This window comes from Oncorhynchus mykiss, chromosome 12 (genome assembly GCF_057628025.1).
Source record: "Oncorhynchus mykiss isolate SJ-2025 chromosome 12, ASM5762802v1, whole genome shotgun sequence".
In the NCBI taxonomy this organism is placed as follows: Eukaryota; Metazoa; Chordata; class Actinopteri; order Salmoniformes; family Salmonidae; genus Oncorhynchus; species Oncorhynchus mykiss.
Window position 1 is genome coordinate 67,538,238 of NC_143033.1, and position 60,948 is coordinate 67,599,185.

The following is a 60,948-nucleotide window of genomic DNA, read 5'->3' on the forward strand; positions in this document are numbered from 1 at the left end:
AGTTCTTCACAGGTCCCTCTGTACCCTCTTGGAGTAGCAAGATCTTGGTAACAGGTCTGTCCAGTTCTCCTGTTCTGGTTTTAAGTCTCACAGACCGGACCAGACCCTTCTTGTCAGGATAGGTTTCCAACACCTTTCCCATCAGCCACGAACCTCTCGGTGACCAGCTCAATATACTACCCCTTGTGCTTTCTATTCCGTTTATTCTATCTCCAAAACTGTTGCTACAACAGCTGGGAAAACGACATACCCCAATCTCCCTCACAGCAATGATAATTATGGATGGCGAATTTGGCAAAAGTGGCATAGCTCAAGGTGAAGAGGTGCATCAAGCCCGAAGACTTTGGAAAGTTAGAGCATGCAGAATTGCATCAGTTGACATTCAGTATGGTTATGGAACTGTATCTTACTTAATGTTTTTTTATAAAGAAACAAGTACAGTACCAGTCAAAAGTTTGGACACATCTACTTAATCAAGGGTATTTCTTTATTTTGACTATTTTCTACATTGTAGAATAATAGTGAAGACATCAAAACTATGAAATAACACATATGGAGTCATGTGGTAACCAAAAAAGTGTTAAACAAATCAAAATATGTTTTAGATTTTAGTTTCCTCAAAGTAGCCACCATTCACTTCGATGACAGTATTGCACACTCTTGGCATACTCTCAACCAGCTTCACCTGGAATGCTTTTCAAACAGTCTTGAAGGAGTTCCCACAAGTGCTGAGCACTTGTAGGCTGCTTTTCCTTCACTCTGCGGTTCAACAACTCCCAAACCATCTCAATTGGGGTGAGGTCGGGTGACTGTGGGGGCCAGGTCATCTGATGGAGCACTCCATCACTCTCCTTCTTGGACTAATAGCCCTTACACAGCCTGGAGGTGTGTTGGATCATTTTCCTGTTGTAATCCAAATGATAGTCCCACTAAGCACAAACCAGTTGGGATGCCGTATCGCTGCAGAATGCTGTGGTAGCCATGCTGGTTAAGTGTGCCTTGAATTCTAAGTAAATCACAGACAGTGTCACCAGAATAGCACCCCACATCACACCACCTCATTCATGCTTCATGGTGGGAAAACACATACAGTGATCAACCATTCACCTACTCTGCGTCTCACAAAGACACAGCGGTTGCAACCAAAAATCGAATATTTGGACTCATCAGACCAAAGGACACATTTCCACCTGTCTAATGTCCTTTGCTCGTGTTTCTTGGCCCAAGCAAGTCTCTTATCATTATTTGTGTCCTTTAGTAGTGGTTTCTTTGCGGCAATTTGACCATGAAGGCCTTATTCTCACAGTCTCCTCTAAGCAGTTTATGTTGAGATGTGTCTGTTACTTGAACTCTGAAGCATTTATTTTGGCTGCAATTTCTGAGGCTGGTAACTCTAATGAACTTATCCTCTGCAGCAGAGAGAACTCTGGGTCTTCCTTTCCTGTAGCGGTCCTCATGAGAGCCAGTTTCATCGTAGCGCTTGATGGTTTTTGTGACTGCACTTGAAGAAACTTTCAAAGTTCTAGAAATGTTCCGCATTGACTGGCCTTCATGTCTTAAAGTAATGATGGACTGTCGTTTCTCTTTGCATATTTGAGCTGTTCTTGCCATAATATGGACTTGGTCTTTTACCAAATTGGGCTATCTTCTGTATACCAACCCTACCTTGTCACGACACAACAGATTGGCTCAAACACATTAAGAAGGAAAGAAATTCCACAAATTAACTTTTAACGAGGCACACCTGTTAATTGAAATGCATTCCAGGTGACTACCTCATGAAGCTGGCTGAGAGAATGCCAAGCGTGTGCAAAGCTGTCATCAAGGCAAAGGGTGGCTACTTCGAAGAATCTTAAATATATTTTTTTATTTTGGTTATTACATGATTCCAAATGTGTTATTTCATACAATGTATAAAATAGTTAAAAGAAAAACCTGAAATGAGTCGGTGTGGTGTGTCTAAACTTTTGACTGGTACTGTGCATCTTCCGTTCATGCTGGCAAAAGAGAGAGATGCTCCTATGAATCAGAAAGCCTTCCTAGGCTTGAGCTCATGGCCGCTGTGTTGGCGGCAAATTGTCATAACAAAAGCAAGAACCGTGAGCTCTCTCACCATCCACACACACGCCATTTGTTCAAACACCTGTGTCTTTATAGATCACCTGGTGTGATTACCACCACCATTTGTCTTCCCCTAGTGGTCGGGAGTGTAATTGCTCAAAAAATACCATAATATAAGATACACCCAAATTGGCTCTTACACTGGGTAAAGTTCATGAGGCATTTGACCTTAACAAGGGGCCCAGGACCAGTGGAAGAACATTTGCCCCATAACATCAAAGATCCACCACCATATTTTACAGTATGTATGGTGTTATTTTCTGCTCTTGCGTTCTCATTTCGATGCCAAACTCACGACTGGTGTGTGTGTTCAATGAGCTATTTAAGTTTACTAAACAGCATTGGCACTTGGAATGAACACTGTGATTTGGTCAGATGACATGAACATAGAGCTATTTCGCCACACACAATAGTGGTGGGTTTGGCATTGAAATAAGAATGCATTAAGCAGAAAAGAACCCCATAAAATAAGTGCAGACGAAGGATATCAATGATCTGGAAGGATTCTGTACGGATGAATGGTCTAAGATCCCTGCCAATGGGGTCACCAAATCATAAAACATTTTAGAAAATGTGTCAGTGCTGTTATCCTTGCACAGTGATTTTATTAAAAACAGGGGTGTCAATAATATTGACCCATTCCTGTTTGAATTGTTTTTTAAATATGACTTGTTAAGCGTAAACTCTTTCTCTGAGAAATTGTATTAATACACATTTTTCGGCGCATACAATTTATCTCAGTATTGTATTATTTTATTTTAAACAGTCACTTTTGCAAGTTTTTATCATGGGTGTCAATAAGTTCGGACCACACTGCATACGGAACTAGAAATCTATGTCCACAGACTCACCTCAGGGGTGGAACGGCAGCACAGGCAGACAGCTCTGCAGGCGAATGACGAGACACAGATGGACACTATGAACTCCAGCATGGAGAAAACAGCCAAAACACCTGATATTCCCTGGGACCTGACCTATAGACAGAGAGGAACAGGAAACAGCAGTTAACTAGGCTACACTGCCATTTTGGAGCAATCATGTCCAATTAATTAGTGTGGGCTAACAAGAAGAAAAATTAACTCAATAGCATCTAATTCACTATTTCTTGCATGTTCGAGATGTCACATATATGTTACAAATGGGGTATAATTTAAACTAATAAAAAACATTAAACAGTACGTACAATAGTCTAGTAATATGATTATAGATGATAAATTCCCCTTTACCAATTTACAAATATCTCCTGACCAAAGGAATAAGCATTTGGTATATACCCAATACTGTTGACAGACATAGGATGGAGGGTAGTTGACATAGGATGGAGTGTTGTATGAAGGATAGCCTGGATAGTCACAGTAGTAGTTGTACATTACAGCACTGTCTAAAGAATGCAGAATGGTGCCAGTAACAGCAGTAACCGTGGCGACAACATTCATTCCAAGGGAGCCTTTTACCTAAGGGACAGAGCAGAAAGTGGACATAGGAATGAATGATTGGTTGTGAAGAATGAAATGCAATATAAAATACAGTGTGTTGACAATCATGATTGCAAGTCTTTATTAAAGGGGCAATTTGCAGTTGCTGAATCGCCAGTGCCCACCCACTGCTTGTGTTGTGGGAGGAAAAATAACAGGTTGAATGAAAACATGAGGGCCTATATGTGAAGTAGATTCTATGTTTTGAAATAAAGTGGAACTTTATAAATCAAAAGCCTACTTTATTGAGGCAAAAATAGTTGATACTGACCAGACATTTGTTCAGTTTGTTGTCAGCAGCAACAGTTAGAGAGCCTGCAACTACATACTGAGGTGGAACAAGGAAGAGATTATACAAGTCTACGTACCAAATGGCACCCTATTCTCTACATAGTACACTACAAAAGTAGTGCACTATATAGGGAGTAGGGTACCATGTGGGACAAAAATATTTCTACAGTATGACCAAAGTTCAAAATCAAGTTTAATTCCTCCCACATAGAAGTCAACAGAAACTGAAATGCATGAGTGTATGAACGGCACAGGCCGAGCCAAATAGATATACATTGATAAAAGTAATTTGTTAAGTCATTCATTATACATTAAAGATTAAATATATATGACATGATTAAATTATTATGATGTTTTGATTGCATCACGACAGACAGGAAATGCAAGAAATTATTATTAGACAGAGCAGCTCACTCACAATGATAGATCCCCAGACAAATATTCCACTAAATACTCCAATATTGTCTACTTGTGGCCCTGCAGTCATCACGATTCCTGTCAACAGCATTATCAAACCAATCATGATCTGTATGGTCTGTGAGAGAAAAACAAAGCAGGAAATCCATTTTTCTCTTCTTCCAATACATTCAACCAAAATGAAAAATAATTTTCAAATGATATAAAACATAAATTCTTACTCCCAGCGCTTTTGGATGCCCTGCCCGGAAACTTCCCAGCACTGAGGAGACCGTCTGTCCCAGACAGTGAGGAGCAGATGCGACCCCCGCGACCCCCATCCCGTTCCCATAGGGGTAGACATGGGTGATGACCACCGCCCCATTAGTGGTGGTTGTTTGAGAGCTGGACATCTTCACAGAGGACAGAAGGATGTTTGCAGTACAGTAAGAGGGGATATGGCTGGTCAGCTGTGTATTGTTGAGCCTCCTGCAAAGTTTGAACTCTACCTGGGACTTCCAGATAATAATTTACCTGGGAATGTAATGCATAATAGGTGTGTGCATCAGCCACTAATTAGACTTTGAACACTCGCCATTAAAAATGGGTAGGTGGTAGGCTGTGTTGTGTCTGTGGTTGCTGCATCATCTGTTTATTTGAATTACTTCCTCATTGCTGAGCGACCTTTAGTTCCTTCTTTATTGTCATAACTTCCCATCATGGGATTGAAGCTCCTTGCCTATAGAACACAAAAGAAACTCATACACTTCCATGAAAATTGCATGAGTTTCTTTTTCATGCGACATAGCATGGAAGTGTACACATTTATTTTGTTCTGTGCTTTATTAGTAACAATCTTCAAGGTGTAGTATAATAAAGTAATTTAACCAAATACTTTGCCCCTCTGTGGGGAGACATCCTGAATTATAGAAGAAGTAGGTGAAATAACCGTAACAACTGTTTATTAGTGAATGTTGAATTGTTGGCGAATGGACGATAGATAAGCATGACAAACAAAAAAGAGCTTAGTAAAGTGGAGTGTATATAAATGCTGAGATATCATGTAAACATAAGCTCTTCATGTCTATTCCTGCACCCCTCTCTTCCTCTTCTCCCCCCTCTCTCTCATCTTCCACTCTCCCTCTCTTCGTCTTTCTTCCTATTCTCCCCTCTCATCCTCTTCTCCCATATCTTCCTCTCCTCCTGTCTCTTTCTCTTCTCTTTCTTCCAAGGTTTTTATAGTTTTGTGTTTTAAATGTTGTAGAAACATCTCAAGGATGATCAATGGAAACAGGAGCAGAATGTGTCAAAAGTGAAGGAGTCTGAATACTTTCCAAATGCACTGTATCTGGTCTAAAAAGGAAGGAAAATACAGTCACGAGTATCAACTGCTGTAGACAATCTTTTTGGCCTTCTTGTGACATCGGGTGCTGTAGGTGTCCTGGAGGGCTGTTTGTGAGGGTTTTAATTGACAAGCCAAATTTCTTCATCCTCCTGAGTTTCCCTCTGCTGTTATTTTGTTGAGGTTATTTTCCTTACACCACACTCCGAGAGCCCTCACCTCCTCCCTGCAGGCTGTCTCGTCGTTGTTGGTCTGGAAACTTGATGATGACCACGCAGTTATGGGTGAACAGGGAGTACAGGAGTGGGCTGAGCACGCACCCTTGTGGGGCCCTGGTATTGGGGACAACTGACAACCTGGGGGTGGCCCATCGGGAAGTCCAGGACCCAATTGCACAGGGAGGAGTTGAGACCCAGGGCCTCAAGCGTAATTATGAGCTTGGAGGGAACTATGGTGTTGAATGCTGAGCTATAGTCAATTAACAACATTCTTACATAGGTATTCCTCTTGTCCAGATGGGATAGGGCAGTGTGCAGTGTGATGGCGATTACATTGTCTGTGGACCTATTGAGGCAGTAAGCAAATTTAAGTGGGTCTAGGGTGACAGGTAAGGTGGAGGTGACATGATCCTTGACTAGTCTCTCAAAGAAGTGTGTGCTACGGGGTGAAAGTCATTTAGTTCAGTTACCATTGCATTCTTGGGTACAGGAACAATGGTGGCCATCTTGAAGCATGTGGGGACAGCAGACTGGGATAGGGAGAGATTGAATATGTCTGTAAACACACCAGCCAGCTGGTTTGCGAAGGCTCTGAGGATGCAGCTAGGGATGCCACCTGGGCCTAGAGCCTTGAGAGGGTTAATACTTTTAAATGTCTTACGTCAGCCACGGAGAAGGAGAACCCACAGTCCTTGGTTGCTGGCCGTGTCGGTGGCGCTGTGTTATCTTCAAAGCGGGCAAAGAACATGTTTAGCTTGACTGGTAACAAGACGTCAGTGTCCGCGACGTGGTTGGTTTTCCTTTTGTAGTCCGACTGTAAACACTGCCACATATGTCTCATGTCTGAGCCATTTGGTTGCCTTGCGGAGGGAACAACTACTCTGTTTGTATTCTGCCATATTCCCTGTCACCTTGCCATGGTTAAGTGTGTTGCTTCGTGCTTTCAGTTTTGTGCAAATGCTGCCATCTATCAACGTTTTCTGGTTAGGGTAGGTTTTAGTAGTCATAGTGGGTACAACATCTCCTATACACTTCTTGATGAAATCAGTAACCGTCTCAGTGAACACGTCAATATTATTCTAGGAATCTACCCGGAGAAAATCCCAGTCCTCGTGATCGAAACAATCTTGAAGTGTGGATTCCGATTGGTCAGATCAGCATTGAATAGTCCTTAGCACGGGTGCTTCCTGTTTGAGTTCATGCCTATAGGAAGGGCTGAGCAAAATGGAGTAGTGGTCAGATTTGCCGAAAGGAGGGCGGGGGAAGGCCTTGTATGCATCCCGGAAGTTAGATTATCAGTGGTCCAGGGGTCCAGAGTGCTACAGTCAATATACTGTTAGAATTTGCTTTGCTAAAATCCCCAGCTACAATAAATGCAGCCTCAGGATATATGGTTTCCAGTTTGCATAAAGTTCAGTGAAGTTCCTTGAGGGTCGTCGTGGTTTCGGCTTGAGGGGGGACATACACAGCTGTAACAATAACCAAAGATAATTATTTTGGGAGATTATACGGTCGGCATTTGATTGTGAGGAATTCTAGGTCAGGTGAACAAAAGGACTTGAGTTCCTGTATGTTGTTACAATTACACCATGATTCGTTAATCATGAAACATACACCCCCGCCCTTCTTCTTCCCGGAGAGATGTTTATTCCTGTCGGCGCGATGCACTGAGAATCCAGATGGCTGTACCGACTCCAACATGATATCCCGATAGAGCCACGTTTCCGTGAAACAGAGTATGTTACAATCCCTGATGTCTCTCTGGAAAGCAACTCTTGCCCTGATCTTGTCAACTTTGTTATCTAAAGGCTGGATATTAGCGAGTAATATACTCGGAAGCGGTGGATGGTGTGTGCACCACCTAAGTCTGACTAGAGGACTGCTCCAGCTCCCTCTCCTCCGGCGGCGTTGTTTTGGGTCGGCCTCTGGAATCAGTTCAAATTCTGAGTTGGATGACCGTTCAAAACGTATTTTACCAGCCGGAGCTCGTTTTTTTCCCCTGGTTCCCAGTTGTCTTGAACTCACTGAAGTCAAGTTTTCGCAGTTCCGAGTTAACTGTTCTTTTGAGCGCGGCACAAATCATGCTTCATTGACAGCATGGCCAATGTTGAATGTTTATTATTTTAAACTTGGAAAAGAAACCCTTAATCCCAGATTTGGTTCCACAGAGCCACTCCACTGAATAACAGGCTAGAGATTGCTTTGCAATGCTTGCAGATAGCCACAGATTGCTTCCAAACTACTCTTTGTTCAATTTGCGATTTCCAACTTGTTGTGTAATGTTTATATCCAATTGCCGATGAGCACCAATACGTTTAAGCTATTAAGCTATAATTTATCTGTATTATTTCTCTTCATATGACAGGGTTAAAAATATTTGCCAGTAGATTGTCGACTTGATTCATGATGATGACTGCTAGCTAAGATTTTGAAAGTATGATGTTGACATGATCAGTCCAATCAATGCTACTGTAGATATAACGTGATTTGACATCCTTTTATCTGTGGCCAAGGCCCTTGAGCCTTCTTGGATGGGCACTTCTAATGTAACTCCATGGCAGAATCCATGGGGCTTGAATTTTCAATCTCTACCCTTAGACTTGGCAGTGACGTTGTGCCCCCATGAGTGACAGAACACTGAGCTAATCACTGCACAACTAGAGAACATTACCAACACCTACACTCCGTATATTCCTGCTGGCTGCCTCACCAACACAGAAAGCATTGAGCTAGGTTGAAACACCTACATTTTGGGTGGCTGGAGTCTTTAACAATTTTCTGGACCTTCCTGATTTGGGATGGGGTCATCCGACATGATTGTGTTCAAGTGCTTTTGAAGTCTGAACAATTCATATTTATATTAAAGTTAGCTAACTTGCTTAACATTGACAGTATGGTCAGACTAGCTATATTATTGTCATGCCCTGACCTTAGTTATCTTTGTTTTCTTTATTCTTTTGGTTAGGTCTGGGTTTTTGTATTGTCTAGGGGGTTTTGTATTTTTTAGTTTTTTTTGTATGTCTAGGGTTTTTGTATGTCTAGGTGTTTATATGTCTATTGTTGCCTGGATTGGTTCTCAATCAGAGGAGGCTGTTTATCGTTGTCTCTGATTGGAGACCATATTTAGGTAGCCACATTGGGTAGTTTGTGGGTTCTTATTCTATGTTTAGTTGCCTATCTGCACTAGCCATATTAGATTCACGGTTCATTTTGTTGTTTTGTATAGTTTGTTCAGTTCATTAAAGAAGTATGTACGCTTACCACGCTGCACCTTGGTCTCCTCCATACAACAACCGTGACAGAAGAACCCACCATAAAAGGACCAAGCAGTGTGAAAAGGAGGAGCAGAGTTTGATGGAGCTAGATAGCACGGGAGGAACGGCGACGATATGAGGGTACACGGCTAGCACTGAAGCCCGAGAGGCAGCCCCAAGATGTTTTGGGGGGGGCACACGAGGAGATTGCATGAGTCAGGTCGGCGACCTGAGCCAACTCCTCGTGCTTACTGTGGGGAGCGCGTTACTGGTCAGGTACCGTGTTATGCAGTGGAGCTCACGATGTCTCCAGTGCGCTATTCTAGCCAGATGTGCTCTATTCCAGCTCCTTGCGTTGGCCGGGCTAGAATGGCATCCAGCCAGGAAAGAGGGTGCTGGCTCAGCGCTCCTGGTCTCCAGTATACCTCCCAGGATATCCTCTGACGGCTCTGCGTACCTGCGTGTCTCCGGTGAGTCTGCACAGTCCAGTGCGTCCTGTGCCAGAGCCCTGCATTTGCAGGGGGCGAGAATAAACATCCAGCCAGGACGGGTTGTGTCAGCTCTACACTCCAGACCTCCAGTGCGCCTCCACAGTCCAGTACGTCCTGTTCCTTCTCCTCGCACTCGCCCTGAGGTGCGTGTCCCCAGCCCGGTACCACCAGTGCCGGCACCACGCACCAGGCCTTCAGTGCGCTTCCAGATTCCAGTATGTCCAGTTCCTCCTCCCCGCACTCGCCCTGAGGTGCATGTCACCAGCCCGGTACCACCAGTGCCGGCACCATGCACCAGGCCTCCAGTACGCCTCCAGGGTCCAGTATGCCCTGTTCCTGCTCCTCGCACTCGCCCTGAGGTGCGTGTCCCCAGCCCGGTACCACCAGTGCCGGCACCACGCACCAGGCCTACAGTGAGCCTCGGCAGTCCAGTACGCCCTGTTCCTGCTCCTTGCACTCCCCCTGAGGTATGTGTCCCTAGCCCGGTACCAGCAGTGCCGGCACCACGCCACCAGGCCTCCACTACGCCTCCAGGATCCAGTACGCCCTGTTCCTGCTCCTCGCACTCGCCCTGAGGTGTGTGTCCCCAGCTCGGTACTACCAGTGTCGGCACCACGCACCAGGCCTACAGTGCGCCTCGGACTGCCTCGCCTCGGCAGTCCAAGCGACAGTTCACAGACCGGAACCTCCAATGACGGGCCACAGTCCGGAACCTGCAACGACGGGCCACAGTCCGGAACCTCCAACGACGGGCCACAGTCCGGAACCTCCAACGACGGGCCACAGTCCGGAACCTCCAACGATGGGCCACAGTCCGGAACCTCCAATGGCGGGCCACAGTCCGGAACCTCCAGCAACGGGCCACAGTCCAGAACCTCCAGCGCCGGGCCACAGTCCGGAACCTGACCTTAGTTATCTTTGTTTTCTTTATTATTTTGGTTAGTCAGGTTGTGACGAGGTTGGTTTGTTTAGGTTTTGTATTGTCTAGGGTTTTTTGTATGTCTAGGGGTTTTGGTAGTCTAGGTGTTTATATGTCTATGGTTGCCTGGATTGGTTCTCAATCAGAGGCAGCTGTTTATCGTTGTCTCTGATTGGGGACCATATTTAGGTAGCCATATTCCTTGGGTAGTTTGTGGGTTCTTATTCTATGTTTAGTTGCCTGTCTGCACTAGCAATATTACGTTTTGTATAGTTTGTTCAGTGTTCTTTCTTTCATTAAAGAAGTATGTACCATGCTGCGCCTTGGTCTCCTCCATACAACGACCGTGACCATTATCCATATTCATAAGTTTGGTCAATTTCAAAAACGGATTTGTTGTAATATTTTGGTTGAAAGTGGGTAAAAGGTCAATGGAGAAACATCTCAACTTGGGAAAACCAAAATTTTTATCATTTTATCAGCTTTTCCCATTTGTAATTCCGACTTGGAGGGTCATTCAAGTGGAATTTCTAGGAGCTTCCGATAACTCTGACGCAGCATAAGGCGATGGGTCAGGTCATAGGTTAGGTTTAAAGTTAGATTCAGCGAGATGACGTAGATGCCCAAAGTAAACAGTTGTAGCACAGTTGGTGGCACCTTAATTGGTGAGGAAGGGCTTGTGGTAATGGCTGGAGCGGAATAGGTGGAATGGTCTCTATGTTTTTGATGCCATTCCATTTGCTCCGTTCCGGGAAATTATTATGAGCCGTCCTCCCCTCAGCAGCCTCCACTGAGTTGTATCGGGTACATTTCCGCAACAACCAGTAGCGTTGAAGGCGAGACTAAACTTCGCCACTCGTGATTCGGTTGCTACCACGTTGTAGCAGCGTGAAGCGCACCTGTGCACATGCTCGGATACTCTGTGTGACTGTGTGAGGAACAACTTCTTGCATCGCGCTCATCTAAGTCTGCGGTGCTGCAAAATCATCACGCTTAGTCGACCTGTAAGTTAGTGTGACCCGCCAGTTTCAGAAGCTTAAACTCCATTAGAAAAAAAAAAATAAAAAAATAAAAGCTTGAAATCCCCATTTGATTTTTGGCCAAAATGTGAAGAAAAAAACTACAACTGAACATAAATCATGACCTTTTCAGTATAGTTTCAGTATAGTTTCAGTATTTTAAATGGGTTTGAATGATAGGGCAACATTTCGATTTCCGCCTAAATAGACATACCAAAACTTTATTTTTCATGAGATGGCCATAAACAATAACGGGTAATTTTGCATAGTTTTAGAAAGGTCTGGAACTCATCTTTCTGGTCATTTAATTAAATATATTGTTGAGGTTCCCTTTTAAGGGCATAAGCTCAAGTACACTACCGTTCAAAATTTTCCCTACTAAAGCATCCTGGAGTCGCCTCTTCACTGTTGACGTTGAGACGGGTCTTTTGCGGCAACTATTTAATGTCGCTGCCAGGACTTGCAAAGCATATGTTTCTCAAACTAGACACTCTAACGTACTTGTCCTCTTGCTCAGTTATATATATATATATATATCCTCCTAATATTGTACAATCTGTATGTCGCTTCATTGGTTTGGGCTATTGTTTGAATTCAACACCAGATTGAACTCAGATTGCCAGTCAAATGTAGCCACTAATTTCAGGCATTTGTGTGGGGTGGGGCCTATAAAAAAACATATTTCACTAAGATAGTACTTTTTGGAGAAATATCCTCTGGTCTGATGAAACAAAAATATAACTATTTGGCCATAATGACCATCGTTATGTTTGGAGGAAAAAGGGGGAGGCTTGCAAGCCGAAGAACACCATCCCAACCGTGAAGCACGGGGGTGGCAGCATCATGTTGTTGGGGTGCTTTGCTGCAGGAGGGACTGGTGCACTTCAAAAAATAGATGGCATCACGAGGGAGAAGAATTACGTAGATATATTGAAGCAACATCTCAAGACATCAGTCAGGAAGTTAAAGCTTGGTCGCAAATGGGTCTTCCAAATGGACAATGACCCCAAGCGTACTTTCAAAGTTGTTGCAAAATGGCTTAAGGACAACAAAGTCAAAGTATTGGAGTGGCCATCACAAAGCCCTGATCTCAATCCTATAGAAAATTTGTGTGCGAGCAAGGAGGCCTACAAACCTGACTCAGTTACACCAGCTCTGTCAGAGGAATGGGTCAAATTCACCCAATTTATTGTGGGAGGCTACCTGAAACGTGTGACCCAAGTTAAACAATTTGAAGGCAATGCTACCAAATACTATTTGAGTGTATGTCAACTTCTGACCCACTGGGAATGTGATGAAAGAAATAAAAGCTGAAATAAATCATTCTCTCTACTATTATTCTGATATTTCACTATCTTAAAATAAAGTGGTGATCCTAACTGACCTAAGACAGGGAATTTTTACTTGGATTAAATGTCAGGAATTGTGAAAAACAGTTTAAATGTATTTGGCTCGGGTGTATGTAAACCTCTGACTTCAACAATATATATATATATATGTATATAGATATTTGTACAGTGTACTTTATTCCCATTTTAGTATACAATTATCAGCCAAAACATGACACCCACCCTGTACACCCTAATTGCAGTCGCTGTACTCATAATATACAGGAGAATGATAGCCTTACGGCGAGGATAGCTGTGCTACAAGCCCAGCTTCAGACGCAATCGTTAGGCAAGGGTAATTTCAGTGTAGGAAAGGATGAAACAGCATCTGTGCCACCAGTAAGTACAGATAGTAGTATAAATCCCCTGGCACAGTCCCCGCAGCAGACAACTTTCTCACGGTTTCTGGAAGGAAATGCTGTAGGAACGCTCAAACGGTGTCACTCATTCAGCCGACAGAAACTTTCAACCGGTTTTCCCCATTAAGCAGCGGGTCGGAGTCAGAGGCCGAGTCTTCTCTGGTCTCTACTCCTCCCGTTACGGGGTCTGAGACGCCCAAACTTCCCACCATTAGCTCTGACAAATTGAAAAGTCTAGTCATTGGTGACTCCATTACCCGCAGTATTAGACTTAAAACAAATCATCCAGCGATCATATACTGTTTACCAGGGGGCAGGGCTACCGACGTTAAGGCTAATCTGAAGATGGTGCTGGCTAAAGCTAAAACTGGCGAGTGTAGAGAGTATAGAGATATTGTTATCCACGTCGGCACCAACGATGTTAGGATGAAACAGTCAGAGATCACCAAGCGCAACATAGCTTCTGCGTGTAAATCAGCTAGAAAGATGTGTCGGCATCGAGTAATTGTCTCTGGCCCCCTCCCAGTTAGGGGGAGTGATGAGCTCTACAGCAGAGTCTCACAACTCAATCGCTGGTTGAAAACTGTTTTCTGCCCCTCCCAAAATATAGAATTTGTAGATAATTGGCCCTCTTTCTGGGACTCACCCACAAACAGGACCAAGCCTGACCTGCTGAGGAGTGACGGACTCCATCCTAGCTGGAGGGGTGCTCTCATCTTATCTACCAACATAGACAGGGCTCTAACTCCTCTAGCTCCACAATGAAATAGGGTGCAGGCCAGGCAGCAGGCTGTTAGCCAGCCTGCCAGCATAGTGGAGTCTGCCACTAGCACAGTCAGTGTAGTCAGCTCAGCTATCACCATTGAGACCGTGTCTGTGCCTCGACCTAGGTTGGGCAAAACTAAACATGGCGGTGTTCGCCTTAGCAATCTCACTAGGATAAAGACCACCTCCATTCCTGTCATTATTGAAAGAGATCATGATACCGCACATCTCAAAATAGGGCTACTTAATGTTAGATCCCTTACTTCAAAGGCAATTATAGTCAATTAACTAATCACTGATCATAATCTTGATGTGATTGGCCTGACTGAAACATGGCTTAAACCTGATGAATTTACTGTGTTAAATGAGGCCTCAGCTCCTGGCTACACTAGTGACCATATCCCCCGTGCATTCCGCAAAGGCGGAGGTGTTGCTAACATTTACGATAGCAAATTTCAATTTACAAAAAAAAATTACGTTTTCGTCTTTTGAGCTTCTAGTCATGAAATCTATGCAGCCTACTCAATCACTTTTTATAGCTACTGTTTACAGGCCTCCTGGGCCATATACAGCGTTCCTCACTGTGTTCCCTGAATTCCTATTGGACCTTGTAGTCATAGCAGATAATATTCTAATCTTTGGTGACTTTAATATTCACATGGAAAAGTCCACTGACCCACTCCAAAAGGCTTTCGGAGCCATCATCGACTAAGTGGGTTTTGTCCAACATGTCTCTGGACCCACTCACTGTCACAGTCATACTCTGGACCTAGTTTTGTCCCATGGAATAAATGTTGTGGATCTTAATGTTTTTCCTCATAATCCTGGACTATCGGACCACCATTTTATTATGTTTGCAATTGCAACAAATAATTTGCTCAGACCCCAACCAAGGAACATCAAAAGTTGTGCTATAAATTCACAGACAACACAAAGATTCCTTGATGTCCTTCCAGATTCCCTCTGTCTACCCAAGGACGCCAGAGGACAAAAATCAGTTAACCACTTAACTGAGGAACTCAATTTAACCTTGCGCAATACCCTAGATGCAGTTGCACCCCTAAAAACTAAAAACATTTCTCATAAGAAACTAGCTCCCTGGTACACAGAAAATACCCGAGCTCTGAAGCAAGCTTCCAGAAAATTGGAACGGAAATGGCGCCACACCAAACTGGAAGTCTTCCGACTAGCTTGGAAAGACAGTACCGTGCAGTACCGAAGAGCCCTTACTGCTGCTCGATCATCCTATTTTTCTAACTTAATTGGGGAAAATAAGAACAATCCGAAATTCCTTTTTGATACTGTCGCAAAGCTAACTAAAAAGCAGCATTCCCGAAGAGAGGATGACTTTCACTTTAGCAGTGATAAATTCATGAACTTCTTTGAGGAAACGATTATGATTATTAGAAAGCAAATTACGGACTCCTCTTTAAATCTGCGTATTCCTTCAAAGCTCAGTTGTCCTGAGTCTGCACAACTCTGCCAGGACCTAGGATCAAGAGAGACGCTCAAGTGTTTTAGTACTATATCTCTTGACACGATGAAAATAATCATGGCCTCTAAACCTTCAAGCTGCATACTGGACCCTATTCCAACTAAACTACTGAAAGAGCTGCTTCCTGTGCTTGGCCCTCCTATGTTGAACATAATAAACGGCTCTCTATCCACCGGATGTGTACCAAACTCACTAAAAGTGGCAGTAATAAAGCCTCTCTTGAAAAAGCCAAACCTTGATCCAGAAAATATAAAAAACATCGGCCTATATCGAATCTTCCATTCCTCTCAAAAATGTTAGAAAAGGCTGTTGCGCAGCAACTCACTGCCTTCCTGAAGACAAACAATGTATACAAAATTCTTCAGTCTGGTTTTAGACCCCATCATAGCACTGAGACGGCACTTGTGAAGGTGGTAAATTACATTTTAATGGCATCGGACCGAGGCTCTGCATCTGTCCTCGTGCTCCTAGACCTTAGTGCTGCTTTTGATACCATCGATCACCACATCCTTTTGGAGAGATTGGAAACCCAAATTGGTCTACACGGACAAGTTCTAGCCTGGTTTAGATCTTATCTGTCGGAAAGTTATCAGTTTGTCTCTGTGAATGGTTTGTCCTCTGACAAATCAACTGTAAATTTCTGTGTTCCTCAAGGTTCCGTTTTAGGACCACTATTGTTTTCACTATATATTTTACCTCTTGGGGATGTTATCCGAAAACATAATGTTAACTTTCACTGCTATGCGGATGACACACAGCTGTACATTTCAATGAAACATGGTGAAGCCCCAAAATTGCCCTCGCTGGAAGCCTGTGTTTCAGACATAAGGAAGTGGATGGCTGCAAACGTTCTACTTTTAAACTCGGACAAAACAGAGATGCTTGTTCTAGGTCCCAAGAAACAAAGAGATCTTCTGTTGAATCTGACAATTAATCTTAATGGTTGTACAGTCGTCTCAAATAAAACTGTGAAGGACCTCGGCATTACTCTGGACCCTGATCTCTCTTTTGAAGAACATATCAAGGACAGCTTTTTTTCATCTACGTAACATTGCAAAAATCAGAAACTTTCTGTCCAAAAATGATGCAGAAAAATTAATCCATGCTTTTGTCAGTTCTAGGTTAGACTACTGCAATGCTCTACTTTCCGGCTACCCGGATAAAGCACTAAATAAACTTCAGTTAGTGCTAAATACGGCTGCTAGAATCCTGACTAGAACCAAAAAATTTGATCATATTACTCCAGTACTAGCCTCCCTACACTGGCTTCCTGTCAAAGCAAGGGCTGATTTCAAGGTTTTACTGCTAACCTACAAAGCATTACATGGGCTTGCTCCTACCTATCTCTCTGATTTGGTCCTGCCGTACATACCTACACGTACGCTACGGTCACAAGACGCAGGCCTCCTAATTGTCCCTAGAATTTCTAAGCAAACAGCTGGAGGCAGGGCTTTCTCCTATAGAGCTCCTTTTTTATGGAACGGTCTGCCTACCCATGTCAGAGACGCAAACTCGGTCTCAACCTTTAAGTCTTTACTGAAGACTCATCTCTTCAGTGGGTCATATGATTGAGTGTAGTCTGGCCCAGGAGTGGGAAGGTGAACGGAAAGGCTCTGGAGCAACGAACCGCCCTTGCTGTCTCTGCCTGGCCGGTTCCCCTCTTTCCACTGGGATTCTCTGCCTCTAACCCTATTACAGGGGCTGAGTCACTGGCTTACTGGGGCTGTCTCATGCCGTCCCTGGAAGGGGTGCGTCACCTGAGTGGGTTGATTCACTGATGTGGTCATCCTGTCTGGGTTGGCGCCCCCCCTTGGGTTGTGCCATGGCGGAGATCTTTGTGGGCTATACTCAGCCTTGTCTCAGGATGGTAAGTTGGTGGTTGAAGATATCCCTCTAGTGGTGTGGGGGCTGTGCTTTGGCAAAGTGGGTGGGGTTATATCCTTCCTGTTTGGCCCTGTCCGGGGGTGTCCTCGGATGGGGCCACAGTGTCTCCTGACCCCTCCTGTCTCAGCCTCCAGTATTTATGCTGCAGTAGTTTAGTTTGGTTCTAGGTTCAGTTTGTTATATCTGGAGTACTTCTCCTGTCCTATTCGGTGTCCTGTGTGAATCTAAGTGTGCGTTCTCTAATTCTCTCCTTCTCTCTTTCTTTCTCTCTCTTGGAGGACCTGAGCCCTAGGACCATGCCCCAGGACTACCTGACATGATGACTCCTTGCTGTCCCCAGTCCACCTGGCCGTGCTGCTGCTCCAGTTTCAACTGTTCTGCCTTATTATTATTCGACCATGCTGGTCATTTATGAACATTTGAACATCTTGGCCATGTTCTGTTATAATCTCCACCCGGCACAGCCAGAAGAGGACTGGCCACCCCACATAGCATGGTTCCTCTCTAGGTTTCTTCCTAGGTTTTCTAGGGAGTTTTTCCTAGCCACCGTGCTTCTACACCTGCATTGCTTGCTGTTTGGGGTTTTAGGCTGGGTTTCTGTACAGCACTTTGAGATATCAGCTGATGTACGAAGGGCTATATAAATACATTTGATTTGATATTCAAGAGTCTGATGTGTCTCAACTGATGGCGTGCACAACCCCAAAATCGTAGTTGATGTAAAATAGGGTCTAAGCCACAACAAACAGTATGTGAAAAAATTGAGTTTATGCCATTTTAGATAACTTTTTTTTTTTTTTACATAATTGGGATTTTTTTTTTTTGATAACCCCATTAACAAGATTTTATAAATTATATAAATTATATAAATCTCAAACATTTAACTTTTCCAGTGATGAAGACATGCATTTCTCATGGTATGGTGGGGAATGCAAAATGGATAAACTTTGAGCACCTTTATCTCTTGACTGTTTTGGCTTTCAGGTCCAAAAAGTCACTTTCTGAGCACTTCTTAAAATGTATGGAATCTTTCGTTCAAATCAAAAAGTGCTGTCAAAAAGTGATTGAATTTAAATAGATTTATCCAAAAGGCCTATTGCACTAGCGTCGGCTCCAGGCTTAATATTGCACAAACTCAATACAGATGTTAAGGTTTTCTTCCGGTGAATGAGAGGAGGACCAAAATGCAGCGTGGTTATTTTTATACATCTTTAATACAGATGAAACCACGAACAATACAAAACAAGAACCGTGAAAACCTAAACAGCCTTATCTGGTTCAAACTAACACTGAGACAGGAACAATCACCCATGAAACACTCAAAGAATATGGCTGCCTAAATATGGTTCCCAATCAGAGACAACGATAAACACCTGCCTCTGATTGAGAACCACTTCAGGCAACCATAGACTTTTCTAGATAACCCCACTATACCACAATCCCAATACCTACAAAAACCCCAAGACAAAAACACACCACATAATTAACCCATGTCACACCCTGGCCTGACCAAAATAATAAATGAAACACAAAATACTAAGACCAGGGTGTGACAACAGAAAGGATGTAATGCCCAATGCAAACATCCAACACTCAGACCCTTCAACCACTCTTCCGAAAATATCAATTTATTTACTTTATTACTTTGTCATTACTTACATTGTACCCTATAGAAGACAAAAGTGACTCCAAACTCAATTCTTTGTCATTTTTTCCCCATTTATTCAGTGATATTTATTTGCAATAAATGTCATCATTATAGGTCCATGTCATTTACAAACATTGACAGATAATACACTGTGGTTGATTTTCGTTGATAAATGAAGGCTACTATTTTTCTGTAGAAAATTATGAGACACAGAAAAAACATTAAAATATTAACCATATAGTAGCCAAAAGATCATATATAACATTACAATACACTAACAGTATTTAACTGTCAGATCAGTGATGTGGTGCTGCTAACCATCGTCTGGCTTGCATCAGAAACATAGGTCTACATAAGAACATGATTTCAACAAAACAAATAACAATGAATTCACGGAGGCCCAATTCTCAAGGGATGACCGCAGTGTATTGAGGAGGCAGGGGATTCTGTTGAAACCCTGTACCCATACCGTCTCCCACAGGACCATTTGGGTAGTTCCCAGTCTGTAATGAAAACAACACAGGGACATCACATGACCTTGAGTATGGTTATGTCCCAAATTGCACCCCCTCCTCTATATGGTGCACTACTTTTGACCAGAGCCTGCACCCTATCCCCTATACTGCACTGGTCAAAAATATAGTGCAGTATAGGGAATAGGATGCCATTTGAGATGATAGACATACTACACAGCAAATTGGCCAGTGTTGATTTTTCAGTGTAACATTTGTAGTGTTGACAATCACTCTGTAAGAGTGATATTAACACTCGGTGGTGTAAAATAACCCCCAGTGTTGCAGGATGTTTTTTTTAGGATTCATTTTCATATGTGTTTTTGCAAGTACATTGATTGATTGATTGATTAATCGTATGCTACACAAAGATAAATAACACACATTTTTCTGAACTAATCCAATCAGTTAGTTAGATTTATTGGACCATTACTGAAATGGTTGTTCTGGTTTAATTTATTTAGGTAGTGTTTTTTTTTAAATCAGGTTTCCTAATCCTGACAGTCATTCTGAATGTAGGTTGAGGGTGAATAAAAAATATAACTGTTGGAATTACACATAATCAGTATAATGCGACTTGCAGGCCTGATGTGGCCTTTAAACCAGGAGTTTCCTAACACCACTGCGTTAGGGTAAATCTAGGCCACTTACTATGCCAATAATTAATAGTGATGGGAAATCAAGGATTTCTGAAGGCTTCGGAGTTTTCACCAAACTGTGCAGAAAAACGGTTCTTTACTCAGAGATTCGTTATCGGTTCACAATGCACATTAGTGACATCTGCTGCTCATCAATAAATAGCAGCGTTTGATTAACAGATGTTTCCCCCCCCCACTATTTTCAGCAAAACTCTGTGGTGCAACAGTAAATGGTTGGCTTTAGTAGCTTACAAATCAGTTGGAAACCAGATTCGCATCATGCTTCCATTTTTTTGCCTTCAAGTTGACCATTTAACAAAAACGGAATATATGGTATTTAGGATGCTTAAGACAGAAGCTTATACTACTGTATACTAAATAAACACATTTTTTTAAACAAAAATTTGCAGAAAGTGTGTTTTCACATAAAATAAAATAAAAAGTGTGCCTTTACCAGAATTCGACCTCATGCCGTCATGTCCCGGAAAGTACCTGCTAAGCTACCAGTCAGATGAAACTACCAGTACAACATCTGAACTATATTTGCAAGTACAATGTCCAGTAATGCTCCCTCAAATCGGCAATGACAAATTTCAGGTCTGCTGCATAGAACGTCTGTGCAACTTCGGGCGCATGTTTACTGTGAACACTGAGGCTGTACCTGCTTTAAGTTACAGTTTTAACAGTGGTCAAGTAGGCTAGTGTGGCTACTTGATCATAATGTAGGCCTACCAGAGTGGCCTAACATAAAAAAAAACATAGGAGAAAATGCATCCCATAACATTTTACCATGGAAATAGCTGTTCTATTATTCAGCCTATAGCAGCAGCCAATGTGTGGTGTTCAGTGTAGGTCTACATTCCATAAGACTTTTGAAAAAAACATGCATTGAGCTTGACATGAACCTGTTTATCCATTTGTCCTTCAGACAAGGAGGTGACTGAACATTTTGTTGTTGTTTGATGCAAGAAACCACTTTAACAAAATACAATTATTTTTTTCCCCATACCATTATTACAGAGAATCAGACCAAATATTATACTCCATGCCTATTGTCTCCTTAACTTATTCAAGACTGTCTCTAAATACAACACTGCCCCTTTAAGACTCACTTTTCAAAGATGGCTTGAAATGCACATGTTTTGTTCTCGTCTAGGAAGCATTCACTTCCCCATTGCTGACTACAGTACAAAGTATCTATAACTGGGCTAATAATTCACTAACTAGCAAAGGATATGAACAAATGTGCACACGTGGCTACATGTAGCTCTCGCTTTGATGTCAAAACAGATGCAGCTACAGTCCAGTTCAAAGTGAATGGCACAGATCCATATATGGCAATGGTTTATTTGGTATAGCCCTATTGCAGCTCTGGATAGTTATGTCACACTGGTGTAGAGTACAGGCCTGAGTCGTGCCTGTCAATAGATTACCACAGTATGAGTCATAAAACCTAGAGGTCAAACAGGGAAATGGTTCCAATCGTTTTTACACCATTCATTTTTCACATAGGGGATTTTAGAATAAGGTCTGTTTTTCGTGTAGACTTACCATGGCGTGACATTTTGATAACTGTGTAAATCTCTCAAAGCCAAGGTGACTTTTATAAATATATTCGGCTCTAATTAGTCAGATTCGGAAATGCTAATAACCATCAAAGTAGACATCGTGCAAAACAATCAACTGGAAGGTGCATACCACCTACTGTACTGGAGTGTGAGTACCACTATATTCTCTTCTAACCTTGAATTTCTAATAAAATAATTCCCTACAAACCTCATTACTCCCATCCCCCCACCCCAAAAATAACACCCATTCCTGTCCAACCTCTCTGACCCTGTCAAACAACCTCTCACTTTCTACATCATCATCATTTCACAAAATAATAATCACCATACAGCCATTACACATTCCAGTACCATGTTTCCCTATCAATTTCAAAGAGGAATTCAATCCCGAATGCCTGAATCTCATCCTACACCACATAAACTCCTCCCTTCTGTTCCCATTATATGACACTATCTCCCATACAGATTTCCTTACTATAAAAATGTCTGCCCTTACTACTTTCATCCCACTGTCTCTGCAAGCAATCTAACCCAATGTTTTAATTTCCCTTCTACCCAACTGCACCTGTATATCCACACAATTATTTAACATAGCTTTTTCTGCTATTATATCTACTATATAATTTCTATAAACTCTGGGCACACCTGTATTTGGGGAGTTTCTCCCATTCTTTTCTGCAGATCCTCTCAAGCTCTGTCAGGTTGAATTGGTAGTGTCGCTGCACAGCTATTTTCAGGTCTCTCCAAAGATATTCGATTGGGTTCAAAGTACTTCACTCTGTTCATCTTTCCCTTGATCCTGACTATTCTCCTAGTCCCTGAAGTTGAAAAACATCCCTACAGCATGATGCTGCCACCACCATGCTTCACCGTAGGGATGATGCCAGGTTTCTTCCAGATGTGATGCTTGGCATTCAGGCCAAAGAGTTCAATCTTGGTTTCATCAGACCAGAGAATCTTGTTTCTCATGGTCGGAGTCCTTTAGGTGCCTTTTGGCAAACTCCAAGCGGGCTGTCATGTGCCTTTTACTGAGGAGTGGCTTCCATCTAGCCATAAAGGCCTGGTTGATGGCGTGCTGCAGAGATGGTTGTCCTTCTGGAAAGTTCTCCCATCTCCACAGAGGAACTCTGGAGCTCTGTCAGAGTGACCATCGGGTTTTTGGTCACCTCCCCAACCAAGGCCCTTCTCCCCCGATTACTCAGTTTGGCCAGGCGGTCAGCTCTAGGAAGAGTCTTGGTGATTCCAAACTTCTTCCATTTAAGAATGATGAAGGACACTGTGTTCATGGGGACCTTCAATGCTGCAGGAAGGTTTTGGTACCCTTCTCCAGATCTGTGCCTTGACATAATCCTGTCTTGGAGCTCTACTGACAATTCCTTCCACCTCATGGCTTGGTTTCTGCTCTGACAAACACTGTCAACTGTGGGACAGGTGTGTGCCTTTCCAAATCATGTCCAATCAATTGAATTTACCACAGGTGGACTCCAATCAAGTTGTAGAAACCTCACAAGGACTTATCAATGGATACAGGATGCATCTGAATACTTTTTTAAAATACATTTGAAAACAATTCTAAAAACCTGTTTTTGCTTTGTTATGATGGGGTATTGTGTGTAGATCGATGAGGAAATAAATGTGTGCAATCCATTTTATGATAAGGCTTTAACGTAACAATGTGGAAAAAGGGAAGGAGTTGGAATACTTTCCGAATGCAGTGTGTGTGTGTGTGTGTGTGTGTGTGTGTGTGTGTGTGTGTGTGTGTGTGTGTGTTCTTGGGGACCTTCTATGCTGCAGGAATGTCACTGTCACTAACAAATACATTTTACTCAAAGGAAAGGGCCCCCTGGAAAATGTCAAAATTAAGCATAACACCATATCGTGCTAAAACAACACCCCAAAATAATTGACTGTAACATTACAGGTGTTAATTTCTTGATCTGAGAAAGTGTAACAGCTTCAGCAATAAGGAAATTGAGTCCAGTTTACTCTAAATCAAGTGTTATGTTTTACACTGTACGTGTTGCATATTACTTACTCTACGGTAGAGCTATGCAAACACCACAATCAATTTCCTTTGAACACTTTAAGAGTTAAATGGGGAACACTGCAACAGTGTATTTTAACACTACTACGGTGGGACTCATGTTTTCTGAAAATAGTGTATATTTGACACGTTCAGAGTTAAATGGGGAACACTGCAACAGAGTTAAAATTCTAACACTTTCAAACATGTTATTTCAAATGTGCTGTTATAATTTCTGTAGCGTTTCCCTCATATTTGCTTTGTTAAAGTCCCCAGCTACAATAAATATGGCCTCAGGATATGTGATTTCCAGTTTGCACGAAGTCCAGTGTAGTTCCTTGAGGGCCCTTAGTGGTATCGGCTCGAGAGGGAATATGCATGGTTCAGTGGGACTCATATGTTGACTGAAAATAGTGTACATTTTACACTTTCAGACTTTCAAAGTTAAACGTATACCATTGATTTTGCTGTGTACAATAAAGCTACATTATACATGCTACAGTATCTACAATTTAAACTGATTACTGGGTTTAGCCTACAGGTTGAGTCAGAATTGTAGTACATAATATTTAATCATTGCAGAATCTCTTTCGTGGCATCCCAAATGACACCCGATTCACTACATAGGCCCTGGTCAAAAGGAGTGCACTATATCAGGAATATTGTGCCACTTGGGACACACAGTGGATGTTTTAAATGACTCAAGAAACTCAGTTACTAGGACACGGGTGAGATCTTATTTTTATATTTAAAAAATATATATATTCATGTCGAGCCACCTATTTCACATGGCAACCCTGAAATTCAACCGGCCAAGATGTCATACCTCGTAGTTGTTCTGAGGAGGGTAAGGTGCGTTGCTTGGAGTCATTCTGCCATGAGGTACCGGTATTTGATACCCAATGGAGGACACTTGCTAAAAGACAGACATGTCCATTTCAAGTCTTTGCTTAAACAAAAACACAGTGTATTCATGTAAACATGATAGTAACAGTTTCATTCAGCTTTATTGTTCTCCTCCTGCTATTTGAGATGCCATGGATGCTCAGTGCTCTTACAGTTGCCAGAACATACTTGACTTAGTTTAATATTTATGTTTTACAGTATAGTAAGACTTACATGTATATGTAGATCTGTTTCAATGACTTATTCTGTGAGATTTTGTTCCGAAAGTCTCAAAACTTTACCCTGTATAAAAGTGATACTCTCCCACTCACTGTCCATGTTCGCTTCCTCATTGAAGAGCTCTACTCGACTGGATCTTGATTTTCTCCACATGACCAAAGTGTTGGATTAACAGCAAGTTAAGCTTTAATTTGATGTATTGCACTTGTGATTTCATGAAAGTCTAATATTTATTGTAATTTCATTTGAATTTGGCACTCTGCCATTTCACCGGATGTTGTCGAGGGGTTCCGCTACCGGAACGTCTAGCCCTAACAGGTGCTGTCTTCCCACATGTTCTAGTAAAGGGATTCTAAATCCTAACTCCCTTTTATACAGGATAAGGTTTATAGGGTTCACAGCGAATGCCACCTTAGCCCTTTCTGGCTTTGGGCGGCCATCACTCCACATGGTGTAGTTTACTTAGCTCGTTTCGGAGAACTAGGGAACACCCTCTCGGAGCTTCAGGTATAGCCATTACAGCACAGCATACTCTACACAGAGCAGGAACAAGACATACCTGTCTCATAGCTGTCCTATTGGCAGTGGATTAAGAAGTCTGGCTCTCAGTTTCTACATGAGCCTTTCGCAACACTGCCTGACGCTCTACGTCACACTTTCGACGGCGCTCTTATGCATGGTAGCCCCACAGGCTGGAATGGCTAGTGACCCCAAAGTGAGACTTTTGGAATGAAATTCCACTTGTGAAATACGTACTTAACTCATAATATCAGAGAACTTGGGTAATGTAAATAACCTTGAGATTTACAACATTTTGTAAAAAAAAAAAAAATGGACAGAAATCCAAGTCTATAGACTCACCTCAGGGGTGGAACGGCAGCACAGGCAGACAGCTCTGCAGGCGAATGACGAGACACAGATGGACACAATGAACTCCAGCAAGGAGAAAACAGCCAAAACACCTGATATTCCCTGGGACCTGATGTATAGACAGAGAAGAACAGGAAACATCAGTGAACTAGGCTACACCGCCATTTTGGAGCAATTATGAGCACTTTGTGAACGTTTCAATGTGGACTAAAATGACCTGTAAACTTTACTGCAGTTATCTACCTTACTATTGCTTTCATTTAGCTAATGTCACATGTAGGCATAATTTAAATTAGCCTAATAAAAAATATTCAACAGTACAATGTAAATGTACAAATATCTCCTGACCAATGAAAGTAAAACAATGAATAAGCATTTGGTATATACCCAGTACTGTTGACATAATTGGTATGTACTGTTACAGTAGTACAACATGATCCCAGCACTGTCTAAAGAATGGAGGATGATGCCAGTCAGAGCAGTAACCGAGGCGACAACATTCATTCCCAGGGAGCCATTCACCTAAGGGACAGAGCAGAAAGAGGACAGGGAAATGGCTGGTTGTGGGAGGAAATTTCTGAAGAATTAAACGCAATACCGAATTCAGTATGTTGTTATTCCTTATCATTGTTATTACGATTCTTTAAGCGGGCAATCCACAGTTAGTGCCAGTGGCACTGCTTGTGTTTTGTGAGGAAAACAAACAGATGAACGAAAACATGAGGGTCTATCGTACAGTAGATTCTATGTCTTCAAATGGAGTGGAACTTTATAAATCAAAAGCCTAAACTTTATCGGGGAAAAAATATTGATACTGACCAGACATTTGTCCAGTTTGTTGTCAGCGGCAACAGTGAGAGAGCCTGCAACTACATACTGAGAAGGAACAAGAAAGAGATTATTCAAGGCGGCATCCTAAATGGCTCCCTGTTCCCTACATTGTGCACCATATGAATACTGTATCCCTATTTCCTACATAGTGCATTATATAGGGAATAGTGTGCCATTTGGGACACACATATTTCTACAGTATGACCAAAGTTCAAATTCAAGTTTAATTACTCCCACATAGAAGTCAATACAAAATTAAATGCATGAGGGAATACATGGCATAGGCCGAGGCCAAATTCATATATGTTGATAAAGGTCATTGGTTAAGACAAAATTGTTAGTTAAGACAAGTCATTATTTATAAAGCATTACTTCAAATGAAATACATGTATTTTTAAAGTGACACGATTGAACTATGAGGACGTTTTGTTTTGCATCCAGGCAGACAGGAAATGTAAGGGAGGATTGTTAGAAAGAGCAGCTCACTCACAATGATCGATCCCCAGACAAATATTCCACTGACTACTCCAATGTTATCCAACCACGGTGCCATAGCCATCACAATTCCTGTTAACAGCATCATCAAACCAATCATGATCTGTACAGTCTGTGAGAGAAAAACAAAGCGCAAAGCAGGAAATAGATTTTTTCTGTTCTTCCATTACATTCAACCAAAATTGTCATTTTAATTTGAAAATTCTTACCCCAAGCGCTTTTGGATGCCCTGCCCGGAAACTTCCCAGCACTGAGGAGACCGTCTGTCCCAGACAGTGAGGAGCAGATGCGACCCCCGCGACCCCCATCCCGTTCCCATAGGGGTAGACATGGGTGATGACCACCGCCCCGTTAGTGGTGGTTGTTTGAGAGCTGGACATCTTCACAGAGGAGGGAAGGATGTTTGTGTAAGATGGGATCTGACTGGTTGTTGTGTGTCATGCTTTATACTTTACCTGATAATAAATGACATGTGACTGTTAGGAATAGCAAGTGTGTAAGCGAGTCATGAAACTTTGAACTCTCTCCATTGAATATAGGCTGTGTGTGTGTGTGTGTGTGTGTGTGTGTGTGTGTGTGTGTGTGTGTGTGTGTGTACCTGTGTCATAATGACATGCGGCACTTTGGGGTGAGAGAAGACTAGAAATAGATAAGATGTTGGCGTACACTGTTGGATTACTTCATGGAGCAAAAATGTTTTTTTTTTAATAACGGAGCATTTTCTAAATTCAAACGCATCCCCTGCAACTGGACAGAGACATTTTGAGACTCCTGTTTCCACCAATTGAGGACGAAGACGGCAGCGCTACGGTTGGTCGAATGTGCGCTGTGCTATACCAAATAGTACCTATTCTGCAACTCCCAATATTGGATACCAAAATTCTTTGGTTAAATCACATTATCTCTAGTAACAATGCGTAGCTACCAAGTTCTCTGCCTTTTACTACACCCGAGACACATTGAACTGTATGTTACTTTTACCATATACCATTCTTGTTGAATAACCAGTTCTCCTTTTTAGTTAGCATCATATATTGTACACGCCCTTGTATTTTAGATTTGGACAAATAAACATTATTTGGATATATCTGAATGTCTAACATCTGTTTGATGCTACAGAGCCCTGTACAGTTTATATCAATATTGTGGCAGACGGCAGGGAGGGGTGAGGGGAATGGTAATGTAGGCTAACCCCATTCCATACAAATGTGCGCAGCTGCGACATTCAAACGTGGCTGCAAAGAAAACTAATGGGACTGTAGTGACTGTGTTGACCCCAAAATCTGGGGTGTGAACTATGTTTCTGTTCAAGCGTTGATTGACATGGTAATGGCTCTATAGTATTGGAGAAAAGTTTTTAAAAAACGGACCCCTCTGACGCTGTACGTTACATCGTGACGTGTCAAGGCGTAACATACTGCACTCAGAAAGCAACTAATTCTGTCTTACAGCCTCTCTCCACCAGGTATACACCACTTATCTCACCGTTTAAAAACAAGAAAGGGACAGTGATGGGGGTAAGGGGGAGATACCTAGTCATTTTTTTGCGTCATCACTGCACGCTATCATGACTCTCAAAAGCCGCCTTTTACTTCTAAAGATCACTTTAGCACCTCCCAAAAAAAAACAATTCAAATTCGACACAAACCTTCAAATAGGTATGTAATGACACATTATATAAGCTCTTTATAGTGTTTTTTTTAACATTTTAGAGGCGATAAGTTGGACAGATCGAGTGACAAAAACACTACATCTCTCCTTCTCACTATCACGCAATAGGTTTCGCTTCCCCACCCGCCATTCTTAAAAAGACCTGACGGAGCTCATTGCCTTCTTGAATTATGCAGAGATGGGCATCATGAAGGTCTCGTCATTGATTTTGTTGGAAAGGGGAGAAATTGTGCTTTACATTGGTATTGATATTACAGTTGATCTGGAAGTATTACGTTTTTTGGGCGCAAAAATAAAGTCAATTGTACGGACCAGCGTGATGTACAAAACTGAGTGAGTTTACGTTAATTGAGGAGAGATCTGGCAGGTAGCTGGCTCCAACCCCAAGCGTTATATGGACTTCCTGCCCCAACGAGGAAATGCTGTGTGTAACGGTTTTCTATATGGGAAAGAGAGTCGGACCAAAATGCGTCGTGGCTATTGAGATTCATGTTTCATAAAACAAAGTAAACACGAATCAATACAAAAAAAACAATAAACGTACCGTGAAAACCGAAACAGCCTAAACTGGTGCAAACTAACACTAGACAGTTACAAGGACAATCACCCACAAAACCCAACACCAAACAGGCTACCTAAATATGTTTCCCAATCAGAGACAATGACGAACACCTGCCTCTGATTGAGAACCATATCAGGCCAAACATAGAACTAGACAAACTAGACATGTAGCATAGAATGCCCACCCAGCTCACACCCTGACCAACCAAAACATAGAAACATACAAAGCAAACTATGGTCAGGGTGTGACACTGTGGTCGTTAAGGCAGGAAGTGCTTGGGGATTAAGGGGGAAGCAGCCTGCACAAAGGGGCAGAGGAGGTGAGAGACAACAGAGGTATGAAGAGTGAGTGAGTGAGTGAGAAGAGAGGTATGAAGAGTGAGTGAGAAGAGAGGTATGGAGAGGGAGAGACAAGGGAGGTATGAAGAGTGAGAGACAAGGGAGGTATGAAGAGTGAGAGACAAGGGAGGTATGAAGAGTGAGTGAGAAGAGAGGTATGGAGAGGGAGAGACAAGGGAGGTATGAAGAGTGAGAGACGAGAGGTATGAAGAGTGAGAGACAAGAGAGGTATGAAGAGTGAGTGAGAAGAGAGGTATGGAGAGGGAGAGACAACGGAGGTATGAAGAGTGAGAGACAAGGGAGGTATGAAGAGTGAGAGACAAGGGAGGTATGAAGAGTGAGAGACAAGGGAGGTATGAAGAGTGAGAGACAAGGGAGGTATGAAGAGTGAGACGAGAGGTATGAAGGGTGAGAGATAAAAGAGCTAAATCTGTGTGATTGCCCATTGCGACCTGGACTGTCGGACTACCCCCCCCCCCCCTGTGTACCAGACCGGATTGGCTGAGGACCCGAGTGTGAGGATTACCCCTGGAAAACGGAATGGACAAAGAGAATGGCTTGTGGACTGTGAGGTGATTGAATTCCAAAATCTACCAAAATCTCTAAGGAACTTTCCCTTTGCGTTCTAGTTGTGCTACTGGTGCCTGTTTTGTTATTGAACTTGGTGATGTGGAATCCCCACACCATTGATCTTGCCACAATATCTTCTGTGAATCCTTAAAGCAGACACATTTTGAGGATTGGTCGAAAATATCCATACTTTATTGTCCTCTATTAGGCTTCGGTACACTGGCAATGGTGTTTGGCATGGTGGGCTGTGGAAGTAGAGTGCTTGTGGCGAATGGTCTTGTCCAGTCAGCGGTGTACGGCCACCTGCATAAGACTGTCTTAGGAGGGCAGTTCTTACACAGTAGGAATGATTGTGTATGGGAGATTAAAGAGAAATGGTACCTCTCAATCACTCTCATACTCAACAATACATTTACTGTCTCTAAGCACAACCCTGCACAACCAAAACTCCCTTCCTCATCTCAAAGATCTGTCTGTAAACCTCCCACGTCCCCTTTGTCTTTGACAGATCGTTCTTGTAAATAGTAGCAGGGGATTTTTGTAGACGTGTCTTTGTATTGTGTTTTGAGAATCTGCAGAGAGAAGAATGAGGTGGGTGTCCAGAGCGTAGGCGTTGTTGATCTTCTCTGGTGGCGAGTGATTGGCTCAGAGTGATGTCACTCACAACACCGCAGCATCTACTGGGAGTGCTCACTGATGACCAGGCAGCTTCTGCCCCTTGGGTGATGCCATAGAGTTAAATTGGCAGTGCCCGTCTAAGAAGGCTCAAAGTCATTGGCCACAGATAAGTCAAAGTCTTTTCTCCAGTGATTGGACTGATGTGCGTTAACTTCATTGTTTACCACATCTTCTAGCCAGCCAAAAAGTTATTATGAATCATGTTGACTATCTCCGAGCAAATCATTTTCAAACTATGAAGAGAATGGAGAGATAAAACGTCTCGGTGCTCATCAGCCACTATAAACATTGAAATAAGACCACCCATTAAAAATAAAGCCAGCTAGAAAAGAAGATTAGACTGTGGTTGGTGGTGGATGGAAGCAGTGGCTAACATCTGTTCTGAGGTAGTTATACGACGCGGCTTGTTAATGTTTGATGCCACTGTTATACCCATGGAACTGTAACTATGCAATAGATGAAGCGAGGGAGTAACTTTATCAACTTTTTTGCTTTATTCTTAAACAGAGCATCTTAGTAAAAGATACACTCAGGATTGTATTTTCTCTGGGTTCCAACACTTTAATAATGTAGCAATATTGTTACATGCTTCCATGCTGAATCTTGACTATGGGAAGTAAAAGTATCATAAACGAATGTTATAATGTTTGTGTCTGTGGTGGTTTCGATCCATATGAGCTTTTTTGTTATTAAGTTTGCACAATCAATATTTGAATGTTAAAATTGCCACAGAACATACAGTATGAGTCACATTATAAAGTATAGATGGAAGGTATGGTACTCACGTCCTCCTGTTGACTTGGTGCAGCAGGAAAGTGTCATTCCCAAACTTCTCAAAAGTCTCGTAGTGATGTCTGTCCATATTACCTTAGTAGGAATTAAAGCAAAATAATCCTTTATTGCTTTCTGTCTATTCAAAACCTGTTCCACATCATCAATGGATTTAAACCTTGGCATATTTCTATTATGGTTGTGTGGGGAAATGTTTTGTCATTCTTATGACAAAACAGTGATTCAGTGATTCAAAAATATATTTTTTTCCCCCTCCAAAAAAAGAGAAAAATCCAAATAGTGTGTTGAATTGTTACTGATTCAAAAATACAGGAATTACTGAAGTAGTAATAGTAGTCGAAGCTCAAAATCAAATCCAATCAAATCAAATGTTATTTGTCACATACACATGGTTAGCAGATGTTAATGCGAGTGTAGAGAAATGCTTGTGCTTCTAGTTCCGACAATGCAGTAATAACCAATGAGTAATCTAACCGAATAATTTCACAACAGCTACTTTATACACACAAGTGTAAAGGGATGAACAATATGTACATAAAGATATAGAAATGAGTGATGTTACAGAACGGCATAGGCAAGATGCAGTAGATGGTGTCGAGTACAGTATATACATATGAGATGAGTAATGTAGGGTATGTAAACATTATTAAGTGGCACTGTTTATTGTTTTTACATGTATGGCAGCAGCCACTCAATGTTAGTGGTGACTGTTTAACAGTCTGATGGCCTTGAGATAGAAGCTGTTTTTCAGTCTCTTGGTCCCTGCTTTGATGCACCTGTACTGACCTCGCCTTCTGGATGATAGCGGGATGAACAGGCTGTTGTTGTCCTTGATCTTTATGGCCTTCCTGTGACATCGGGTGGTGTAGGTGTCCTGGAGGGCAGGTAGTTTGCCCCCGGTGATGCGTTGTGCAGACCTCACTACCCTCTGGAGAGCCTTACGGTTGTGGGCGGAGCAGTTGCCGTACCAGGCGGTGATTCAGCCCGACAGGATGCTCTCGATTGTGCATCAGTAAAAGTTTGTGAGTGCTTTTGGTGACTAGCCGAATTTCTTCAGCCTTCTGAGGTTGAAGATGCGCTGCTGCGCCTTCTTCACCACGCTAACTGTGTGGGTGAACCAATTCAGTTTGTCTGTGATGTGTACGCCGACGAACTTAACACTTTTACCCTCTCCACTACTGTCCCGTTGATGTGGATAGGGGGGTGCTCCCTCTGCTGTTTCCTGAAGTCCACAATCATCTCCTTTGTTTTGTTGACGTTGAGTGTGAGGTTATTTTCCTACACCACACTCCGAGGACCCTCACCTCCTCCCTGTAGGCCATCTTGTCGTTGTTGGTAATCAAGCCTACCACTGTAGTGTAGTCTGCAAACTTGATGATTGAGTTGGAGGCGTGCATGGCCACGCAGTCGTGGGTGAACAGGGAGTACAGGAGAGGGCTCAGAATGCACCCTTGTGGGGACCCAGTGTTGAGGATGAGCGGGGTGGAAATGTTGTTACCTACCCTCACCACCTGGGGGCAGCCCGTCAGGAAGTCCAGTACCCAGTTGCACAGCGCGGGGTCGAGACGCAGAGTTTGGAGGGTACTATGGTGTTAAATGCTGATCTGTAGTCGATGAACAGCATTCTCACATAGGTATTCGTCTTGTCCAGATGGGTTAGGGCAGTGTGCAGTGTGATTGTGATTGCGTCGTCTGTGGACCTATTGGGGCGGTAAGCAAATTGGAGTGGGTCTAGGGCGTCAGGTACGGTGGAGGTGATATGGTCCTTGACTAGTCTCTCAAAGCACTTCATGATGACGGAAGTGAGTGCTACGGGGCTGTAGTCGTTTAGCTCAGTTATCTTAGCTTTCTTGGGAACAGGAACAATGGTGGCCCTCTTGAAGCATGTGGGAACAGCAGACTGGGATAAGGATGGATTGAATATGTCTGTAAACACACCAGCCAGCTGGTCTGCGCATGCTCTGAGGACGCGGCTGAAAGAGACAAGGGGTTGACAAGGGGTCAATAGTACAGTAAACTGACAAAATGCAAGTAATAGGCCTACAGAGGACAGTTGTTGCCAAACATTTGGGGTCGTAAACCCATCTCAAAGCATTTGGAGCTTTTTCTTGTGACCAGTCATAAACCCAGAACAAAACGTAAAGTAAACTGTAGCCCACCAGTGCAACCCAACCAACCATTTGGGAAACGTTGGACTAGGACATAGTGCATGCCACTATCCACACACAAGCATAATAAGGAGGCACATTTAGTTGCTATCTGTGCTGATTGGACACACCAGTTAGATTGAATTATGAAAGCTGATTGGACCAACCGCCACACACCAGGAGAGGTGAAGAAGGTTCTGGAGAGTTTGTGGTGACATCTCTGATCTCCACGGTTACGTTGATGTGTCTACCTACCACTGGAGGGATTCGACAGAAACCCAGAGAGAAGACACACACACAAACACAGAGATAAAGAAAGCGAGAGGGAAATCAGTGGTAAGCCTTTAATAATAATAGTTATTTCCTTCTCTTTCTTTTGACACACAGATTCATCTCAGATGGGAGGTCTATATTTGATTGTTTTCACCTGTCAAGCTGAAAGGCAGCCATTGTAGCGTCTGCTTCCAACTCACACTCTCAAACACATAGATCCCCTAAACGCAGCTCACTCTCCAGATCCCAATCACCTGAATCCTTATCATCTGTCCACACACCCGCATGTCATTATCACACACTATTTAGTTCAGTTCTTTGCACCCCATCATTGTGAGGTATTGTTTGTTTTGGGACACACTTCTATTCGAAGTGCTGGGTTTCCTGTAATGTAATCCTCCCGTCTATGATAGTTTTGGCCTGCCTCACTAACGACGCCTTTTGCCTATTCCCTGCCTGTACTTTAGCCTAACGGATTTCCTGTTCTCAACCTATTGCCTGATCTCCCGAATGACGTTACTAGCCTTTTCTCTGCCTGTACTGTTGACCTTTTGGACCCCCAGTGTATGACCTTCTGCCTGCTCCTGGACCCAGCTACCTGCCTCCTCCTGTGGTCCTTTACAATTAAACACCTGCTGTGCCCTGCGCTTGAAACCAGCACTCTGTCTCCCATCGTGTTCATTACAGCAATCTCTGCCTTGTGTCTCTCAAAGTGAGAGAAGTAGAACAGGTTGAAGTCTGTCTCTGCATCTCCCTCCTGCAAGGATAGAACAAACACAGGACAATGTGATTTTGTCCCCCCTCCAAATTAAGATTACTGTGACTGACACAATAAAGTTGTATTGTTGTATAGTATCATATCGCATTGAAAATCATATCATACCATAGTATATCGTATTGTATATCATATTGTATTGTATATGATAATGTTATTTTATGAACTGCAATGTGCCTTTACTATTGTCCAGGTCGCCCTTAAATGCTGATAAGACAGTTGATGGTTTTCACGAAATCTAAGATGAAACTCTTAAAGCCAATTTATGCTTGATCCAAAATGTAGTTGGAGGCACCGTATGGAGGGCATGATGCAATTGTGGAGCCTCCGGAGACATGCAGAGGCCAAATTGAGCTCTGTACGGCATCTCCATGCCCACATTTTCTAACAATGCGGAGGGCTACATATAGCTCCGCATTAACATGATTGGTTGATGGTAGGTGGGGGTGGGAGGTCCAGTATAAACACAAACTCACTTCCTTGACAACTGCCTTGACAACAGCTCAACGAAGCGCAAGAAGTACAAATGCCTTCACTTCTGCAGAGGCCGTATCGCAGTAAATGCTGTATGGCCACTGCAGATGTCGGATTAACCAGTCACTATACAGGCGGCACAAGCAAATAGAAAGGGTATCAACTTACAAGTACTTGTTAGATGAGTGTCTCACATTTAAACCCAACACAGAGGGTCTTGTGAAAAAGCTCAAGCTCAAGTTGGGGTTTCAGGGACTAAGTCATTGGTAAGTTTTTTTTTTTTTTTTTTACAAGGCCATGGTAAGATAGCACCCATTTAACCTGTGTACCTAAATTGTCCAACAGATGAATGACAATTATCGCCTATGCTCACAGGACAGTATCTCCTGGTCTCTCTTGCAAAATAGATGTTTAATCTCAATGAGACTCACCTGGTCGAATAAAGGTAAAATAAATACATCTCATGTATCATATATCATATGGATTTTCGTGGATTTTTACCTCATGGCCTGTCCGTAGGTGGGGAATGACATGATCAGCTTGAGCTGGGGGCCCCCATTCTGCGCTGAAACACACATAACAGACAACGCACCAACATCACCATAACAATCACACACCAGCATGCAGACCCTCAGAACACACAGACATAACACATATTTTAAAACACAGGAAAGTCACAGGGTCTCCACAATGTTCAAAGGAAAATACACCATAATTACTTGTCTGACTGCACTGATGGGGTTATTTTGGTAATAGTGTAGTATTTCCAGTGGATTTTAAATAAATGCAGTTACCCCAGTTCTCCACAGGGGGTCATCATTGTGTAAAGTACAGAATGTGGCTGAACATCAAAAACTGTCTGGTATCAGTGGTGGTGATTCTAGAATCTCGGGGACTTTAGATAGGACGAGTAAGAGGAAGATGAGGAGGAGTATATGAAACGTGGCTATGGGCCAGCCCACACACAAGCTGATTATTGCGTAAACTTTAATGCTCAACACAATCTCCATATAGTATTCAAAGTGTGTGTGTGTGTGTGTGTGTGTGTGTGTGTGTGTGTGTGTGTGTGTGTGTGTGTGTGTGTGTGTATGCGTTGGTGTGTGAGTGGGATGTTTTTATGATCAGTGCAGGATTATATTGACTGACCTCAGAACAAAAGATCAGAGGAGCTGGAGATTTATTTATGACGTTCGATTATCTGGCTTTCAAGTTTCTACTCAGATTGTTTCTTCCCTCTCATTCATTTGCTGGCATTCTGGTTTGGTATAATCACTTTGTGTATTTTAAAGTTTAAGACAGAATCTTTTTCAGTGGATTTAGATTTTTATCCTAACAGTCTATGGTTGAATGGTTAGTGTTTAAGAATTGCTTTTGGCTTTTGTTTGTTTCTTCAGATTGTGTGTTTAATTATCATACACCCCGAGAGAAGACACACACACACACACACACACACACTGGGTTATTTTGACCCAGTTGGGTTGTGTGAATATGGATTATACAAACATGGGTTTATTTTACCATCAATTGTTTTGTTTTTTACCATTAGTTGGAATGACATAGCAGTTCCATAGGTTATTTTCAGGAGGTGTGGCCTACTAGAGACGTGGGTTTCAGACAATTATTTTTGGCCACCTGTAACAGTAAATGTATCTGAAAGCCATGCCCCTGCTAAGTCACACCTCTAGTCTTCTGAGCTCACCTACTGAGTCATATCTCGATAACACAGCATCAATAGCTCATCACCCAGCATCAATACCCCAGCAGTTTTTAAAGAAAACAACCCAACTAAGTGACCCAACGCCTTCAACACAGCACTTAGTTCAACCAAACAACTGAGCATTTTTTAGAGTGCATGCTACTTCGCTGTTTACATGTGAAAGATAAACAAATGGATCCCAACTAAGGCTTCTGAACATTCTCATAACAGACAGGATTTGAGGGCCATCAGAAAATGTTTTACAGCCTCCCAGGGTAATCTCTTCATTCACTGTAATGCCAACTCAAGTGTGTGTGTGTGTGTGTGTGTGTGTGTGTGTGTGTGTGTGTGTGTGTGTGTGTGTGTGTGTGTGTGCGTGCGTGTGACGTCTCGCTAGTGCTCCTCATGGAAGTTAGCACTCCTGAAGGAAGTTAGAGGTAGTTTCGCGAGCCAATGCTAACTAGTGTTAGGGTTGAATGGGTCTGCTGACACGAAGCTAGGTTTAGGGTTGGTGTTATGGCTAGGCTTAGGGTTGGTGTTATGGCTAGGCTTAGGGTTGGTGTTATGGCTAGGTTTAGGGTTGGTGTTATGGCTAGGCTTAGGGTTGAGCCGGGGTGTGGACATGAAGCTATGGTTAGGGTTATGGTTAGTGGTCTGTATAATTCAGGGACGGCAATGTACATTGAACAAAAAAATAAATGCAACATGTAAAGTGTTGGTCCCATGTTTCATGAGCTGAAATAAAAGATCCCAGAAATGTTACATACACAAAAAAAAAAGCTTATTTAGCTCAAATGTTACGCACAAATTGGTTTACATCCCTGTTAGTGAGCATTTCAAATTTTCCAAGATAATCCATCCATCTAAAAGCTGTGGCATATCAAGAAGCTGATTAAACAGCATGATCATTACACAGCTGCACCTTGTGCTGGGGACAATATAAGGCCATTCAGTTCGGCGTCGTAACCAACTTAATTGGGCAAATGGTGACCCTCAATGGCCACTGGCACGCTGAACAAGTGTGCTCTTCACAGATTAATCCCGGTTTCAAATGTACCGGACAAGATGGCATTGTATGGCGTTGTGTGGGTGAGCAGTTTGCTGATGTTATCATGGTGAACAGAGTGCCCTATGGTGGTGGTGGGGTTATGGTATGGGCAGGCATACGCTATGGACAACAGAAACAACAGCATTTTATTGATGGCAATTCATATGCACAGACATACCGTGACGAGATCCTGTGGCCCATTGTCGTGCCATTCATCCGCCACCATCACCTCATGTTTCAGCATGATAATGCACTGCCCCATGTCAGAAGGATATGTACACAATTCCTGGAAGTTGAAAATGTCACAGTTCTTCCATGGCCTGCATTCTCACCATTGAGCATGTTTGGGGATGCTTTGGTTCGACATGTACGACAGCGTGTTCCAGTTCCAGCCCAATATCCAGCAACTTCGCACAGCCATTGAAGAGGAGTGGGACAACATTCCACAAGCCACAATCAACATGCTGATTAACTCTATCCGAAGGAGATGTGTCAAGCTGCATGAGGCAAAGGGTGATCATACCAGATACTGACTGGTTTTCGGATCCAAGCCCCTACCTTTTTTTAACAGACGCATATCTGTACTCCCAGTCAAGTGAAATCCATAGATTAGGGACAAATGTATTTATTTAAAGGGACTGATTTCCTTATATGAACTGTAACTCAGTAAAATCTTTGAAATTGTTGCACGTTGCGCTTATGTTACTTCATGTCCAGTTCATGTTTGATTGATACAGTTGATCTCAACTCTGCTTAGTAACACAGTCATCTTGTTTGTGGATTTAGGGCTTCCTCTTGGGGTTGAAAGATAAGAGTACCACCACCATTTTAAGGCTCATTAATTTAACCCAACTGACTTGGAAGAGCTACAGTAGTTTGTTTAAAAACAAGCTACAGTGGTGCCACAGGCTACTGTACTGCAGACAGTCATGTTTGAATTACAATATTTGTGACTTAGTTGTGACGCAAAAAAAAGCAGTATAAACTAAAGGGCTACTTCAGGATTTTGGTAATGAGGCTCTTTATGTACTTTCCCGGAGTCAGGTGAACTCCTGGATACCCTTTTTAAGTCTCTGTGTCCAAATGAACGAAGTTAGAGGTAATTTTATGAGCTAATACTAACTAGCTTGCTAGTATCCTAGCAGATACCCATAGACTTCCAGTCATTGCGCTAACGCTAGCCTGACCCAGCACAGCCCTAACCCTAGCTTCCTGTCCACACCCCAGCTCAACATCAAACCCTAGCCATAACCCGAACCCTAACCTTCGCTTCACCATGTCCACACCCCGGCTCAACCCTAACCTTAGTCTTAATCCTAATCTTAGCTACATGTTCACACCCCTGCTCAACCCTTTCACCTGCGCTGAGGATGCGTTGTGTGGCCATCTGTTGAGTCACCTCGGCAACACTAGGGTGATTCCTGTCATACAGCTCCCAGCGAGAGATCCCAAGGTGGTACCTCAGCCAGGCGGGTTGGGTCTACGCACTTCACGTCCAATTAGCTCGGTCATAGCCATCCTCTTCGCTGTCACTCTGACTATCAGGAAAGAGCAGGGGAAGATGGATGGGAAAACTGGCCAATTAAGCAATGAGCATCACAAATGTATGAGAAAAGTAATATGTCATGACAGAATTATATACTTTGTTGTTATCAGTGGTTTTCCACTCCTCTTTCTCTCACTTACCACTCACTATCTTCACTACTTTTGTCACTGTCATCCTCCTCATCTTCCTCCTCACTGTCCTCCCCCTTATTCTTTGGCTTCAACTTCAGCAGCCAATCGTCTTCCAGCAGATGTGGGTGTAGCAGGTTGTACAACGGGTGGCTCGAGCTTGGGGCGACTGTGGACCTGTTGGCTCACTTTGATGGCCATTTTGGTTCCAATCAGCTTTTTGTCCTTCTCCTTCTCCTTGACCATGTTGAATGAGGCCTCCGCCTTGTGGTCTATGTGGGCGGCCATTTTGGTAAAGTCTCCATTCATGAGACTTGTTGGTCATTTGTGTGGGCTGCTTTGTGAGGAAAGGGAGTGAGATCTCCCCTGTTGTCCAAGGGGACCAGTTCCAGGAAAAGAGAAAGAAGAGGAGGAGGAACAGGAGGAGGAGGAGGAGGGGGTAACACAGGATGTTTGGAGGACGGAGAGACAGAAGAGGGCCAGGACGAGGTGGAGAGCCGGGGACAGACATGCCAATACCAGACAGACGGAATTAGAGAGACGTCCCATGCCATGCTGAGAGAGAGTGAAAACTTCAATTCACATTACCTCCAAACATAATGTGCTTCATAATATTAGAATCTCTGAAGAAGGCAGTTGTTGAGTCAAGAGTCATGACAGATTAACAGGCATAAAGGAAACCAGGGGAAATATAACAGAGACATAGCCTGGCAAGCAGGTGGACAGACAGACAGAAAAGACAGCCAGCCAGCCAGCTATCAAGACAGCCAGCCAGTATTCCTGGTGCTTCAGAAAGAGGCAGACAAGGCCTCCCGGGTGGCGCAGTGGTCTAAGGCACTGCATCGCAGTGCTAGCTGTGCCACCAGAGATTCTGGGTTCGGGCCCAGGCTCTGTCGCAGCCGTCCGTGACCGGGAGGCCCATGGGGTGACGCACAATTGGCTCCGCGTCATTAGGGAGGGTTTGGCTGGCAGGGATATCCTTGTCTCATCGCGCACTAGTGACTCCTGTGGCGGGCTGGGCGCAGTGCTCGCTGACCAGGTCACCAGGTGTACGGTGTTTCCTCCGACACATTGGTGTGGCTGAGTCCATGCGGGAGTTGCAGTGATGAGACAAGACTGTAACTACTACCAATTGGATACCATGAAATTGGGGAGAAAAAAGGGGTAAAAAAAAGAGACAGACAAGTATGCAGCAGACCAGCCAGACAGAAACAGCCAGACAGTATTCTTGGTGCCTCAGAAAGAGACAGACAGACAGACCTAGTGCTATCCAGCCACAGTAATTCCTGGTGCTCCAAAAACACCTCTAATAATCTCTTCTCTCCATCAAAGCACCGCTAAAGATAATCAATGTTTTATTCAAGGCCCACCGCTCCAACATTCACAGTATGAAGCAGCAGCTGGCTAATGCATTACTAACTTTGTTTTTTCACAATGTGCCAAGAAGTTGTAAGACTCTCTTCCTCTCTCTGGCTCCTCAAAATGACATTTGTAGTATATTTTCATTTTGTCCATTTTTCCCTTTCTCTCCCTGACAGACTGCTGATATTGATCCTGTTATCTGTGTGGTCACGCTAGTTCTTTCATGCCCTGACCTTAGCTATCTTTGTTTTCTTTAATTGTTTTGGTTAGGTCAGGGTGTGACGAGGGTGGTATGTGTGTTTTTGGCTTGTCTAGGGTTTTTTGTATATCTATGGGGTTTTGGTTTGTCTAGATAAATGTAGGTCTATGGTGGCCTGAATTGGTTCCCAATCAGAGACAGCTGTTTATCGTTGTCTCTGATTGGGGATCCTATTTAGGTTGCCATTTTCCATTTTGGTTTTGTGGGTTATTGTCTATGTGTAGTTGCATGTCAGCACTCGTGTGTATAGCTTCACGGTCATTTTGTTAGTTTGTTCAGTGTTCTTCATTTAAATAAAGAAGAATGTATTCATCTCTTCATCTCAGCCTTGGTCTACTCGTTATGACGGACCTGACAAGTTCAAACATAACAGAGGAAGGAGCCAGGTTAGAGTGCCCTGGATGGATGTTACAGTGAGGAAGGGACATTCATACACTTTACCCCTTTTTTTTAGACCAGACACTTGCAATAGAAATACATATTTTAATGTGCAATTGGATTGAATTGTAGATGATTTATTACACATGACACACACGCGCGCTGGCTCTCATTCTCTATTGACTGGCTCCCATTCTCTATTTGCAGCCTCATTAGTCTACAGCCCCCAGCCCTCCGTCTACTTAGTGTGCATGCCAAGTGGCAGCCTATTCCCTATTTAGTGCACTCCTTTTGACCACCAGGGCCCTCCCTCCAGACACAGGCACGCGCACATAGTGTAGTGGTACGTCTCTTCTGACTTTACAAAGCACCCATGAACACAGACCAGATCAAATATTTGTACTCCGCCTCTCCTCTCAGCTTCATCCATCTCTCCTCAATTTCCACACTCCCCGCTTCCTTTTACCCTCCCTCCAGCACTCTTACCTGCTGATAAATGCATTCTTTATCTACATCTATCCCTTTAATTCCTTCCCTCCGTCCCTGATTATTTCCTGGTGGGTCCAATTTATTCCCTAGTATGCTGTACAAAGTCATTGATAGTGAAACACCATAGCTATGAGAGAAATGACATGAATAATGCATATCATGTTACTTATAGGCTGCTCCCTATAGATGTTCATAGATTATTTTTAACCTGAGGCATTTTGTACGGAAAGTGTTGAAACAAAAAGAGCCAGCATAAATGTGTTGCTTTATTGTTTATTTATTGGTGTATATGTACTTGTAAAATGCACTTATAATGATGATACGTTAAAATAACGTTGTCTGTATTCTCTGTGTGTCTCTCTCTCTCTCACTCTCTCTCTGACACACATGCAAAAACGTGCGCGCATACACACACGCACTCACTCACATGCACATGCATGCACATGCACGCACACACACACACACACACACACACACACACACACACACACACACACACACACACACACACACACACACACACACACACACACACACACACACACACACACAAACACACACACTCACACTCACACAGAAAGACAGACACACAGAAGCTTCAAAGCCCGTCCTGTTTCCCTCAGAGCAGTTAAAGCTTAATGTAGGTTGCTTGGAAACGATCCAGAATTCTCACCATAATTGGAGAGTCTGTTACTTCAAACCAACCAGAAGATTAATCTGTAAGGTGTAGATTTGGACTAGAAAGAAAGGCATGGTACAAGAACAACGTTGACCTGATCTACTAATGTGTTGTACCTCAGAGACTAGGCAGACTTACTTATACAGTGTTGAGACAGAGAGAGGAAGAGAGAGACAGGAGAGAGAGGGAGAGTGTTTCATGTTACAGATGGTGGGTGAAATGATGGCGGGGCCAGCAGAGAGATGAGGGTAGAGCTCTTTGATGGCAGTCACTGTGGGTTGCGCTGGTGGTTCAGTCACTCACTGGCTACCAATGAATATTTAATTTAAATCCAGTGAAAGAGAGAGAGAGATAGATGGAGAGAATGAGAGAAGAAAAAGAGTGGGAGGAGAGGGAGAGATTAAGAGAAAGTAAGAAAAAAAAGCAATGGAAGGAGGGGAGAAATATGGAGTAGATGGAGTGAGGGGAAATATCATGCATGGGAAATGAACAGCAAGAGGGGACATGTGGAATACCAAGACATAGTGCTGGAAACGTGTTAATTTGCATTGATATGACGGATCCAGAGATTCCACACACATAGCCACACAGTTAAATAATCCTTGTGTAATCCTGCATAACGGCATTCCAAAAGGACTGTCATCCTTATCCCACCCTCATAATTCCTTTTTTCTTTAACTCCCTGACTCTTATTCTCTACAAATCCATCCCTCTCTCCCTCTCTGTTCCAAGGCAACAGCTTGTGGGATAGTGCTCATCCTCCCTGTCTCCCACTGGGACAATCTGTCACTGGCTATAGAGACAGAGAGAGAATGTGTGTGTCAGTGTGTCAGACTGTGTGTGTGTTGGTGGTGAGGGAGAGAGCATGGAGGAAGTAGAGGGAAAATAGGAGGGGGAGGCCCTAACATGAAAAAAACTACAGTTTATTATATAATACTACAGTACTTACTGTATAATTATACACAGTTGAAGTCTGAAGTTTACATACACCATAGCCAAATACATTTAAACTCCGTTATTTACAATTCCTGAATTTTAATCCTAGTAAAAATTCCCTGTCAGTTAGGATCACCACTTTATTTTAAGAAAGTGAAATGTCAGAATAATAGTAGAGAGAATGATTTATTTCAGTTTATATTTCTTTCATCACATTCCCAGTGGGTCAGAAGTTAACATACAGTCAATTAGTATTTGGTGGCATTGCCTTCAAATTGTTTAACTTGGGTCAAACATTTCAGGTAGCCCCCCACAAGCTTCCCACAATAAGTTGGGTGAATTTTGGCCCTGACAGAGCTGGTGTAACTGAGTCAGGTTTGTAGACCTCCTTGCTCGCACACACTTTTTCAGTTCTGCCCACAAATTCATCTGTAAGATTGAGGTCAGGGCCTTGTGATGGCCACTCCAATATCTTGACTTTTTGTCCTTAAGCCATTTTGCCACAACTTTGGAAGTATGCTTGGGGGTTATTGTCCATTTGGAAGACCCATTTGCGACCAAGCTTTAACTTCCTGACTGATGTCTTGAGATATTGCTTCAATACATCCGCATAACTCAAATGATGTCAATTAGCCTACCAGAAGTTTCTAAAGCCATGATGTATTTTCCGAAATTTTCCAAGCTGTTTAAATGCACAGTCAACTTAGTGTATGAAAAGTTCTGTGACCCACTGGAATTGTGATAGTCAATAATCTGTGAAATAATCTGTCTGCAAACAATTCTTGTAAAATGACTTGTCATGCACACAGTAGATGTCCTAACCGATTTGACAAAACTATAGTTTGTTAACAATACGTTTGTGGAGTGGTTTAAAAACGAGTTTTAATGATTCCAACCTAAGGGTATACATACTTCCAACTTCAACTGTATACTGAACAAAAATATAAACGCAACATGCAACAACTTCAAATATGTTACTGAGTTACAGTTCATATAAGGAGATAAGTCAATTGAAATAAATCCATTAGGCCCTAATCTATGGATTTCACATGACTGAGCAGTTGTGAAGTCATTGGTGGGCCTGGGAGGGTAATAGGCCCACCCACTTGGTAGCCAGGCCCACCCACTGGGGACCAGGCCCAGCCAATCAAAATGAGTTTTTCCACACAAAAAGGTTTTATTACAGACATAAATACTCCTCAGCACCCCCCACACCCCCCTTCAGACGATCCCCGCAGGTGAAGAAGCCGGATGTGGAGGTCCTGGGCAGGCGTGGTTACACGTGGTCTTCAGTTGTGAGGCCAGTTGGACGTACTGCCAAAATCTCTAAAACAATGTTGAAGGCAGCTTATGGTAGAGAAACTAACATTACATTCTCTGGCAACAGCTCTGGTGGACATTCCTGTAGTCAGCATGCCAATTGTAAAACTTAAGACATCTGTGGCATTGTGTTGTGTAACAAAACTGCACATTTTAAAGTTGCCTTTATTGTCCCCAGCACAAGGTGCACCTGTGTAATGACCATGCTGTTAAATCAGCTTCTTGATATACCACACCTGTCAGGTGGATGGATTATCTTGGAAAATGATAAATGTTTACTAATAGGGATGTAAACAAATTTGTTCACAAAATTCAAGAGAAATACGTTTTTGTGCATATGGAACATTTCTGGAATCTTTTATTTCAGCTCATGAAACATGGGACCAACATTTTATATTTTGCAGTTATATTTTTGTTCAGTGTAGTAAACTGTATACTTTAGAATACTATGTACAAAATGTAGTATCCCTCAATCATGTGTAGTACTTACTATAGAATTCTGTAGTATCCTAGAGAATACTATAGTAAATATAACAATATTATCTGCAAAAAAACACTGTAGTAAATACTACAGTAATGTCCACAAAAACACTATAGTGAATACTGTAATATTTATGCCATAGTATACTATGGTATTTGTTTTTCATGTGGGGGGATAGAGATGGAGAGAGGCAAGGGATCAAATTAGAGGAAGCAGAGAGAAGACCTGAACAGAAAAGAGAGAAGAAGGAAAAGCAATATTATTTTGCTCCAGCTGAATAAACGGAGAGAGAAATGAAACTAAGGCAGACAGAGCAACAAATAAAAAGGAATACATGAGGGAAAAATATAACTCAGGGAGAGACTAGAGGGTTCTGGGAATTTGGGATGATTTAGAAGAGGAAAAGAAAGCTAAGATTTAAAACCACTCTTACTGCTTGCACTCAATAACAGTGTGAGGCGGAGTATTGAGCAGTATATCATTAATTCTCTAGTCTAGGAGATAGGACGCTCTGAGGTTCACTCACCCCCAGGGAGATAGGACGCTCTGAGGTTCACTCACCCCCAGGGAGATAGGACGCTCTTAGGTTCACTCACCCCCAGGGAGATAGGACGCTCTTAGGTTCACTCACCCCCAGGGAGATAGGACGCTCTGAGGTTCACTCACCCCCAGGGAGATAGGACGCTCTTAGGTTCACTCACCCCCAGGGAGATAGGACGCTCTGAGGTTCACTCACCCCCAGGGAGATAGGACGCTCTGAGGTTCACTCACCCCCAGGGAGATAGGACGCTCTTAGGTTCACTCACCCCCAGGGAGATAGGACGCTCTGAGGTTCACTCACCCCCAGGGAGATAGGACGCTCTGAGGTTCACTCACCCCCAGGGAGATAGGACGGTATTAGGTTCACCCACCCCCATGGAGATAGGACGCTCTTAGGTTCACTCACCCCCAGGGAGATAGGACGCTCTTAGGTTCACTCACCCCCAGGGAGATAGGACGCTCTGAGGTTCACTCACCCCCAGGGAGATAGGACGCTCTGAGGTTCACTCACCCCCAGGGAGATAGGACGCTCTGAGGTTCACTCACCCCCAGGGAGATAGGACGCTCTTAGGTTCACTCACCCCCAGGACGATAGGACGGTATTAGGTTCACCCACCCCCATGGAGATAGGACGCTCTTAGGTTCACTCACCCCCAGGGAGATAGGACGCTCTTAGGTTCACTCACCCCCAGGGAGATAGGACGCTCTGAGGTTCACTCACCCCCAGGGAGATAGGACGCTCTGAGGTTCACTCACCCCAGGGAGATAGGACGCTCTTAGGTTCACTCACCCCCAGGGAGATAGGACGCTCTGAGGTTCACTCACCCCAGGGAGATAGGACGCTCTTAGGTTCACTCACCCCCAGGACGATAGGACGGTATTAGGTTCACCCACCCCCATGGAGATAGGACGCTCTTAGGTTCACTCACCCCCAGGGAGATAGGACGCTCTTAGGTTCACTCACCCCCAGGACGATAGGACGCTCTTAGGTTCACTCACCCCCAGGGAGATAGGACGGTATTAGGTTCACCCACCCCCATGGAGATAGGACGCTCTTAGGTTCACTCACACCCTGGGAGATAGGACGCTCTTAGGTTCACTCACCCCCAGGGAGATAGGACGCTCTTAGGTTCACTCACACCCTGGGAGATAGGACGCTCTGAGGTTCACTCACCCCCAGGGAGATAGGACGCTCTGAGGTTCACTCACCCCCAGGGAGATAGGACGCTCTTAGGTTCACTCACCCCCAGGACGATAGGACGGTATTAGGTTCACCCACCCCCATGGAGATAGGACGCTCTTAGGTTCACTCACACCCTGGGAGATAGGACGCTCTTAGGTTCACTCACCCCCAGGGAGATAGGACGCTCTTAGGTTCACTCACACCCTGGGAGATAGGACGCTCTTAGGTTCACTCACCCCCAGGGAGATAGGACGCTCTTAGGTTCACTCACACCCTGGGAGATAGGACACTCTTAGGTTCACTCACCCCCAGGGAGATAGGACGCTCTTAGGTTCACTCACCCCCAGGGAGATAGGACGCTCTTAGGTTCACTCACCCCCAGGGAGATAGGACGCTCTTAGGTTATCTCACCCCAGGGAGATAGGACCCGCTTAGGTTCACTCACCCCAGGGAGATAGGACGCTCTTAGGTTCACTCACCCCCAGGGAGATAGGACGCTCTTAGGTTCACTCACCCCCAGGGAGATAGGATGCTCTTAGGTTCACTCACCCCCAGGGAGATAGGACGCTCTTAGGTTCACTCACCCCAGGGAGATAGGACCCTCTTAGGTTCACTCACCCCAGGGAGATAGGACCCTCTTAGGTTCACTCACCCCAGGGAGATAGGACACTCTTAGGTTCACTCACCCCCAGGGAGATAGGACCCTCTTAAGTTCACTCACCCCCAGGGAGATAGGACGCTCTTAGGTTCACTCACCCCCAGGACGATAGGACGCTCTTAAGTTCACTCATCACTCATTCTTACTGGACAATTTCAGTTAGGTCCCTCCCCATTTCATCCCATTTGCTTTATAGTGAATAGACACTAGAGACATACTGTATATACAGTGCCTTGCGAAAGTATTCGGCCCCCTTGAACTTTGCGACCTTTTGACACATTTCAGGCTTTAAACATAAAGATATAAAACTGTATTGTTTTGTGAAGAATCAACAACAAGTGGGACACAATCATGAAGTGGAACGACATTTATTGGATATTTCAAACTTTTTTATCAAATCAAAAACTGAAAAATTGTGCGTGCAAAATTATTCAGCCCCTTTACTTTCAGTGCAGCAAACTCTCTCCAGAAGTTCAGTGAGGATCTCTGAATGATCCAATGTTAACCTAAATGACTAATGATGATAAATACAATCCACCTGTGTGTAATCAAGTCTCCGTATAAATGCACCTGCACTGTGATAGTCTCAGAGGTCCGTTAAAAGCGCAGAGAGCATCATGAAGAACAAGGAACACACCAGGCAGGTCCGAGATACTGTTGTGAAGAAGTTTAAAGCCGGATTTGGATACTGTTAAGGGAATTTTTATCAATGATGACTAATTATGTATACATTTCAATCAGGACTGACTAGTCCAAATGCTATTATGTACTGTACATATATGAATTTTCTCTCTTGCTCCCATTCCCAATTGTATATAATATAGTCAGGAGTTTAGTAACAAAGACGGTCTGTTCCTTTGTACAAATGAATGAACTATCTCCAGATGTCAGGGACGGACTATCTCCAGACTGTCTAGAATGCTGATTTACAGTGATTGACCTTGGCTTTAGGAGAGGAGGGAAGGCTCGAGAAACTATAGGGCCTCTCTACCGGTGTCATGAAAGAGATAGAACATTTAGAAAACGCTGACGTCATTTTCAGTTTATAACCTGTGGTAAAATGTGTATGTACCCAGTACTCTCTTGAAATAAACGCTGTTACCTGAGTTTAAGACTGGGGCTCTGTCCATTCCTATAATAATAATATGGGTTTTACGATCCCATAGAATGCATTTACAGAGTAATTAATTCTGATTGGGAAATAATACAGAGGAATTTAGAATTCCACTAACAGATACAAAAATATTTCCCAAGCTTTAAACATCCCAAGGAGCACTGTGCAAGCGATAATATTGAAATGGAAGGAGTATCAGACCACTGCAAATCTACCAAGACCTGGCCGTCCCTCTAAACTTTCAGCTCATACAAGGAGAAGACTGATCAGAGATGCAGCCAAGAGGCCCATGATCACTCTGGATGAACTGCAGAGATCTACAGCTGAGGTGGGAGACTCTGTCCATAGGATAACAATCAGTCGTATATTGCACAAATCTGGCCTTTATGGAAGAGTGGCAAGAAGAAAGCCATTTCTTAAAGATATCCATAAAAAGTGTCGTTTAAAGTTTGCCACAAGCCACCTGGGAGACACACCAAACATGTGGAAGAAGGTGCTCTGGTCAGATGAAACCAAAATTGAACTTTTTGGCAACAATGCAAAACGTTATGTTTGGCGTAAAAGCAACACAGCTCATCACACTGAACACACCATCCCCACTGTCAAACATGGTGGTGGCAGCATCATGGTTTGGGCCTGCTTTTCTTCAGCAGGGACAGGGAAGATGGTTAAAATTGATGGGAAGATGGATGGAGCCAAATACAGGACGATTCTGGAAAAAAAACCTGATGGAGTCTGCAAAAGACCTGAGACTGGGACGGAGATTTGTCTTCCAAAAAGACAATGATCCAAAACATAAAGCAAAATCTACAATGAAATGGTTCAAAAATAAACATATCCAGGTGTTAGAATGGCCAAGTTAAAGTCCAGACCTGAATCCAATCGAGAATCTGTGGAAAGAACTGAAAACTTCTGTTCACAAATGCTCTCCATCCAACCTCACTGAGCTCGAGCATTTTTGCAAGAAGGAATGGGAAAAAATGTCAGTCTCTCGATGTGCAAAACTGATAGAGACATACCCCAAGCGACTTACAGCTGTAATCGCAGCAAAAGGTGGCGCTACAAAGTATTAACTTAGGGGGGCTGAATAATTTTGCAGTTTGTCAGTTTTTGATTTGTTAAAAAAGTTTGAAATATCCAATAAATGTCGTTCCACTTCATGATTGTGTCCCACTTGTTGTTGATTCTTCACAAAAAAATACAGTTTTATATCTTTATGTTTGAAGCCTGAAATGTGGCAAAAGGTCGCAAAGTTCAAGGGGGCCAAGGCACTGTATAAATCCCCGGTCCACATACTGTCATTCACTTTCAACAAACAACACCCAAAATCGGAAGATTTGAAAAAACTCTATTTTTTTAATCACTTTCAGGAATAATTTCATGTTCAATGAATTTATGCAAACACACAGTGTTGAAGTGAAAACAACAATACAACGCATCAGTGTTATGGTACCTGGTGACATCCACAGTTGGCAACATAAAGGTTTCTATGTGGCAATGAGACTGCATGCCTAGGTTGATATTCATTGAAATGCAATGCCTAGGCCTAGAGAGGCAGAATAGCTCATGTAATATCATCAGTTGTGATACAAATTCAGAACAACGACACCTATCCATGACATTCTTATAACAGTGGTGTGACAGAAAATAACAATTTCAACAATAAGTTCTTTCATAAAAAGCCCATGACGATCCTATACAAAATCAGATTCCATCTTCACATTCAAATTCAAGTATTTACTGTACATTGAGAGGATATAAAAGTCCCTGTGCTATCTTATCAGTTATAGGAGGAGTAGAGACACAGACAAGGGTGGCTTATGGGACTCATGTCTGAAAGGTGAAGACTAAAGCTATACTACTAAAGACAGAGATAAAAAATATATATATATCTAGAGAGGATTGGAGAACAGAGATTGTGTGAATTGAGAGCAACAAGAATCTAGAGAGAGGATTGGAGAACAGAGATGGTGTGAATTGAGAGCAACAAGAATCTAGAGAGAGGATTAGAGAAACAGAGTGTGTGAATTGAGAGCAATAAGAACGACTGAGAGAGGGTGTGTGCTTGTGTAAGGATGTTTTTCAGCAGATGGCATGGCAGCCCACCGAGACGACAGTGTGCCAACGTACAGGCGGTGTGGAGGAAAGACATGGAGCTGGATGCATTTTTTTTTCTTCTCCAAAGGTGAGCATGAGGAGATGATGAGAACACGCATGCCGCCTCGAGTTAAAGAAGTAGAGCAGAAAGTAATAGGGAAAGAGAGTGCAAGTGTTTCAGCCCCACTGAATTCCATCAGTAGGATAGTAGGAGAGACACCAGACTCCTTCATGCAGTGAACTCACTGTTCTGTAGAAACTATCACATCTGTATACAGATAAGACTTGGTCATTTTCATACTGTATGTGCACACACAAGTCAAGAGTGTGACATGCTGATATTGAATACAATATATCAAGAGTGACTTAGCCTAATCAATCAATGACGTAAGGGACATCACACACGCTCGCAAACACGTGTACACACACACCCCCTCCATTCCCACCACACATACACGATCAGTAAATGACAAAGAAAAAGACTGCATAGCTCAGAGATGGGTGAATCATCCAGGATGTGTATATAAATATATAAACACACTCGTTAGGTAGAGACAGACTGGATGGGAGGGGTGTGTGTGTGTAGCCTGTGTGTGTTTTGTGTGAGCGCCTGTGTGTGTGCTAAGCGCACTTCCACACACACACGGCCAGGCTGCCTCCAAAGAACATGTAGAGCAGGTTCTTGACCTCGTGTGTCACCTCGAAGCCAAAGCCCTCCCCGATCACCACGTGCCACGAGCTGCCAAACTTTTTATCCATCGACTCCTTGATCATCTTCGCCGCATTCTGAAACGGAGAGAGCGAGAGAGAGGTTAGAGAACATACAGAAACCAAATCTGAAGCTGTAAATGTACATTTTCATGCAAATTTTTCATCAATTCACGATGTTAGCGAAAATTCAGAGTTAAACGCACAGATGTTTAAAGTTATGGGATCCGGCCAATAATAACTGGACCCACTGGGGGTAGAACACTTATCCATAACAAGCACCTGAGGACAGGAACGAGGGATCCGTTTGGAATCGGACCTTTGAGGGAGGAGAGGAAGTGATGGAGGGGGTAAAATACAGAGAGGAGGAGGAGAGAGAGACAACCAGTGTTCTAGTCCAGATGGACACACAGGGTTGCTGGCATGAGTGGTGAGGCAGGCTGACACAATGCCCGACTGGCTGAGTGGGTGGATTAAAGCAATAGTGAGTGTGCTGTAATAATCTTGTTGAACAGTGTGTGTACAGACAGACAGACAGACAGAGTCCTGACCTCATTGTTGGTGGCAAACTTCTCACAGGCTGTGACACACAGTTCCATCGTTTCCACTCTCATCTCCTCTGGCATGTCTGTGTGCTGTGAAGAAATCAGAACAATACATTACAACACTCACCATTTACTCCACGAAACCCAGTCACAAAGCCTGTACTTGTGAACCACATATATGTCACAGCAGCTAGACTCTGTCTCACCCTGATGAGTGGGAAGCTGTGGAGCCTCTTGTAATCAGCCTCCTCCTTCTTGCTCTCTGTTGTCTCTGCCATTCCCCTCTCCTTCTACAGAGAAAACACACTCACATTTGAATGGAAGCATTAGCCTTCGGGCCACAATGTTTGTCAAGTACTAGCTATGAGAAAAGGCTGAACTTAAGAGACGCTCCTAGTCCTGCTCACTTCGTCTTCTTCTATCCATGACAACACAAGCAAGGAATGTAGTGACTGCAGGGTAGGCCACTATGGCCAGGAAAGTGACGTGCATGACATTGTCAAGCATATTTAGGAAATTATCAAAAATGGGTGAAAGGTGTCCACAGGGTTGACTAGCTAACGTTAGCTAGCTAGCTAGTAACGGTAGTCTTTATTCGTGTAACGTTAGCTATGACAGCCAACTTTAACAGGTAGCTGCTACCTAACTAGACATCTTACTAAAGTATCTGCCTTACTAAAGTATCTGCCTAACTAGCAAACTGTAACGTTAGCTAGTTAGTTATCTTGTGTGGGTTGTTGTCTTGCCTTCTCACTAACGTTCTCTTAGTTGCAACCATTGCACGCCGTTATGAGCCATTCTTCTTTGAAATGTACTTGATTATGGCTAGCAAGTTAACTAAATAGCTAGCTAGATAACCTAGCTAGCTACTTACCTCTGGCTAGTTTATCAGGAGAAGCTTGGTCCATTTATTGTTGACATGGAAACATGTCGGCCATAGCAACCGCTTCTTTCGTCCCGCTCTCCTTCTTCTCCTTGTGCGTTTCCGGCAGACTAGACTCTGTATTGCGTATTGCTACCATTCTCAGGTCGGAGTGCGAATTACATATTCAAATATGTAATAGCCTCACACCCGTAGCAGGCCGGTGGAATGGAGAAACGACAGAAGCTTCCTTGCTATTTCGCTCTACCTCTCAATTGAGCCCAAAATCGTTACAAGCGAAAATGTGTTTATAACTCAGCCAACTAACAGAGAAAAAGTGATCCTATCCTCAGCATACCGCCTGCAACAGGACATGCTTCACTGTCTCTACCTCCCCAGGACTCACACTTCCAATCTGGGGGTTTACCCACTAACAATGACCCAAACTTAGCCTTGTCAACAGAACCCCATCCCTCCTTTCACTCCCCAGGTATACCTATGACCCTCCTCACAGAATTCTGGATAGAGAAAAAATACCTTCCCTGCTGCTCTCTCTCCCACTCACGTTGTCACTCCTGGGTCAACCCCTCCACTATGATGCCCCTACATTCCATCCCCCCCTAACAGGACCACCACATCTACCTCCTCCTTCTTCAGAGCTGCCTTCTCTACCTTATTTGCAGCAAGGCTCAGTGTAACATGGCAGTGTTGCCATTGTTTACAAAAGTGTTTCTTTGTAATGTCGAAATAGACATGTCTTCAACACCCATATCACACACTCACAAACTGTAAATATATGTGCTTATGTTGTACTAGCAATTGGTGAGAGAGAGCCTCAAATATCACATTCAATTGTACATATCCACTGTATACATGAACCGCAGCAAAGTTGGTTCCTGTTTCAATCACATCTTTGGTCATGTTCTCGTGGGTCAAACAAAAACACCCTAATGATTGGTTGACAATAGAGCTTCGCCCAATGCATGCGATGGCTGCAGGATGAAGTTGGTGAAGAGCAACTGAAGACATTTGCAGTCGACTGCAGTCATAACTTCATGACCTTTGGTCACATGCTTTTTGTAAAGTTCATGCAGTTGTTGCGTAAGTCTCACAATTTCTATCCCCATAATGCAAGGCTTGACAAAAGTGATCTGCTCGAATGCACTCACTCTTTTCAAAACACTTCGATACAGCTATGACTAAAAGTGATTTTCGTAGCAGGTTAGAAGAAAATTTTCGCTGAACCCTAACTCTTTTCCTAACCTTAACCTAATTATCCTACTCTGTTGAATAAATTCTCCTGACCTGCTCCATAAGTTCTCCTAACCTGCTATGAAAAAGTAACTTCCGGTCGTAGCTGTATCAAAATGGCATGGAAAGAGTGGCCGTGTTTGAGCAGACCACATTTGTCAAGTCGGTTACCATCATTGCATTATGGGGTTATAATAGTTGTCGACTGCATGAACTTTACAAAAATCACTTGATCAACAGCAACTTCATCCTGCAGCCATCACCTGCATTGTGGGAGGCTCTATTGTCAGCCAATCATTAGGGTGTTTTTGTTTGACACACACGAACGTGACCGAAGATGTGACTGAAACCGAAACCAACTTTGCCACAAATCATGTATACAGTCGATTATGTACAAATTAATGTGATATGAGTCTCTCTCTGTCACCAATTGATTGTACAATGTACACACATACAGTTGAAGTCGGAAGTTTACATACACTTTAGCCAAATATATTTAAACCCCGTTTTTCACAATTCCTGACAATTAATCCTAGTAAAAATTTCCTGTCTTAGGTCAGTTAGGATCACCACTTTATTTAAGAATGTGAAATGTCAGAATAATAGCAGAGAGAATGATTTATTTCAGCTTATATTTCTTTCATCACATTCCCAGTGGATCAGAAGTGTACATACACTCAATTAATATTTGGTAGCATTGCCTTTAAATTGTTTACCTTGGGTCAAATGTTTTGGGTAGCCTTCCACAAGCTTCCCACAATAAGTTGGGTTAATTTTGGCCCATTCCTCCTGACAGAGCTGGTGTAACTGAGTCAGGTTTGTAGACCTCCTTGCTCGCACACGCTTTTTCAGTTCTGCCCACAAATTGTCTATAGGATTGAGGTCAGGGCTTTGTGATGGACACTCCAATACTTTGACTTTGTTGTCCTTAAGCCATTTTGCCACAACTTTGGAAGTATGCTTGGGGTCATTGTCCATTTGGAAGACCCATTTGCGACCAAGCTTTAACTTCCTGAGATGTTGCTTCAATATATCCACATAATTTTCCTACCTCATGATGCCATCTATTTTGTGAAGTGCACCAGTCCCTCCTGCAGCAAAGAACACCCACAACATGATGCTGCAACCCCTGTGCTTCAAGGTTGGGATGGTGTTCTTCGGCTTGCAAGCCTCTCCCTTTTTCCTCCAAACATAACAATGGCCAAACAGTTCTATTTTTGTTTCACCAGACCAAGGGACATTTCTCCAAAAAGTACGATCTTTGTCCCCATGTGCAGTTGCAAACCGTAGTCTGGCTTTTTTTATGGTGGTTTTGGAGCAGTGGCCTCATCCTTGCTGAGCGGCCTTCCAGGTTATGTCGATATAGGACTCGTTTTTACTGTGGATATAGATACTTTTGTACCTGTTTCCTCCAGCATGTTCACAAGGTCCTTTGCTGTTGTTCTGGGATTGACTTGCACTTTTTGCACCAAAGTACGTTTATCTCTAGGAGACAGAACACATCTCCTTCCTGAGCAGTATGACGGCTGCGTGGTCCCATGGTGTTTATACTTGTGTACTATTGTTTGTACAGATGAATGTGGTACCTTCAGGCATTTGGAAATTGCTCCCAAGGATGAACCAGACTTGTGGAGGTCTACAATTTATTCTGAGGTCTTGGCTGATTTCATTTGATTTTCCCATGATGTCAAGCAAAGAGGCACTGAGTTTGAAGGTAGGCCTTGAAATACATCCACAGGTACACCCCCAATTGACTCAAATGATGTCAATCAGCCTATCAGAAGTTTCTAAAGCCATGACATAATTTTCTGGAATTTTCCAAGCTGTTTAAAGGCACAGTCAACTTAGTGTATGTAAACAATTGTTGACAAATTACTTGTGTCATGCACAAAGTAGATGTCCTAACCGACTTGTCAAAACAATAGTTTGTTAACAAGAAATTAGTGGAGTGGTTGAAAAACAAGGTTTAATGACTCCAACCTAAGTGTATGTAAACTTCCGACTTCAACTGTCTCTATTTTCAAGTTTGTGATATGGGGGTTGGAGAAATGTTTATTATAATAAACAATGGCAACATTGACTTGTTGCACTGAGCTTTGCTGTTGGAAAACCACATCAGTACCCGACTGTCGGCTGCCGCGGATTAACCTCCCACTACTTCACTCGACTTACAGTTGGTTGCTTGCACCTTACCGATCAAACTAGCCCAGTGTTTCTCTTTCATTCCATAGAGGAACGAGCAAGTGAGGGTATAACTTCTGGAAATAACTTCCATGAAATCCACAACTAATTGTATTCACTGTAGTCTCTAGTCAACAATGAAAACAGTTGTTAATGTCCAAAAAATGTACAACCATTGAATCTATATGTTTTGACCAAGACAGTTTATAATCTAAGGTAACACCAAGTAATTTGGTCTGCTCAATTTGTTCAACAGCCACACCATTTATTACCAGATTCAGCTGGGGTCTAGAACTTAGGGAATGATTTGCACCAAATACAATGCTCTTAGTTATGGAGATGTTCAGGACCAGTTTATTACTAAAACAGACTGCAACTCTTTGTTAAAGGTTTAAGTGATTACATTAGCTGTGGTTGCTGATTTGTATATGGTTGAATAATCAGCATACAATGGACACACATGCTTTGTTTAATGCCAGTGGCAGGCCATTGGTAAAAATAAAAAAGAGTAGAAGACCTAGAGAGCTGCCCTACGGTACACCACACTTTTGAATTATGTTTGAATTAGAAAAGCTTCCCTAAAAAAATCTCTGAGTTCTATTAGATAGATAGCTACAGTGGGGCAAAAAAGTATTTAGTCAGCCACCAATTGTGCAAGTTCTCCCACTTAAAAAAATGAGAGAGGCCTGTAATTTTCATCATAGGTACACTTCAAATATGACAGACAAAATGAGAAAAAAAATCCAGAAAATCACAATGTAGGATTTTTAATGAATTTATTTGCAAATTATAGTGGAAAATAAGTATTTGGTCACCTACAAACAAGCAAGATTTCTGGCTCTCACAGACCTGTAACTTCTTCTTTAAGAGGCTCCTCTGTCCTCCACTCGTTACCTGTATTAATGGCACCTGTTTGAACTTGTTATCAGAATAAAAGACACCTGTCCACAACCTCAAACAGTCACACTCCAAACTCCACTATGGCCAAGACCAAAGAGCTGTCAAAGGACACCAGAAACAAAATTGTAGACCTGCACCAGGCTGGGAAGACTGAATCTGCAATAGGTAAGCAGCTTGGTTTGAAGAAATCAACTGTGGGAGCAATTATTAGGAAATGGAAGACATACAAGACCACTGATAATCTCCCTCGATCTGGGGCTCCACGCAAGATCTCACCCCGTGGGGTCAAAATGATCCCAAAAACGGTGAGCAAAAATCCCAGAACCACACGGGGGGACCTAGTGAATGACCTGCAGAGAGCTAGGACCAAAGTAACAAAGCCTACCATCAGTAACACACTACGCCGCCAGGGACTCAAATCCTACAGTTTTTGTTAAAAACTCAACTCATCGTGTTTGGAGGACAAAGAATGCTGAGTTGCATCCAAAGAACACCATACCTACTGTGAAGCATGGGGGTGGAAACATCATGCTTTGGGGCTGTTTTTCTGCAAAGGGACCAGGACGACTGATCCGTGTAAAGGAAAGAATGAATCGGGCCATGTATCATGAGATTTTGAGTGAAAACCTCCTTCCATCAGCGAGGGCATTGAAGATGAAACGTGGCTGGGTCTTTCAGCATGACAATGATCCCAAACACACCGCCCGGGCAACGAAGGAGTGGCTTCGTAAGAAGCATTTCAAGGTCCTGGAGTGGCCTAGCCACTCAGATCTCAACCCCATAGAAAATGTTTGGAGTTGAAAGTCCGTGTTGCCTAGCAACAGCCCCAAAACATCACTGCTCTAGAGGAGATCTGCATGGAGGAATGGGCCAAAATACCAGCAACAGTGTGTGAAAACCTTGTGAAAACTTAAAGAATATGTTTGACCTCTGTGCCCTTCTCATTAAGCATGCTGAAAGTCTGTTTTTTTTTTACAGAGAAATACCATTGTATTTGGTCAAGAACAATGTTTTTTTTTGGGGGGGGGGGGGGGATCGTCGGACGAGGCCACAGTGTCCCCCGAACCAACCCCTGTCTCAGTCTCCAGTATCTATGCTGCAATAGTCTATGTGCTGGGGGGCTAGGGTCAGTCTGTTATATCTAACGTAATTCTCTTGTCTTATCTGGTGTCCTGTGTGATTTTTAGTACAGTATGCTCCAGTTTCAACTGTTCTGCCTGCGGCTAGGGAACCCTGACCTGTTCACCGGATGTGCTACCTTATCCCGGACCTGCTGTTTTCAAATCTCTCTCTGCCACACCTGCTGTCTCGACCTCTGAATGCTCAGCTATGAAAAGCCAACTGCAATTTACTCCTGAGATACAGACCTGTTGCACCCTCTAAAACCACAGATTATTATTTGATCTTGCTGGTCATCTATGAATGTTTGAACATCTTGAAGAACAATCTGGCCTTAAATGGCCATGTACTCCTAAAGTACTCCTAAAGTCTCCATCCGACACAGCCAGAAGAGGACTGGCAACCCCTCAGGGCCTGGTTTCTCTCTAGGCTTCTTCCTAGGTTCCTGCCTTTTTAGGGAGTTTTTCCTAGCCACTGTGCTTCTACACTGTGCTTCTACATCTGCCTTGCTTGCTGTTTGGGGTTTTAGGCTGGGTTTTTGTATAGCACTTTGTGACATCTGCTGATGTAAAAAGGTCTTTATAAATACATTTGATTGATTGATAGTGTATGTAAGCAATGTCCCCACGTGCTCTGGCAGCTTTCATGGCTGGGATCAGTTTGATTTGATTTGATCAGTTCATCCCTCTTCTGGCACACAGCTTCAGGATAGTCATTGTTGATAAAGACATGCTGTATGTTCCTCTCAAGTTCTTGGCTGTTTCCATAGCAGCTACCTTGTCGTTGAACCTCAGGAACTTGACCACTATCGGCCTGGGCCTGTCACCTGGGGTGGTGGTGGTGTTTCCAGTCCTGTGGGGGCACTCCACCTCAATCATCCTGTGGTCCATGTTCAGTTTTTCCGAGATAATTTCCCTCACTTTGTCCTCAGACTCCATCCAGGTTTCATATGGAGATTCTGCAATTCCGTGTTGTTCCGCCTTGATTGTCCCTCAAGATAATCAGATTTCTCTGTCATTGTTATCATGGATTCACATACAGAATTGATGTCCACTCTCAATGACTTTGCTGTCATATTGCCGTTCTCCTGTTTAAACTCATCGAGCTGACCCTGGGAGAACTGCAAACTGTTCTTCAGGTCCTGGAACTCTCTGTCAGGTCATCCATTATTTTATTAGTTGACTCCCAGTATTTGGGCACAGCTATTTTCTTGTTGTTGTAACAACTCTTTTTGTTAATTTAAAATATCCTTAATTTAGGTTACGTTGTTACTCCTCGCAGTTCCAGACAGGGCAGGTCACAGGGAAGATTGGAAATAACAACAACAAATAGCAGAGATCTAGACAGCCACAAGCCTGGGTCAATCCGCAGTCCCAGCCACAATGGCTAACCGCATTGCGGGCTGCGTTTTAGCCCTCAAGAAAACCCAGCTAGCTTGATAGGCAACTAGCTAGCAGCTAGGCTAGCTGCTACACCAAGCAGCTCCTCAGACCCTGCCTTGGTCAGCAGGATAACTGGACAGTTAGTAGCTGTCCCAGCAACTGATGCCAACAGCGTGACGGGAAGCTAGCTAGTAACCAAACTTTAAAACATTTCCATTATGCTTAATTCTATGTAAAAAACATGTTTATTTTTCTGCATATCTAAGCATACCTTTCAAGGTGTCTGTATCCTCCTGACTGGTGGATATTTATTTCAAGAAACTAAATATGCTAAGCTGCATCTCTGCCAAAATCTCGGTAAAATACTGAAGGAGTGTAAATCTTATTCAGTAGATTTAGGTATGTCTTACTTTTCTAAAGTCAACTAACCTTTAGAGCAGGCATGCCAGCTAAAATAGTTAGTCAAGCAAGCTACTCTAACTTGATTGATAGCCTAAAAATGGCTTCTTGGTAGCTAGTTATGAGGTTGGGAGATCGGGAACCTGTCTGGGCTAGCTAAAGCCAACTTCATAAAATTGCTAGGTGGCTAGTATCATTACAATTCTTCATGCTCTCTTGAGAACCTTGATGATCTAGTAATGGAGTCAGTCGGCAGTGGTGAGCGCTCTGAAGTTGAGCC

The 60,948-nt window shown here is 43.1% G+C and overlaps 3 protein-coding genes and 1 pseudogene across 5 annotated transcripts in view; all 4 read right to left on the reverse strand.

Annotated features, from left to right (window-relative positions):
• The window catches only part of LOC118936383 (membrane-spanning 4-domains subfamily A member 4A), an 11,442-nt gene extending 6,612 nt beyond the window's left edge, over positions 1-4,830 (reverse strand). For both annotated transcript variants that reach the window (XM_036938073.2, XM_036938072.2), the window contains exons 1-5: positions 4,526-4,830; positions 4,306-4,422; positions 3,868-3,924; positions 3,396-3,575; positions 2,973-3,095 (exon numbers count right to left, since the gene is read on the reverse strand). In XM_036938073.2, coding sequence (XP_036793968.2) covers positions 2,973-3,095; positions 3,396-3,575; positions 3,868-3,924; positions 4,306-4,422; positions 4,526-4,696 — 648 coding nt within the window. In that variant the 5' untranslated portion in view covers positions 4,697-4,830. The remainder of the gene's footprint in view (positions 1-2,972; positions 3,096-3,395; positions 3,576-3,867; positions 3,925-4,305; positions 4,423-4,525) is intronic.
• Positions 4,831-19,118: 14,288 nt separating this feature from the next.
• LOC110538005 (membrane-spanning 4-domains subfamily A member 4A) lies at positions 19,119-27,585 on the reverse strand. Its single transcript, XM_021624520.3, has 7 exons — positions 27,337-27,585; positions 27,123-27,239; positions 26,621-26,677; positions 26,189-26,323; positions 25,793-25,915; positions 24,633-24,722; positions 19,119-19,568 (listed from the first exon to the last, which is right to left on the reverse strand). Exons 1-7 carry the CDS (start codon positions 27,505-27,507, stop codon positions 19,473-19,475), a joined length of 789 nt encoding a protein of 262 aa, XP_021480195.3. The 5' UTR covers positions 27,508-27,585; the 3' UTR covers positions 19,119-19,472.
• Positions 27,586-29,642: 2,057 nt separating this feature from the next.
• Positions 29,643-40,374, reverse strand: LOC149979341 (uncharacterized; annotated as a pseudogene).
• A 10,186-nt stretch (positions 40,375-50,560) lies between these two features.
• On the reverse strand, positions 50,561-54,007 carry LOC110538008 (dynein axonemal light chain 4). 2 transcript variants are annotated; one of them, XM_021624526.3, is made up of 4 exons: positions 53,449-54,007; positions 52,781-52,864; positions 52,581-52,664; positions 50,561-52,107 (listed from the first exon to the last, which is right to left on the reverse strand). In XM_021624526.3, exons 2-4 carry the CDS (start codon positions 52,850-52,852, stop codon positions 51,943-51,945), a joined length of 321 nt encoding a protein of 106 aa, XP_021480201.1. In that variant the 5' UTR covers positions 52,853-52,864; positions 53,449-54,007; the 3' UTR covers positions 50,561-51,942. The 2 variants fall into 2 exon arrangements, with proteins under 2 accessions (XP_021480201.1, XP_021480200.1); XM_021624525.3 differs by having other exon boundaries at positions 52,781-52,880; positions 53,449-53,562.
• Between the last annotated feature and the right edge of the window lie 6,941 nt (positions 54,008-60,948).

Coding starts and splice junctions, on each gene's coding strand:
- LOC110538005 (XM_021624520.3), bottom strand. CDS start 27,507: ATGTCCAGCTCTCAAACAACCACCACTAACGGGGCGGTGGTCATCACC. Junction 26,678..27,122: donor TTGTCTGGGGATCGATCATT/GTGAGTGAGCTG, acceptor GTTCCTTCTCAG/TATGTAGTTGCAGGCTCTCT. Junction 24,723..25,792: donor GCTGCCGTTCCACCCCTGAG/GTGAGTCTATAG, acceptor TCTGTCTTTTAG/CAAGTGTCCTCCATTGGGTA.
- LOC110538008 (XM_021624526.3), bottom strand. CDS start 52,852: ATGGCAGAGACAACAGAGAGCAAGAAGGAGGAGGCTGATTACAAGAGG. Junction 52,665..52,780: donor ACAGCTTCCCACTCATCAGG/GTGAGACAGAGT, acceptor ATTTCTTCACAG/CACACAGACATGCCAGAGGA. Junction 52,108..52,580: donor AGTTTGCCACCAACAATGAG/GTCAGGACTCTG, acceptor TCTCCGTTTCAG/AATGCGGCGAAGATGATCAA.